This window comes from Caretta caretta, chromosome 4 (assembly GCF_965140235.1).
Source record: "Caretta caretta isolate rCarCar2 chromosome 4, rCarCar1.hap1, whole genome shotgun sequence".
NCBI lineage: Eukaryota > Metazoa > Chordata > Testudines > Cheloniidae > Caretta > Caretta caretta.
Genome location: NC_134209.1, coordinates 153,667,010 through 153,734,931, shown reverse-complemented (window position 1 = coordinate 153,734,931; position 67,922 = coordinate 153,667,010). Strand labels below are relative to the sequence as shown.

Below are 67,922 nucleotides of genomic sequence, written 5' to 3'. Positions count from 1 at the left end.
GCTCTGAGCCCCCAGGATGGCACTCCCTTCCCCACCCATGTCTCCTGGGGAAATCCCCCCAGCCCTGCAGGGGACAATGGGGTGGAGGAGCCGGGTAACCCCCAGCTCCCAGCCGCCGCCCCGGGAGTCCAGGGCTACCATCACCCTGGGCAGGAGAAGGAGCCAGAGGGATCTGGTGGAGTACAGCTGCCTCCCCACGCTGCTGCCCTGGCCCCTGCTGCACCCAGAGCCGCATGCAGGACCGCAGGTGCGATGTCCCGAGCCAGAGAGAGTGGGAGAGGCCCTCCCTGCTCCGGGCTGAAGCCCTCCGCGCCTTCCACACTGCATGGCCCCAGCCTCTCCTCGCCGCCCACGGCCACGCAGCTCAGCCGCTGAGCTCCCCCCTGCCAGCTCCTGTCTCCTGTCCCAGCTCAGCTGGCATTTAATTACTTCCCTTAGGAGCCCTGGGGAGCAGGGCGGGACCGAGCTGGAGGGATGAATGACAGCTCTGCGGGCTCCACTAATTAAAGGGGCCCCCAGGGGCCGCGGCGTTATTACCTGTCAGGTAGCAGGTCTCAGCGCCAGACCCGGGGGGTGGCGCTGACAGCAGCAGAGTCCCAGCCTGGGACCTCTGCAACGACAGGGCCTCCGGGCGATTGGCACCTGGCAGAGGCAACTGGCCACCCCCCATCCCGCGCCATGCAGCCCTCCCCCCATTAACCCATGGTGCATTAGTGACATGACCAAGTGCACACAGAATCCGCCCAGCACTGGGGGTGGGCAGCCCTGTATGATGGGAAAGGAGGAGACGCTGACCCACAGCCCCTACAGCCCAGCCCTGGGCTCCCCCAGCTCTGCCGGTGCCCCTCACTCCCGACCCGCAGCCCCCGCTAGCCCAGCCCTGGGCTCCCCCAGCTCTGCCGGTGCCCCTCACTCCCGACCCGCAGCCCCCGCTAGCCCAGCCCTGGGCCCCCCAGCTCTGCCGGTGCCCCTCACTCCCGACCCGCAGCCCCTACAGCCCAGCCCTGGGCTCCCCCAGCTCTGCCGGTGCCCCTCACTCCCGACCTGCAGCCCCCTGCTACCCAAGCCCTGGGGTGGAGCAGGCTCCCCGTGCAGGTGACAGCTGGGACTGAAAGTGGCACAGACAGCACCGGAGCCTGCTGCCCCCGGGTCCCCCCGTGCTCTCCAAGGGATGGAGCCTGGCCCCGGGGCCTGCTGTCTCCTCGCTGCAGCACGGCAGGGTTGTCAGAGCAGAGCTGGATCCCTGCAGGAGATGGGGCAATGCTGGAGCCCAGAGCACCCCCCAAATGGCCCGCGGAGTCTCCTGCTCCCACCAGATTGAGCCCCAGGCAGGGGCCGGGGGCTCCCACAGCTCCCAGGCCTGGTGCAGAGGGCAGAGGTGGGAGCAGAGGGGAGCTGCCAAGGCTGGGGGAGCCCCTGTACTGGGCCCAGAAGAGGGAGCACCAAACTCGACCAGACACTTGTCCGCCCCCGACCCCCCGGCTGCCATCTGTGCCCCTTTCTCCAGCACACTCACCCTGCTCTCCGCCCCCCGCCTGCCGGCTCCCGCTGGCTCCCCGCCCCCCGTCTCCCCAGGCAGCACTTGTTGCTTAGGATTGAGGCAATAATAATAACCCTAATGAGCCTTTATGGCCTGGAACAGCTTCTGCTTTGCATTAGCGGGGCCGCTCCTTCCCCTCCAGAGCCCTTATCCAATCAGCCGCCATTAGCCCGGCTCCAGGCCGGCTGCGCCAGGGAGCCCCGAACCCAGGCCTGCGCCTCCCCAGGGCCAGCTCCACCGCGGGGCTTCTCATGGCCCTGATCCAGGCACGACCTTGGCCCTCCGCCGGCATCCACCAGCCAGGGAGCGACTGGCCACCAGCCCCTGGCAGACAGTGCTGGGCTCAGCCCCAGAGCGACGCTAGGGGGCGCTGTGCAGGGAGCGGGGCAGGGTCTCACTGGGGGGTGCTGGGCTGCGGGGAGGGGGAGGAGGCTCTGTGGGGGGTGCTGGGCTGTAGGGAGGGGGAGGGGGTTCAGTGGGGGGCGCTGGGCTGCAGGGAGGGGGTTCAGTGGGGGGCGCTGGGCTGCAGGGAGGGGGGCAGGGGCACAGCGGGGAGCTCTGTCCTGGGGAGCAGAGACTCTGAACAGCGTTGGGGGCGTGGAGGGAATGAGCTGGGCGTGAGCCCCTGTGCAACACTGTGACCAGAAGAGCTAATCAGGGGAATCTGGAGCAGCAGAGAGCTGATTTCCCCGCTGCGTCCGGCACTGGGGCGACCGCAGCTGGGATCCAGTGCCCAGCTCTGGGGCCTGAAATTCACGAAGGGCGACCGGTCTGGTGGATAATTGAAGAGGCATGAGAATGAACAAAGGGTTAGAAAACCTGTGCAGTGCCCCATACCAGCACCACGCAGTGCCCTGTGCAGTGCCCCATACCAGCACCATGCAGCGCCCCGTGCAGTGCCCCACACCACCACCACGCAGCGCCCCGTGCAGTGCCCCACACCAGCACCATGCAGCGCCCCGTGCAGTGCCCCACACCACCACCACGCAGCGCCCCGTGCAGTGCCCCACACCAGCACCACGCAGTGCCCCGTGCAGTGCCCCATACCAACAACACACAGCGCCCTGTGCAGTGCCCCATACCAACAACACGCAGCGCCCTGTGCAGTGCCCCATACCAGCACCACGCAGCGCCCTGTGCCGTGCCCCATACCAGCACCGTGCAGCGCCCTGTGCCGTGCCCCATACCAGCACCGTGCAGCGCCCTGTGCCGTGCCCCATACCAACACCACGCAGCGCCCTGTGCCGTGCCCCATACCAGCACCACGCAGCGCCCTGTGCAGTGCCCCATACCAGCACCACGCAGCGCCCTGTGCAGTGCCCCATACCAGCACCGTGCAGGGCCCTGTGCCGTGCCCCATACCAGCACCACGCAGCGCCCTGTGCCGTGCCCCATACCAGCACCATGCAGTGCCCTGTGCCGTGCCCTGTGCCGTGCTCCATACCAGCACCATGCAGCGCCCTGTGCAGTGCCCCATACCAGCACTGTGCAGTGCCCTGTGCAGTGCCCCATACCAGCACCGTGCAGCGCCCTGTGCCGTGCCCCACACCAGCACCACGCAGCGCCCTGTGCAGTGCCCCACACCAGCACCACGCAGTGCCCTGTGCCGTGCCCCATACCAGCACCACGCAGCGCCCTGTGCAGTGCCCCACACCAGCACCACGCAGCGCCCTGTGCAGTGCCCTGTGCCGTGCTCCATACCAGCACCATGCAGTGCCCTGTGCAGTGCCCCATACCAGCACCATGCAGTGCCCTGTGCAGCGCCCCACACCAGCACCACGCAGCGCCCTGTGCCGTGCTCCACACCAGCACCCCGCAGCGCCCTGTGCCGTGCCCCACACCAGCACCACGCAGCGCCCTGTGCAGTGCCCCACACCACCACCACGCAGCGCCCTATGCAGTGCCCTGTGCCGTGCTCCATACCAGCACCATGCAGTGCCCTGTACAGTGCCCCATACCAGCACCATGCAATGCCCTGTACAGTGCCCCATACCAGCACCATGCAGCGCCCTGTGCCATGCCCCATACCAGCACCACGCAGCGCCCTGTGCAGTGCCCCATACCAGCACCGTGCAGCGCCCTGTGCCGTGCCCCATACCAGCACCACGCAGCGCCCTGTGCCGTGCCCTGTGCCATGCTCCATACCAGCACCATGCAGCGCCCTGTGCAGTGCCCCATACCAGCACCGTGCAGTGCCCTGTGCAGTGCCCCATACCAGCACCGTGCAGCGCCCTGTGCCGTGCCCCATACCAGCACCGCGCAGCGCCCTGTGCAGTGCCCCACACCAGCACCACGCAGTGCCCTGTGCCGTGCCCCATACCAGCACCACGCAGCGCCCTGTGCAGTGCCCCACACCACCACCACGCAGCGCCCTGTGCAGTGCCCTGTGCCGTGCTCCATACCAGCACCATGCAGTGCCCTGTGCAGTGCCCCATACCAGCACCATGCAGTGCCCTGTGCAGTGCCCCACACCAGCACCGTGCAGCGCCCTGTGCCGTGCTCCACACCAGCACCCCGTGTCACGGAGTCCCTGGGCGATGCTCTGGAACTGCTCCCCATGGAGCCAGTCAGGACTCTGGGGCAGTCGCCTTTCTGTGAGCAGCCTGTCTTCAGGACACGCAGCTCACACAGCTTCCACCTTCCTGGGTCTGACCTCGGAGCATTCAGCATCCTCTGCCCCTCCGTGCGCTTCCCACAGCGAGTCCGCTCAGGCGGGGCTCCTGGGGAAGCCAGAGGGTCCTGCACCCCAACTTCGCAGTCAGACGTGACTCTCAGCCAGCCAGTAAAACAGAAGGTTTATTAGACGACAGGAACATGGTCTAAAACAGAGCTTGCAGGTGCAGAGAACGGGACCCCTCAGCTGGGTCCATTTTGGGGGGCAGTGAGCCAGACAACCACGTCTGCACTTCACTCCATGTCCCAGCCAGCCCCAAACTGAAAACCCCCTCCAGCCCCTCCTCCTCTGGGCTTTGTTCCTTTCCCGGGCCAGGTGGTCACCTGATTCCTTTGTTCTCCAACCCTTCAGCTCTCACCTTGCAGGGGGGGAAGGGCCCAGGCCATTAATTGCCAGGAAACAGGGTGTCGGCCATTCTCTGTGTCCAGACTCCTGCACACACATGCCCTCTAGGGCTCTGCAATGATCATACACCCTTACTCCACCCCCTAGATACTTAAGAACTGCCTAGGGGAAACTGAGGCACCCCCACACTATTCAGAGGAAACATTAAGAACAGTCCCACTTCGTCACATCTCTCCCCCCTTCGAGATCGAACTGAGCGGGGTCACTTTAGCCGGTGACCTGGGGAAGTTCGAAGCCACCAACGTTCCCATGGATGCCCCAGCATCTCTCCCATTCCTTGGTAGGAGTTACACCAGGCCCTTCCAGTTTCACGCCCTCCCTTAGGTCAGGGGTGGTCGATAGCACTCGCAGGCCGCATGTGGGAAGGTTTATGCAGCCCATGCCCTTTGGCCACCCCAAGAATGTCTCCCCATTGACCATCACCTTCTGCTCCCACTGGAGGTCCGGGGGGCCTGGCCCCAGGAAACTCCACACAGACATATAGGTTGGGGTCAGGAGTGGGAGCCTGTCCACATCCCCAACCACCTGGCTGACGGAGTCTGTGGCCTTGGGACCCAGCAAGGGAGCTAGACACCGGGGCTTTTCCGCAGGGTCCCCTTGGTTCAAATCGCCAGCCTGCTCAAAGGCAGTGAGGTGGCATCCACACACCCCCCCCCTTAACCAGGGGCAGCAATTTAGTCTCGAGGTTCCCTGCGGAACTGGCCCCCCGGGGTCTATCCCCACTCACCCCTGGGAGGTCCCCTAGGCCTCTCCGCTCCCCCACCGCCAGTTCATGCTGCTGCTGCTTCTGCAGCTCTTTCTCGGGCTCTCGCTGTCTCTCACAGTCCTTTTGCTCTCTCAGACTCAGCTCCAATCCCGTCCGTCTTGATCCCCCAATGGGGAACCCGATCGTGAAGACCCCCGTCTGGTCGGGGACAGGAGTCTTGGCGATGCCTGGCTCCCGCTTCAGCTGCTCCCAGATCCTGCTATAGCCCCAGTTGGGGTCAGGAATCTGTTCCTTAGAGCGGTCATCCTCCTCCAGCTGCACGATTAACTCTGCTTTGGTGAACTTTCCAACGCTCAACCCTCTCTTTCTGCACAGGGTTACAATGTCCTTCTTAAGGAGACGGTGACAGGCCGTCACTCCGCTCCTCCCAAGTTGTTGTGGACTCACAGGCCCGTGTGTTCTCAGCTCCCCACGGTTTCCAGGGAGAACCCCTAGTGTGTCAGCCCTTCTCGAGGTCACCACCTCTTTGCCAGGGTCGAGCTGCAGACTCCTCCGCCCCTTGGACTGCTCGCTGCAATCCCCAGGGGAACCCTGTTACTGCACAGTCCTTCTCGCTGGTCACACACTCCCAGGGGTTAACCGCCCCCCGAAACCGCTCCTCTCTGAGCCTTCAGCAGGCCTGGTCCTCGGCAATCCCCCTTCGTGTTACTGCTCCCCAGTCACTTACTGCAGGAAGCACCATCCACGGGGTGCAGTACATCCCACCGCTGCCACCAGTTGTCACGGAGTCCCTGGGCGATGCTCTGGAACTGCTCCCCATGGAGCCAGTCAGGACTCTGGGGCAGTCGCCTTTCTGTGAGCAGCCTGTCTTCAGGACACGCAGCTCACACAGCTTCCACCTTCCTGGGTCTGACCTCGGAGCATTCAGCATCCTCTGCCCCTCCGTGCGCTTCCCACAGCGAGTCCGCTCAGGCGGGGCTCCTGGGGAAGCCAGAGGGTCCTGCACCCCAACTTCGCAGTCAGACGTGACTCTCAGCCAGCCAGTAAAACAGAAGGTTTATTAGACGACAGGAACATGGTCTAAAACAGAGCTTGCAGGTGCAGAGAACGGGACCCCTCAGCTGGGTCCATTTTGGGGGGCAGTGAGCCAGACAACCACGTCTGCACTTCACTCCATGTCCCAGCCAGCCCCAAACTGAAAACCCCCTCCAGCCCCTCCTCCTCTGGGCTTTGTTCCTTTCCCGGGCCAGGTGGTCACCTGATTCCTTTGTTCTCCAACCCTTCAGCTCTCACCTTGCAGGGGGGGAAGGGCCCAGGCCATTAATTGCCAGGAAACAGGGTGTCGGCCATTCTCTGTGTCCAGACTCCTGCACACACATGCCCTCTAGGGCTCTGCAATGATCATACACCCTTACTCCACCCCCTAGATACTTAAGAACTGCCTAGGGGAAACTGAGGCACCCCCACACTATTCAGAGGAAACATTAAGAACAGTCCCACTTCGTCACACCCCGCAGCGCCCTGTGCCGTACCCCACACCAGCACCACGCAGCGCCCTGTGCAGTGCCCCATACCAGCACCACGCAGCGCCCTGTGCAGTGCCCTGTGCCATGCTCCATACCAGCACCATGCAGTCCCCTGTACAGTGCCCCACACCAGCACCACGCAGTGCCCTGTGCCGTGCCCCATACCAGCACCACGCAGCGCCCTGTGCAGTGCCCCACACCAGCACCACGCAGCGCCCTGTGCCGTGCTCCATACCAGCACCATGCAGTGCCCTGTGCAGTGCCCCACACCAGCACCCCGCAGCGCCCTGTGCAGTGCCCCACACCAGCACCACGCAGCGCCCTGTGCAGTGCCCTGTGCCGTGCTCCATACCAGCACCATGCAGTGCCCTGTGCAGTGCCCCATACCAGCACCATGCAGTGCCCTGTGCAGTGCCCCACACCAGCACCACGCAGCGCCCTGTGCAGCGCCCTGTGCCGTGCCCCACACCAGCACCACGCAGCGCCCTGTGCAGTGCCCCATACCAGCACCACGCAGCGCCCTGTGCAGTGCCCTGTGCCATGCTCCATACCAGCACCATGCAATGCCCTGTACAGTGCCCCATACCAGCACCATGCAGCGCCCTGTGCCGTGCCCCATACCAGCACCACGCAGCGCCCTGTGCAGTGCTCCATACCAGCACCGTGCAGCGCCCTGTGCCGTGCCCCATACCAGCAACACGCAGCGCACTGTGCCGTGCCCCATACCAGCACCGTGCAGCGCCCTGTGCCGTGCCCCATACCAGCACCACGCAGTGCCCTGTGCCGTGCCCCACACCAGCACCCCACAGCGCCCTGTGCCGTGCCCCATACCAGCACCACGCAGCGCCCTGTGCCGTGCCCCATACCAGCACCGTGCAGTGCCCCACACCAGCACCACGCAGCGCCCTGTGCCGTGCCCCACACCAGCACCCCGCAGCGCCCTGTGCCGTGCCCCACACCAGCACCCCGCAGCGCCCTGTGCCGTGCCCCATACCAGCACCACGCAGCGCCCTGTGCCGTGCCCCACACCAGCACCCCGCAGCGCCCTGTGCAGTGCCCCACACCAGCACCACGCAGCGCCCTGTGCCGTGCCCCACACCAGCACCCCGCAGCGCCCTGTGCAGTGCCCCATACCAGCACCCCGCAACGCCCTGTGCCGTGCCCCACACCAGCACCCCGCAGTGCCCTGTGCAGTGCCCCACACCAGCACCACGCAGCGCCCTGTGCCGTGCCCCACACCAGCACCCCGCAGCGCCCTGTGCAGTGCCCCACACCAGCACCACGCAGCGCCCTGTGCAGTGCCCTGTGCCGTGCTCCATACCAGCACCATGCAGTGCCCTGTGCAGTGCCCCATACCAGCACCATGCAGTGCCCTGTGCAGTGCCCCACACCAGCACCGTGCAGCGCCCTGTGCCGTGCTCCACACCAGCACCCCGCAGCGCCCTGTGCCGTGCCCCACACCAGCACCACGCAGCGCCCTGTGCAGTGCCCCACACCAGCACCACGCAGCGCCCTGTGCAGTGCCCTGTGCCGTGCTCCATACCAGCACCATGCAGTGCCCTGTGCAGTGCCCCATACCAGCACCATGCAGTGCCCTGTGCAGTGCCCCACACCAGCACCGTGCAGCGCCCTGTGCCGTGCTCCACACCAGCACCCCGCAGCGCCCTGTGCCGTGCCCCACACCAGCACCACGCAGCGCCCTGTGCAGTGCCCCATACCAGCACCACGCAGCGCCCTGTGCAGTGCCCTGTGCCATGCTCCATACCAGCACCATGCAGTCCCCTGTACAGTGCCCCACACCAGCACCACGCAGTGCCCTGTGCCGTGCCCCATACCAGCACCACGCAGCGCCCTGTGCAGTGCCCCACACCAGCACCACGCAGCGCCCTGTGCAGTGCCCTGTGCCGTGCTCCATACCAGCACCCCGCAGCGCCCTGTGCAGTGCCCCACACCAGCACCACGCAGCGCCCTGTGCAGTGCCCTGTGCCGTGCCCCATACCAGCACCACGCAGCGCCCTGTGCAGTGCCCCACACCAGCACCACGCAGCGCCCTGTGCAGTGCCCTGTGCCGTGCTCCACACCAGCACCCCGCAGCGCCCTGTGCCGTGCCCCACACCAGCACCACGCAGCGCCCTGTGCAGTGCCCCATACCAGCACCACGCAGCGCCCTGTGCAGTGCCCTGTGCCATGCTCCATACCAGCACCATGCAATGCCCTGTACAGTGCCCCATACCAGCACCATGCAGCGCCCTGTGCCGTGCCCCATACCAGCACCACGCAGCGCCCTGTGCAGTGCCCCATACCAGCACCGTGCAGCGCCCTGTGCCGTGCCCCATACCAGCAACACGCAGTGCCCTGTGCAGTGCCCCACACCAGCACCATGCAATGCCCTGTACAGTGCCCCATACCAGCACCATGCAGCGCCCTGTGCCGTGCCCCATACCAGCACCGTGCAGCGCCCTGTGCCGTGCCCCATACCAGCACCACGCAGTGCCCTGTGCCGTGCCCCACACCAGCACCCCGCAGCGCCCTGTGCCGTGCCCCATACCAGCACCACGCAGCGCCCTGTGCAGTGCCCCATACCAGCACCGTGCCGTGCCCCACACCAGCACCACGCAGCGCCCTGTGCCGTGCCCCACACCAGCACCCCGCAGCGCCCTGTGCCGTGCCCCACACCAGCACCACGCAGCGCCCTGTGCCGTGCCCCACACCAGCACCCCGCAGCGCCCTGTGCAGTGCCCCACACCAGCACCACGCAGCGCCCTGTGCCGTGCCCCACACCAGCACCCCGGAGCGCACTGTGCAGTGCCCCATACCAGCACCCCGCAACGCCCTGTGCCGTGCCCCACACCAGCACCCCGCAGCGCCCTGTGCCGTGCCCCACACCAGCACCCCGCAGCGCCCTGTGCCGTGCCCCACACCAGCACCCCGCAGCGCCCTGTGCAGTGCCCCACACCAGCACCCCGCAGCGCCCTGTGCCGTGCCCCATACCAGCACCACGCAGCGCCCTGTGCCGTGCCCCACACCAGCACCCCGCAGCGCCCTGTGCCGTGCCCCACACCAGCACCACGCAGCGCCCTGTGCCGTGCCCCACACCAGCACCCCGCAACGCCCTGTGCAGTGCCCCACACCAGCACCCCGCAACGCCCTGTGCCGTGCCCCACACCAGCACCCCGCAGCGCCCTGTGCAGTGCCCCACACCAGCACCCCGCAGCGCCCTGTGCCGTGCCCCACACCAGCACCCCGCAGCGCCCTGTGCAGTGCCCCACACCAGCACCCCGCAGCGCCCTGTGCAGTGCCCCACACCAGCACCCCGCAGCGCCCTGTGCAGTGCCCCACACCAGCACCCCGCAACGCCCTGTGCCGTGCCCCACACCAGCACCCCGCAGCGCCCTGTGCAGTGCCCCACACCAGCACCCCGCAGCGCCCTGTGCCGTGCCCCACACCAGCACCCCGCAGCGCCCTGTGCAGTGCCCCCAGGGCAGCACCGTGCCCCACACCACAAGGAACCGCTCTGAGGTGTCCCCGCGGCGCAGCCTCTCAGGAGAGCTGCTCCCCGCCATTGGACAGCAAGCACCGGGGGGGGGGTGTCTGGGGGGGTCCGGGTCCCACGTGGCCACAAACCTGCTGCCCAGGACCCGGCTCCGGCGGAGTCTGAAAATCAGGCGCCCCCCCCGCGCAGCCCCGCCCGCTCCCCAGCCCCCCCCCCCCCCCCCCCGCAGGGCCCGGAGCAGCTGCTGCCCCAGCTGGCAGGGGGCCCGGGAGCCCTGGCGGGGAGCCGGACCGGGCTGGGGGGGCCGGCCTGGGGGCCCCTCCCGCCGCACGGGGGGGCTGGGACCCCGCCGCTGGCCCGGCTCGTTCTCGCTGCTCACGGGCCTGGCCACACGGTGGCGCTGCCTTGCCACAGCTCCGCGCCGGGGCTGCAGGGGGCGCCGGGGGGGCTCGGGGGGGGGGAGCCCCAGCGAGGGGCCAACTGAGCCCGGCCCCGGCTGGGGGGCACCTGGGCCCACACACCTGCCCCCGAGTCTCCCCCCGGGGCCCTCACCCGGCCCGGCCCCCAACGCGTTTCCCTCCCCCCGCCCCCCAGCAGTGACCTGTGCTCCCCCTGGCCCCCCCAGGCACCCTCCGGCCCCACTCAGACCCCAACCCACGGATCCAGCAGGAAACAGCTGCAGCCCAGCGCCCCCTAGTGCTGCACCGACTGCCGGGGAGAGCGACCCCCACTGCCCCCCGCCCCCCTGCCCTGCCCCCTGCTGCCCAGCGCCCCCTAGTGCTGCACCGACTGCCGGGGAGAGCGACCCCCACTGCCCCCCGCCCCCCTGCCCTGCCCCCTGCTGCCCAGCGCCCCCTAGTGCTGCACCGACTGCCGGGGAGAGCGACCCCCACTGCCCCCCGCCCCCCTGCCCTGCCCCCTGCTGCCCAGCGCCCCCTAGTGCTGCACCGACTGCCGGGGAGAGCGACCCCCACTGCCCCCCGCCCCCCTGCCCTGCCCCCTGCTGCCCAGCGCCCCCTAGTGCTGCACCGACTGCCGGGGAGAGCGACCCCCACTGCCCCCCGCCGCCCTGCCCTGCCCCCTGCTGCCCAGCGCCCCCTAGTGCTGCACCGACTGCCGGGGAGAGCGACCCCCACTGCCCCCCGCCCCCCTGCCCTGCCCCCTGCTGCCCAGCGCCCCCTAGTGCTGCACCGACTGCCGGGGAGAGCGACCCCCACTGCCCCCCGCCCCCCTGCCCTGCCCCCTGCTGCCCAGCGCCCCCTAGTGCTGCACCGACTGTGGGGAAAGCGACCCCCACTACCCCCCACCACGCCCACCCTGACCCCTGCCCAGCTCCCTGCAGCCCAATGCCCCCTAGCACCCCCTCCCCTGGGGCCAGCCCTGACTGCCAGGGGAGAGCACCCCTTGCTGAGCCACTCCCAGGCTGGACTGGGCCCCACAGCCCCTTGGGGCTGGTAATGCTATTGGGGGAGAGCTGCAGGCGGCCTGCTCCTGGGAGATGGGCTGGTTGGGGGGCAGTGGGCTTGGGGCAGAGCCGTGGAGGGTGGACCCCTCTCTCAGCGCCCTTCCCTGAGCCCCGTTAGAGGGGCTGCTCTGGCCACCGAAGGGCCTGGTCTCCCCCATGGGGTCCTTACAGGCCTGCTGGGACATTGTCCTGGCTGTGGGGAGGTCTCCCAGCAACCTCGACCCCTGAGTCCCGTGGGGCTACACAGCTGGGCTCATGCCCACAGCCCTGGCCAGGTCCCCTGCGCCTGGCTCTGGACCCACAGAGTGAGACAGGACCCCAAGGGTCGTCCAGTCTCACCCCCGGCCAGGATGCATATGAACTGCTCTCTGTCTGCCTGTGGCATGGGGTGCCCGCCCCGCGTCGCTGGCAGCCCCCCCACCCCCTCCCGGGACTGGGGACAGCCTGGCCACGGCCCTCCTGGCTCTCCCCGAGCCCAGAGCTTTGTGCTGCAGCCCCAGCTCTCGCCACGGAACTGGGCTCTGGGCGCCTCGGCCCTGCCTGGGCTCCATGCCCACCCTGGCACCCTGCCACCCGCAGAGCAAGGAGAAGCCGGTGGCGAGAGGTGCAGAGCCCTGACCAGGGGGCGCGTCCCCCTGCCTGGTGGCTGCTGCCCTGGACACAGCTCCGTGCGCTGCGGGAAGGACCAGGGTCCGATCCAGGGCCCCTGCTCCATCCCACCCACTTGTGCCCCCATGGCGGTTTCTGGATAAGCGCCCCTGGACCAGCTGCTGGGCGCAGGCTGTGGGGTCCCACCTGGCCGTGATGCCTCTGCCCCTGGGCCACCTCGCCTGCCTGTAAGCTCCCCGTGCCAGGGGCCGTCGGGGCGGGGCAGTGGCTGGTGGGGATGAGACTAATGCTGCCTCTCTCCTCTCCTGCCAGGTACCTGCTGCTCCTGCCCCTGCAGGTAAGTGCTGCGTCCGGCATGGCACAGCTCTGCCAGGCCAGGGGAGAGGGGCCGGGGATCCCTCTGGCCCAGGGCCCCAGTCCCGGCACTCTCCCTTCGCTTCTACCCCACGGTCCCAGGGGCTTTCAAAGCAAAGTGGAGCCGCAGCAGTTTCCTGGCAGAGTCGGTCCCCGCGGAGCCGCATGCCCAGCCTGGGCACTCGTCCCACAGGGTCAGGGCTGCCCGGCAAAGGGGACTGAACAGCTCGGGGGGGGCTAGTGGCTAGAGTGGGGGTGAGGAGCCAGGTCTCCTGGGTCCTGTCCCCAGCTCTGCGGGGGAGAAGCAAGCAAACAATGTCTGGTTTAAAATGGCTCCATGTAAATGTACATCTGGGATCAAGGGGCAGATTTACAGGCTGGGGGGAAGCAGGGAATGACCAGGAGGTGGGGTCGTGGTGGATAATCAGCTCAACATGGGCTCCCACCATGGTGCTGTGCCCCGACCGGCTGATGTGATCCTGGGATGCAAACAGGAGACTCGAGAGGTGATTTCCCCTCTGGGGCAGGCGCGGCTGGGATCCGGTGCTCAGGGCTGGTGCCCACAGTTCAGGGAGGATGGTGATAACTTGGGGAGGGTCAGAGAAGAGCCCCGGGGACAACTGAAGGGCTAGAAACCTGCCCTGGAGTGAGAGTCGCAGGGAGCTGGGTCTGTCTGGCTTGACACCGAGATGGTTCAGGGGCGCCGTGATTCCAGCCTGCAGGTACCGGGGGGCAGATCTCTGAGAGCGGCCTGTCAGCCTAGCCCAGGAAGGTCGACCGCGGGCCGGTGGCTGGACACGGAAGCTAGAAAAAATCAGCTTGGAACCCAGGGACCGAACAGGAAGGGTTGGGAGCCCTTGGACCATTTCCCAAGGACATGTCTACACTTAAACCGGCGCCATGGCAGTGCTCCAGGGCAGACCGGGGGGGGGGAGAGGGGGCTCCCAAGGCTGCAGTAATTCGCTTCTCCCCCCTCTGTGAGAGGCAGCAGCTGGGCCGAGGGAGGGTCCTGGCACTGTCCTGGCTAGGGTGGGCATAGCTGGGCTCTAAGGGGCTTCCCACCCCTGACCCTGTGTTTGTGTTGTGGGCAGACCAGCCCCAGGGCCGGAGGTGGCTCCATTTCCTGGCAGTTCTGGCTGGGGCTGGGCCGTCCCGGGGGCCAACTGGAGGGTCCCAAGGGGTCCCGTCTGGCCGTGGAACCTCTGGCTCTAGTGGGGTGGGGTGGCGGGGGGAGGCTGGGGTCCATTAGGGGCTCTGCCCCTGGCTCCTTCGGTCACTTTCCCCTCATGTGCGCTGATGCCCTCTGGGGCATGGGGCTGCCCCCTTCCTTCTCTGTCATCCTGGGGCTCCCTGGCTGGGCGGGGGGGGCCACACTGTGTTCCCCTGGCGCTCCTTCCGGGGAGCAAGGCTGGGGCTGCCCAAGGTGCTGGGGGTGGGGAGGTCTCCCGGAGCTCGCCCGTCCGGTGAGCGCGATCGGAGCCCGTCACGCCCACCCAGCCCTGCCACGCAAAGGGCTGTTGGGTGCGGCTGGCCTGGAGCCCTCGCCATGGCCAAGGGGCTGGAGCTGGGGCAGGAGACAAAGGGGGGCCTCCGAGTGAGAGAGGCAGGGCCAGCAGCTCCCCCCACCCCGGCAGTCCCATGGCCAGGAGCCTCCCCAGCCCCCCTCTGGGCCCCCTGCAGCCGGGACGTGAGGGGCCCTGACCCACTCTTGGCAGCACAGCCGGGTACCCCCCCGGTGCCCGGGGGAGCCTGGCCCCTCAGGGTGGGGGTGTCTCCCAGTGACTGCTGCTCCTGCCCTAACCCGACTGGGGCTCGTCCCAGGGGGCGGGGCCTATCCAGATGTAACAGTATGGGTGGTTTTACTGGGCCTGTCAGAGGCAGTCTGTGTGCTGGTGCGTGAGGGGCAGGGTGGGGCCAGGGTGAGCAGCCCATGGGGCCAGCAGTGGGGCACATGGGGCTGGGCATGGGGCTGGCACATGGGGACAGTCGATTAAACGGAGAGGCAGTCAATCTCCAAGTAACACACGGCAGCCCGCTCCACACAAGTGGCCAGTGGAACTCCCTGCCACCGCGTGCTCTGGAGCAAGTGGTCCTGGGCAGTTTGAGCCAGGAGCCCAGGATAACCCAGCCTGGTCGCTCCTGGGCTGCACCATGTCCCTCTGCTCTGCCCCGCTGAGGCTTAGCCCCGGGCAGCCTCACTGGGCCCCCCGGCGCACATCTGCGGAGACGTGAAGAGGCAGCAAACTCCCGCCATGGACGTGGCTGCCCCGCGGGCAAGTCCCAGGCAGGTTGGGACCCAGGTCTGAGCCCATGGGGGCTCCCCCCCAGCTGCAAGTCCCCGCTCCGCCAGTCCTCAGGCTGAGACGAGTGCCTCTGGCCCCGAGGAGGGGCTGTGGGACCCCCTGACCCAGCTCCTCTCTCCCTTGCTCAGCCCCTGCTGCTCATTAGATGGCAGCTGTGCTGGGGGCAGGGTCCTCACTGCTGGCGGCAGCCCCCCTAGGACTGGGGCCCCGCCTGCTCCCCATGGCCGTGCCCCGGGGCGGGGCACTCAGGCAGGGAGCAGCCCCCCTCAGTGCCCTGCCAGTGCTGGGCAGGTGCCCGCCCCTTGCCGTCGCCTGGTGGGAGCCTGGTTAGAGGAGCTGGGAGGCGCCTGTGTTGGGCCCTGCTGCCCACCCACTGGCCCCCTGCCCTGCAGGGACCGGCCCTGCTCCTGAGACACTGGGCGGGCGAGGATGGGCCCCTGGAGCTGCCATTGCTGGGGATGGGGTGGTGAGGGGGCTCCCGGGGGCGGGTAGGCAGTGACCACTAATGGAGTCTGTGCCAGGGCAGCCTGCAGGTGTGTGTGTGTGTGGGGGGGGGGTCCCTGGGCTGGGATCTCCTGGGAACATGCTACTGCACGACCCCCCCAGCCTGCTGCCCCCCAGCCCCCACATGTGGCTTGGTGCAGCCTGCTGGGCCATGCCCCCGGTTGACTCTGTTCCAGCCCGGTGGCCGGCCAGACACGCTCCCGTGTGCCGCAGGACTCGTGCTCCCAGCCCTGGGGCCCCGTGGTACCTGCCCCGTGTGCGCCCCTGGCCCGGCTAGGCAGGGTCCCGCCCTTGGAGCAGGTCAGAGGGGGCGTCTGGGAAGCGGGGAGGAAAATGAAGGCAGATCTGAGCAGAGACTAGCCCATGCTGGGGAGAGGGGCTGGTGTGGGGGAGAGAACGCTGGGCCCAGCCCCATGACAGGCTCCCCAAGCCATGGCCTAATCACCTGTGGGGAGGGGAGGGGAGGAGGCTCTGCCTGAACCCAGAACTCAAACCTGACCCGCGGGTAACAACCTGCTGAAGCTGCAAGCCAGCGGAGTGGCTCTCAGCTTGTGCGGCAGTGGGCTGTGCTCAAGCTGCCAGTGCACGCAGGGCGGGGCCTGTGTCAACGTCATTCTGCCCCACGGACAGGGGGCCAGTTCTCGTGCCTCCCCCCCGGGCGGAGCAGTTGCTGTGAACCATGCACCTCCCTCCCCTCCCCGAGGGGCCAAGCCTGGCCTTGGGAGGGTTTCACCGACTCTGCCCTGCTGCAGCCCACGGGGTGAGGCCCAGGTGCGGCTGGACCCTGCCTGGCCAGGGGCAGACGTAGGATCTCGCAGGGCCTTGTGTGTGAGCGAACACCCGGGATGTGAGTGCAGCCTCCCAAGGGACCGTGGCCACACTGTGGGTAGCACTAGCTGGTGCGTGTGTCTCCCCGCTGCAGTCCGCCTGTCCCCACCCCCTGTGCTGTCTTGGGCTGGGCGCGGTGCTGAGCCGGGCCTCGCAGGAGCATCAGAGCAGCCCTGTCGCGTGGAGGGCTCCTGGCTGGCAGCGCAGCCCCCGGGCACAAGCCTTAGTGTCAGCATCTAACAAGCTCCCTGAGCCAAAGACAATTAACCCCATTACAAAAGAGCCAGGAACAAGGTGCCAACCAGAAAGTGGCTGGTAGCCTGCCCGGGAACCAGCAGCACCAGCCCCAGCAGCGTCCCCAGCCTTTGGGCCAGCGTGGCTGATGGCAGAGACGCCTGACCGGACCCAGGAGGGCTGGGGACACCCCGAGAGCTGCGGGCAGTGCCGGATGCCCCCAGTCACTGACTGTGAGACACCCCCGGGCCAAATGGGGATCCACCTCGGCACCAAGACAGGGCCTGGAGCAAGGGTGGAGGGGAAGGCTGGAGGCTGCCGGGCAGTTTGGGACCTGGCCTAGGACACAGGACACCAGGGTCAAGCATCCTGCTCCACCACTGAGCCCTGTGTGCCCTAGGGCAGCCTGGGCCCTTCTGGTCTAACGTCTGCCCCACTGCCTGGCAGGGACGTGGGGAGGCTCCGGCACTGTGCTGCTGGGCACAACCTAAGATCGGAAAGCCCCAGGGTTTGGGGGACAGCAGATGCGGCTCTCGCCCCATGGGGGTGGCCTGCCCTCATGTGTCCTGGGACTGGGCAGGGCGTGGGTTGCAGCAGTGTGCAATTGGTGACTTTTTTCAGAGACTTATAACTTGGCAGATTTTCACAAGGAGAGCAAAAGGCTCATAGAAGATAAGGGTTGGAAAAGACCGTAGGAGGTCATCTAGTCCAACCCCCTGCTCAAAGCAGGACCAATCCCCAACTAAATCATCCCAGCCAGGGCTTTGTCAAGCCTGACCTTAAAAGTATCTATGGAAGGAGATTCCACCACCTCCCTAGGTAACGCATTCCAGTGCTTCACCACCCTCCTAGTGAGAAACTTTTTCCTAATATCCAATCTAAACCTCCCCCACTGCAGCTTGAGACCATTACTCCTCGTTCTGTCATCTGCTACCACTGAGAACAGTCTAGAGCCATCCTCTTTGGAACCCCCTTTCAGGTAGTTGAAAGCAGCTATCAAATCCCCCCTCATTCTTCTCTTCTGCAGACTAAATAATCCCAGTTCCTTCAGCCTCTCCTCATAACTCATGTGTTCCAGACCCCTAATCATTTTTGTTGCCCTTCGCTGGACTCTCTCCAATTTATCCACATCCATCTTGTAGTGTGGGGCCCAAAACTGGACACAGTACTCCAGATGAGGCCTCACCAATGTCGAATAGAGGGGAACGATCACGTCCCTCGATCTGCTCGCTGTGCCCCTACTTATACAACCCAAAATGCCATTGGCCTTCTTGGCGACAAGGGCACACTGCTGACTCATATCCAGCTTCTCGTCCACTGTAACCCCTAGGTCCTTTTCTGCAGAACTGCTGCCGAGCCATTCGGTCCCTAGTCTATAGCGGTACATGGGATTCTTCCATCCTAAATGCAGGACTCTGCGCTTGTCCTTGTGGAACCTCATCAGATTTCTTTTGGCCCAATCCTCCAATTTGTCTAGGGCCCTCTGTATCCTATCCCTACCCTCCAGCATGTCTACCTCTCCTCCCAGCTTAGTGTCATCTGCAAACTTGCTGAGGGTGCAATCCACACCATCCTCCAGATCATTAATGAAGATGTTGAACAAAACCGGCCCCAGGACCAACCCCTGGGGCACCCTGCTTGATACCGGCTGCCAGCTAGACATGGAGCCATTGATCACTACCCGTTGAGCCTGACAATCTAGCCAGCTTTCTATCCACCTTATCGTCCATCCATCCAATCCATACTTGCTGGCAAGAATACTGTTGGAGACCATGTCAAAAGCTTTGCTAAAGTCAAGATATATCACATCCTCTGCTTTCCCCAGATCCACAGAGCCAGTTACCTCATCATTGAGGGCAATCAGGTTGGTCAGGCATGACTTGTGCCCTTGGTGAATCCATGCTGACTGTTCCTGATCACTTTCCTCTCGTGTAAGTGCTTCAGAATTGATTCCTTGAGGACCTACTCCATGATTTTTCCAGGGATTGAGGTGAGGCTGACTGGCCTGTAGTTCCCCGGATCCTCCTTCTTCCCTTTTTTAAAGATGGGCACTACATTAGCCTTTTTCCAGTCGTCCGGGACCTCCCTTGATCGCCATGAGTTTTCAAAGATAATGGCCAATGGCTCTGCAATCACATCCGCCAACTCCTTTAGCACTCTCGAATGCAACGCATCTAGCCCCATGGGCGTGTGCTTGTCCAGCTTTTCTAAATAGTCCCGAACCACTTCTTTCTCCACAGAGGGCTGGTCACCTCCTCCCCATGCTGTGCTGCCCAGTGCAGCAGTCTGGGAGCTGACCTTGTTCGTGAAGACAGAGGCAAAACAAGCATTGAGTACATTAGCTTTTTCCACATCCTCTGTCACTAGGTTGCCTCCCTCCTTCAGTAAGGGGCCCGCACTTTCCTTGACCTCCTCCTTGCTAACATACCTGAAGAAACCCTTCTTGTTACCCTTCACATGCCTTACTAGCTACAACTCCGGTTGTGCTTTGGCCTTACACCCCTGCATGCTCGAGCAATATTTTTATACTCCTCCCTAGTCATCTGTCCAAGTTTCCACTTCTTGTAAGCTTCCTTTCTGTGTTTAAGCTCACCAAAGATTTCTCTGTGAAGCCAAGCTGGTCGCCTGTCATATTTGCTATTCTTTCTGCACATCGGGATGGTTTGTTCCTGCGCCCTCAATAAGGCTTCTTTAAAATACATCCCTGACCCCAGGACACCTCACTGCCAAATGTCAGGTCCCTGTCCTGAGCCTGGCGGCACTAATGCATCCGGAGTGGGTGTGAGCCAGCCTAGCCCCCGGCCCGTCAGGCTGAATCTCATGTGATTGGTGTGAAACCCAGCGATATTTCACAGTAACACGTGGGTTTTCTGGGGGCCGAGTCTGGTGGAGACGCTCCAGTCCCGTGCTCAGGCTTCTCTCTGCAAACATGGCACCTTTATGAAAATGGAAGCCAAGATTTTCCACAACCTCCTACCCGAGCAGCTGTGGCTGAAGCAAAGCACCAAATAACCCCAGGTTTGCGACACACCAGCGCGGGCTGCGGACAGAGCCACGTATCCCCCAGCTCAGCTGGTGTGGTCCAGGACCAGCCAGTCTGAGGTAGACACCTGGCTGGGGGAATTTCAGCCAGAATGTGTAAAATTTGGCCACTGAGAACAGGGTCTTGCCATGGGAAGTGTCTGGCAGCTGTTACTCTGGAGTCACTGCCAATCCCTCAGCTGTAACCCCTGGGGCCAGCAGAGACAGACCCCGGCACTTGGCGAGTGGACGCTGGGCCGCCTTGACCGTGCCAGGCGAACGGGAGACCTCCCGGATTGGGCTGCTGCATTCTCCAGAGCAGAATGGCTGGGTGGCAATGCCAGGGAAGCGGCTGGAGTCGGACAATTCCTGGGCCCGGCTGGGACAGCGTCCCGGTCCCCAACCCAGGGTCCCAGAGGAGCGCTCTCCAGGCCTAGCATCCCGAGTGGTGTCAGTCTGCAGCATGTCCCTGCAGGAGGGGCAAGAAATGGAGCATGTGCCAATGGGCCTGCTCAGGGACGGACGGGGCAACATCCCTACACCCCATTCGGGCAGGGGCCTGGGTAGAGAGACTGCCTGGGGCGAGGGGACAGAGACCTGTTTGGGGCCTGGGGGGAGGGTTGGGGGGCTGGGCAGGTCCCTGGCTGGGAGGGCCCTTCTGTGGCTCCCTGGGCAGACGGGCTATGGGCCTGGCCAGCATCTGCCCTTTGTCTCCTTGTGCTGCGCGGGGCTCGGCATGCCCCAGCCTCCTCCAGAGGGGCCTGACCCCCAGAGCCGCAGTGGGGAGCCAGGCCTGCCTTTCCCTGCAGGAGTCTCACCAGCCAACGGCCGACTTCCGCCTCTACGTGGAGAGCCACACACGGCACCTGGACGAGGTGAGCCGCCGGCACGTCCGCGTCTACCAGCTGTACAGCCGCTCCAGCACTGGGCACCTGCAGGTCCTCGGCAAGAGGGTCCGTGCCAACGGCGAGGACGGCAACAAATATGGTGTGGGCCTGGGAAGACCTCGGGGGGCTGGCCGGGCAGACGGTGGTAGGGGGCTGCAGCCACGTGTCCTGCCCCCAGAGCTCCCCGGGGGCAGGGGAGCCCGGCTCTGCCCCACATTGGAGGCTGCTCAGGAGGGGCCCCTTGGCTGGGGACTCCCAGTTCCACAGCCACCCTCGCCCCAGCCCAGGGGTGCCAGCAAACCCGCCCCAGGCCCATTCCCCTGAGTGATCCTCCCCACCCGCCCGGGCAGGCAGCGGGAAGGTGTCGCTCTGGAGGCAGGAGGCAGATTCCAGCTGTGCCCTCCCGCTCGGGGCTGTGCCCGTCTGCGCTGTGCGCCCACCGATTGCCTAGTAAACACCTGATAACGCGGCTCCTTATCCTGCAAGCCAGCCGGCCCCACCGGCGTCCCAGGCCGTCCTGGCAGGGGCCCAGGAATGCCGAGTATCCCAGCCACGCAGCCCGCACGCCAGCAGGGAGCTGCATGTCCTTCCGGCCTGGGACACGCTGCCCACGTCCCGCAGCAACCTGAGCCCCAGGGAACTGCATCAGGGCTCAGCAGGACCCTGGCACCCGGAGACCTGCCCTGCAGGAGCAAGCACAGAGTAACGGGGCCCCGTGAGCAGGCAGCCAGCTCCCCCCAGCTCTGCCGGTGCCCCTCACTCCCGACCCGCAGCCCCTGCTAGCCCAGTCCTAGGCGCCCCTAGCTCTGCCGGTGCCCCTTACTCCCGACCCACAGCCCCTCCACAATCCTAGCCCCGGTTTTGTGCCAGGCTGGGATGCTCCAGGCTCCTTCATCTCTGCTCCCCCCACCTGCCATATCCTCCTCCCTGTCACGGCCACTCCTAACTACTGCGCCTGGCTCCTTGCAGCGCTGCTGGCCATGGAGAGCGACACCTTTGGGAGCCACGTTCGCATCAAGGGCAAGGAGACGGGCTACTACGTCTGCATGGACAGGAGGGGGAAGGTGCTGGGCAAGGTATGGGACTGGCTTGTGCCAGGCGTGCCCTCTTCGGGGGGCACAATGCTGCCCTGTCCCTCCAGGGCTCCCCCAGTCCCTTCCTGCTCCTCCCAGACAGCCCAGCAGCGGGGGCCAGGCCCTGCACCCCTGAGCCACCTGGGGACACCCCCAACCCCTGCCCAGGTGAAGGGGCAGCCAGCAAGGGCCCTGGCCCCTCCCCAGAGCCGGCTGGGCGAGGGGTTGGGCTGGCTCGGTCCAGCAGCCTCCCCCGGGGGTCACAGTGACCAAGCCGCCTGCCAGGCCTAGGCTGGGCCCTGCTTGCGCCATGTGCTGTGACCAGGGCTCCATGCGGCCTGACAGTGACGTGGGTGCTAGTGTTCCCCTGCCCACGCCCCCCCAACCCCCCACCCTCCTGAGCTCCCCAGCCTCCCACAGCACCCCTGCCTGCGCCCCCTGCCCACCTGTACCCCCCAGCCTCCCACGCACCCCTCACCCGCCTGCACCCCCGTAGCCTCCCCCATCGCCCACAGCACCCCCGCCTGTGCCCCCTGCGCCCCCCAGCCTCCCACGCACCCCTCACCCACCTGCACCCCCGTAGCGTCCCCCATTGCCCACAGCACCCCCGCCTGTGCCCCCTACCCACCTGCGCCCCTGTCACGGAGTCCCTGGGCGATGCTCTGGAACTGCTCCCCATGAAGCCAGTCAGGACTCTGGGGCAGTCGCCTTTCTGTGAGCAGCCTGTCTTCAGGACACACAGCTCACACAGCTTCCACCTTCCTGGGTCTGACCTTGGAGCATTCAGCATCCTCTGCCCCTCCGTGCGCTTCCCCCCAGCGAGTCCGCTCAGGCGGGGCTCCTAGGGAAGCCAGAGGGTCCTGCCCCCCAACTTCGCAGTCAGACGTGACTCTCAGCCAGCCAGTAAAACAGAAGGTTTATTAGACGACAGGAACATGGTCTAACACAGAGCTTGCAGGTGCAGAGAACGGGACCCCTCAGCTGGGTCCATTCTGGGGGGCAGTGAGCCAGACAACCACGTCTGCACTTCACTCCATGTCCCAGCCAGCCCCAAACTGAAACCCCCTCCAGCCCCTCCTCCTCTGGGCTTTGTTCCTTTCCAGGGCCAGGAGGGCACCTGATTCCTTTGTTCTCCAACCCTTTAGCTCTCACCTTGCAGGGGGGAAGGGCCCAGGCCATCAGTTGCCAGGAAACAGGGTGTCGGCCATTCTCTGTGTCCAGACTCCTGCACACACCTGCCCTCTAGGGCTCTGCAATGATCATACACCCTTACCCCACCCCCTAGATACTTAAGAACTGCCTAGGGGAAACTGAGGCACCCCCACACTATTCAGAGGAAACATTAAGAACAGTCCCGCTTCGTCACAGCCAGTAACACAGAAGGTTTATTAGATGACAGGAATATGGTCTAACACAGAGCTTGCAGGTGCAGAGAACGGGACCCCTCAGCTGGGTCCATTTTGGGGGGCAGTGAGCCAGACAACCACGTCTGCCCTTCACTCCATGTCCCAGCCAGCCCCAAACTGAAAACCCCCTCCAGCCCCTCCTCCTCTGGGCTTTGTTCCTTTCCCGGGCCAGGAGGTCACCTGATTCCTTTGTTCTCCAACCCTTCAGCTTTCAGAGGAACAGCCCTGTTAGTCTGTATTCGCAAAAAGAAAAGGAGTACTTGTGGCACCTTAGAGACTAACCAATTTATTTGAGCATGAGCTTTCGTGAGCTACAGCTCACTTCTGAGCTGTAGCTCACGAAAGCTCATGCTCAAATAAATTGGTTAGTCTCTAAGTTGCCACAAGTACTCCTTTTCTTTTTGCGAACCCTTCAGCTCTCACCTTGCAGGGGGGAAGGGCCCAGGCCATCAGTTGCCAGGAAACAGGGTGTTGGCCATTCTCTGTGTCCAGACCCCCCCACACACATGCCCTCTAGGGCTCTGCAAGGATCATACACCCTTACTCCACCCCCTAGATACTTAAGAACTGCCTAGGGGAAACTGAGGAACCCCCACACTATTCAGAGGAAACATTAAGAACAGTCCCACTTCGTCACAGCCCCCCAGCCTCCGACACACCCCTCACCCGCCTGCACCCCCATAGCCTCCCCCATCGCCCACAGCACCCCCGCCTGTGCCCCCTGCACCCCCCAGCCTCCCACGCACCCCTCACCCACCTGCACCCCCGTAGCCTCCCCCATCGCCCACAGCACCCCCACCTGCGCCCCCTGCCCACCTGCGCCACCCAGCCTCCCACGCACCCCTCACCCACCTGCACCCCATAGCCTCCCCCATCGCCCACAGCACCCCTGCCTGCGCCCCCTGAACCCCCCAGCCTCCCACGCACCCCTCACCCACCTGCACCCCCGTAGCCTCCCCCATCGCCCACAGCACCCCCGCCTGTGCCCCCTGCCCACCTGCGCCACCCAGCATCCCACGCACCCCTCACCCGCCTGCACCCCCGTAGCCGCCCCCAAAGCCCACATCACCCCTGCCTCCGCCCCCTGCCCACCCATAGCCTCCCCCATCGCCCACAGCACCGCCGTGTCACGGAGTCCCCAGGCGATGCTCTGAAACTGCTCCCCATGAAGCCAGTCAGGACTCTGGGGGAGTCTCCTCTCGGGGAGCAGCCTGTCTGCAGGACACACAGCTCACCTGGCTTCCACCTTCCTGCGTCTGACCTCGGAGCCTTCAGCATCCTCTGCCCCTCCATGTGCTTCCCACAGCGAGTCCACCCAGGCAGGGTCCTGGGGAAGCCAGAGGGTCCTGCCCCCCAACTCCGCAGTCAGACGTGACTCTCAGCCAGCCAGGAAAACAGAGGTTTATTAGACGACAGGAACATGGTCTAAAACAGAGCTTGTAGGTGCAGAGAACCGGACCCCTCAACCGGGTCCATTTTGGGTGACAGGGAGTCAGACAACCCAGTCTGCCCTTCACTCCATGTCCCAGCCAGCCCCAAACTGAAACTCCCTCCAGCCCCACCCTCCTCTGGGCTTTGTCCCTGTCCCCGGCCAGGAGGTCACCTGATTCCTTTGTTCTCCAGCCCTTTAGCTCTCACCTTGCAGGGGGGAAGGGCCCAGGCCATCAGTGGCCAGGAAACAGGGTGTCGGCCATTATCTGTGTCCAGACCCCTGGACACACCGGCCCTCCAGGGCTCTGCAATGATCATACACCCTTACCCTACCACCTAGATACTTAAGAACTGCACAGGGGAAACTGAGGCACCCCCACACTATTCAGAGGAAACATTAAGAACAGTCCCACTTCGTCACATCTCTCCCCCCTTCAAGATCGAACTGGGCGGGGTCACTTTAGCCGGTGATCTGGGGAAGTTCAAAGCACCAACGTTCCCATGGATGCCCCAGCATCTCTCCCATTCCTTGGTAGGAGTTACACCAGGCCCTTCCAGTTTCACGCCCTCCCTTAGGTCGGGGGTGCTCAATAGCACTCGCAGGCCGCGTGTGGGAAGGTTTATGCGGCCCGTGCCCTTTGGCCACCCCAAAACCCCAGCGGGTCAAACTGGGATTGGATCTTCTCCCCAACAAGCTGGCCAAACACAGCCACTTGGTTACAGGACTGTTTAACTTTCTTAACAGCTTTCACTCCACCTGAGACCTTCTCAAAGCTATCCACACTGGGTCTTTCAACAGGAAAGTCAGTGGATCCATTCACAACAGAAAATTTCTGGCTGTTAGGAACTGAAACTTTCTTGATTAAATCACTTTCACACCCTTCAGTTGCAGTAAACTGCTTGCAAAGACTCCATGAGGATTCCTTTCCCTAGGGCTTTTCTATGCAACAATTCACCCCTCACAGAAATTCTGCTCTTACCCTCTTTACCTAGGGCTTGCTCTAGAGGAACACTTTCCTGAGCAACAACAGACTCTTTAAAAAAAAAAAAAGGAGTACTTGTGGCACCTTAGAGACTAACCAATTTATTTGAGCATGAGCTTTCGTGAGCCACAGCTCAATCTGATGAAGTGAGCTGTGGCTCACGAAAGCTCATGCTCAAATAAATTGGTTAGTCTCTAAGGTGCCACAAGTACTCCTTTTCTTTTTGCGAATACAGACTAACACGGCTGTTCCTCTAAAACAGACTCTTTCTGGGTCTCCCTTACATCCAGAATCACCTCTGGCCCATCCGGCGGATTCCTACACAATCCCCTTTCAGGCAAACTGACAGACTTCCTAGATAAAAGGTCAGAAGCATTCTCCTTCCCTTTGCCACACACAAGTTCAGGAATCTTTTCCTTCCTGCTACAGGTTTCCACACCCTCAGTAGGTAACACAATCACATCACCTTCCTGCTCTCCTTGTGCCCTGGCTAGGATCTCACCCTGATTAGACAGAGTTGCGACACCCTTTCCAACAACACACTAGCAACAGGCAAAATACAAACACCAGAATTGTCTGGGCTCTGGGATTTTACATAGACACTAACTGGATGCGACCTAGTTACAGGGCCATTCTCCTGAGCAGACACAAACTTAGGACCCTTCCCTTCCTGGGCTTTAGCTGAATCCAGAACCAGCTCTGAGTCAACTGCAGGACCCTCAATCATCACAGGCTGAAAGGCCCCTTCTGTCTGCTCCACAGACAAAGAAGAGCCAGACACACTTTCTCCTTTCCCAGACACACAGCTTGGGACCTTTCTCCCCTTGTCCCAGCACACAAGGCTGGTCACAGACAACTGCTTGGAGATCAGGGTAGCTCCCTCCACGGGCAAGTCAATACCCCTGACAAACACAGACACATTTCCTTCCCTGTCACACTTCTGCACCCAGCTAACAGGTAAGATCCAGGGACACTCAGCTTCCACTCTCCTCGCCTTCCCACCCTGCTGACTAGACAAAGCCATCACCTCACAAGGCTGCCTAGGCTCATCCAGACTTTCCTTACCAAGCACCTTGCCACTCCCCACAGATCCCCTGCCCTGCCTGTGTCTCCCCCCACTCAGCTGGGGTCTCAGCTCCCACTGTGCTCAGCGCTGCCCTTGCTGTCCCAGTGGGGGTAGGCAGCGAGCTCCCTGCTTTCCTCACTGCATCAGAGCCAGCCTGAGCCCCCTCTCTGGTGTGCAAGGGGGTGGGGAGCATCTCTCTGTCTCACCCAGCCCCAGGGGTCTGGTTGCAGGCAGGTAGCCTAAGCCTAGTAGCTCCTCCCCGCTGCCAGCCAGGTCATCTGCATTTTCACTGACCATTTCCCTCTCCACCGATTGCTTCTCTGGATTCAGATTCAAACCCTTGGCAGTTACCGGAGCAGGGCCTGGATCCTGCCCCAAAGACACACAGTCACCCCACAACAGGGTCTCGCAGCTGGTGTCCTGGAGCACCCCAATGACCAGCCGGCCCCACCCCTCCTGGGTCTGCACAGGGATCTGGGCCATAGGCAGGGCGAGGGGCTTTGTCCCTGGGACCCTCACCCAGCTCACACAGCCCCTCAGCATCTGAGGCTGCACCACCCAGGGCCTGACAACAGTTCTCTCTGTCCCAGGATCTCGCCACCCCAGGCATGTCTCCCCATTGACCATCACCTTCCGCTCCCATTGGGGATCCGAGGGACCTGGCCCCAGGAAACTCCACACAGACATAGAGGTTGGGGTCAGGAGTGGGAGCCTGTCCACCTCCCCACCCATCTGGCTGACGGAGTCTATGGCCTTGGGACCCAGCAAGGGAGCTAGACACCAGGGCTTTTCCGCAGGGTCCCCCGGTTCAAATCTCCAGCCTGCTCAAAGGCAGTGAGGTGGGCATCCACATCCCCACCTCCTTAACCAGAGGCAGCAATTTAGTCTCGAGATTCCCTGCGGAACTGGCCCCCCGGGGTCTATCCCCACTCAGCCCGGGGAGGTCCCCTAGGCCTCTCCGCTCCCCCACTGCCAGTTCATGCTGCTGCTGCTTCTGCAGCTCTTTCTCGGGCTCTCGCTGTCTCTCACAGTCCTCTTGCTCTCTCGGACTCAACTCCAATCCCGTCCGTCTCCGATCCCCGGATGGGGAACCCGATCGTGAAGACCCCCGTCTGGCTGGGGACAGGAGTCTTGGGGATGCCTGGCTCCCGCTCCAGCTGCTCCCAGATCCTGCTATAGCCCCATTTGGGGTCAGGAATCTGTTCCTTAGAGCTGTCATCCTCCTCCAGCTGCACGATTAACTGTGCTTTGGTGAACTTTCCAGCGCTCATCCCTCTCTTTCTGCACAGGGTTACAATGTCCTTCTTAAGGAGACGGTGACAGGCCATCACTCCACTGTTCCCAAGTTGTTGTGGACTCACAGGCCTGAGTGCTCTCAGCTCCCCACGGTTTCCAGGGAGAACCCCTAGTGTGCCAGCCCTTCTCGAGGTCACCCCCTCTTTGCCAGGGTCGAGCTGCAGACTCCTCCGCTCCTGGGGCTGCTCGCTGCAATCCTCAGGGGAACCCTGTTACTGACAAAGTCCGTCTCTCTCCCAGGGCCAAGCCGCAGGCTCCTCCGTCCCTGAGACTGCTCACTGCAGTCCCCAGGGGGACCCCATTACTGCACAGTCCTTCTTGCTGGTCACACACTCCCAGGGGTGAACCGCCCCCCGAAACCGCTCCCCTCTGAGCCTTCAGCACACCTGGTCCTCATCAATCCCCCTTCGTTATACTGCTCCCCAGTCACTTACTGCAGGAAGCGCCGTCCACGGGGTGCAGTACATCCCACCGCTGCCACCAAGTGTCACGGAGTCCCCGGGCGATGCTCTGGAACTGCTCCCCATGAAGCCAGTCAGGACTCTGGGGAGTCTCCTCTCTGGGAGCAGCCTGTCTGCAGGACACACAGCTCACCCGGCTTCCACCTTCCTGGGTCTGACCTCGGAGCCTTCAGCATCCTCTGCCCCTCCGTGCGCTTCCCACAGCGAGTCCGCCCAGGTGGGGTCCTGGGCAAGCCAGAGGGTCCTGCCCCCCAACTCCGCAGTCAGACGTGACTCTCAGCCAGTCAGTAAAACAGAGGTTTATTAGACGACAGGAACATGGTCTAACACAGAGCTTGTAGGTGCAGAGAACGGGACCCCTCAGCTGGGTCCATTTTGGGGGGCAGGGAACCAGACAACCACATCTGCCCTTCACTCCATGTCCCAGCCAGCCCCAAACTGACTCCCCCTCCAGCCCCTCCTCCTCTGGGCTTTGTCCCTTTCCCCGGCCAGGTGGTCACCTGATTCCTTTGTTCTCCAACCCTTTAGCTCTCACCTTGCAGGGGGGAAGGGCACAGGCCATCAGTTGCCAGGAAACAGGGTGTTGGCCATTCTCTGTGTCCAGACCCCTGCACACACCTGCCCTCTAGGGCTCTGCAATGATCCTACACCCTTACCCCACCACCTAGATACTTAAGAACTGCATAGGGGAAACTGAGGCACCCCTACACTATTCAGAGGAAACATTAAGAACAGTCCCACTTCGTCACACCCCGCCTGCACCCCCTGCACCACCCAGCCTCCCATGCACCCCTCACCTGCCTGCACCCCCATAGCCTCCCCCATTGCCCACAGCACTCCAGCCTGCGCCCCCTGCCCTCCACCTGTGTCCTGTATTCCCCGTCCCACCTGCATCTCACACCCCTGCTCGCCTGTATCCTGCCGGCCCCCACCTGCCTGCAACCCCCCGGTAGCGAAGGGACGACTCACTGGCCTGGCACGGCGCCTCCTGCTGGTCATTGAGGAATTAGCTCTTGTCCAGCCTGGAGCGCCCTCTGCAGGCCGGTGTCTCGCCTGCCGCTGGCCCCGCGTCCCTCCCGGACCCCGGTGCCCTTTCCCCTAGCAGTACCCCCGCACTCTGGGTCTCCCCTCCCAGGGGAGCCCCCAACCCTCTAAACCCACCTTGCCTCCGTGGCTACTGCCAGTCGCCATCTAGCCCCCGCTCACTGGGGCAGACTGCAGTCTGTAATGGCCACTCATCGCGGGCAAGGGGCTTGGACCAGCTGCCTCTGCCTGTCCCCGGTCTGCCCCTCTCCAGCCCCAAGGCCTCAGCCTGGGGAGTTGCCAGGCTGGAGCTCCCCAGCTCCTCTTGGCCTTCCCCAGCCCTGCTCAGCCTCGGGTGCCCTGTGCTCCCAGCAGCCAGGCCCTCTCCCTCCAGGGCTGGAGATGTCTTCTGGCCCTGCAGCTCTTCTGTAGGGTCCAGCCTGGCATGGCCCCAGCAGGGGCTGCTTCCCCAGTTAGCCTGGCTTGGCTGCTTTTAACCCCTGTTCTCCAGGAGTGGGGCAGTTGCCCCACTACACCCTCCCCCCTCACCTGCATCTCACACCCCCTGCTCTTCTGCATCCTCATGGCCCCCCATGCCTGCCAGTGTCCCCCCGGCCCCCCACCTGCCTGTGTCCAGCACAGCCCCCCACCTGCCTGCCTCAGTCTCTCTCTTCCCCCCAGCTGGACGGGCAGAGCCGGGGCTGCGTCTTCGTGGAAGAAGTCCTGGAGAACAACTACACGGCCTTCATGTCGGCCTGGCACCGGGGCTGGTACCTGGGCTTCACCCGCAAGGGGCGGGCGCAGACGGGGCCACGCACCCACCGGACCCAGCGCGAAGGGCACTTCATGAAGAGGCCCCCCAAGGGCGCAGGGGGCGAGGGGCAGAGCCCGTTCCGCTTCACTGCCCTCACCCAGCGGACTAAGCGGGCCCTGGGGCCCTCGAGCCAGAGGCCCGTGCCCAGCCGGTGCCCATCAGGGGCTGGGGCCCCACGCTGTGCCCAGCTCAGCAGGGCGAGGAGACGGGGTCCCAGCACGCAGTTCAGCTGCTCCGGCCACGCCAAGGCGGGTGGGCGAGGAGCCAGGGGGGCGGGCAGCCAAGGGGGCGGGCACAGGCGCTGCCCCACATTCCCGCGGGCTTGCAGTGGTGCACTGCCCCACGGCCCTGACAGGTGGGTCACCCCACACGCCGCGCGGGGGCTGCCCCAGAGAAGGGCTGGTTTCATGCTGCCGGAGGGGGACTAGTCGGTGGGTTAATGTCATTCAATATTGCGGCGTGGGGCCTGAGCGTCTGCCTCTCTCCCCTTGTGTCTGCTGCACCTGGGGGGGGGGGCGGCCTGGGGGGCCAGCGCCTGGAAGCCAGCTGGGCATGGCCCATGACTTCACAGCTCGCCAGGCCACCCCGGGGGAGGAGGGGAGGTATTGCTGGGGGGCAGGGGAGGGGGAGGTTTGCCGGGAGGGGAGGGGAGGGGGGAGGTTTTGCTGTGTGGGGAGGGGAGAGGCCAGAGAAGGGGGTGGGGCAGGAGAGCTATTGCCAGCACAGGAGGGTGGGGGAGGGGAGGGGAGGAGGTATTGCTGGGTAGGGAGGTGTGAGAAAGCGGGACTCTTAATGTTTCCTCTGAATAGTGTGGGGTGCCTCAGTTTCCCCTAGGCAGTTCTTAAGTATCTAGGGGGTGGGGTAAGGGTGTATGATCGTTGCAGAGCCCTAGAGGGCAGGTGAGTGCAGGGGTCTGGACACAGACAATCGCGGACACCCTGTTTCCTGGCAACTGATGGCCTGGGCCCTTCCCCCCCCTGCAAGGTGAGAGCTAAAGGGTTGGAGAACAAGGGAATCAGGTGCCCTCCTGGCCCGGGGAAAGGGACAGAGCCCAGAGGAGGAGGGGCTGGAGGGAGTTTCAGTTTGGGGCTGGCTGGGGACATGGAGTGAAGGGCAGACGTGGTTGTCTGGTTCCCTGCCCCCCAAAATGGACCCGGCTGAGGGGTCCTGTTCTCTGCACCTACAAGCTCTGTGTTAGACCATGTTCCTGTCGTCTAATAAACCTTCTGTTTTACTGACTGGCTGAGAGTCACGTCTGACTGCGGAGTTGGGGGCAGGACCCTCTGGTCCCCCCAGGACCCTGCCTGGGCGGACTCGCTGTGGGAAGCACACGGAGGGGCAGAGGATGCTGAATGCTCTGAGGTCAGACCCAGGAAGGTGGAAGCCGGGTGAGCTGTGTGTCCTGAAGACAGGCTGCTCACAGAAAGGCGACTGCCCCAGAGTCCTGCCCGGCTTCATGGGGAGCAGTTCCAGAGCATCGCCCGGGGACGCCGGGACACAGTGCCAGAGACGTCTCAGGAGGCATGCTCTGCACTCATGATGCCATGCTTGGAGCCCACTCTGAGCAGGTATTGGGGGCCCAGGTGCGGTGGGGAGGGGCATCCCCCGCTCGGTGGGCACACCCGGCGGTGGCCCCTGCCTCTTCGCCCTTCTCCCCACAGCTGCGGGGAGTGCGTTTGGGCGAAGGGCTGCATTGAGGGGGCAGAGGTCCCACTGGGCAAGCTGTGGGGGGAGGGGTGGAGCACCCCTGGCCCGGGCCTATGGGGCCAGCAGCAGGGACCAGCACGAGCCCCCAGAGCAGCCCAGCGGGGCCTTGGGCAGCACGGTCAGTGGAGCGGCCCTCACCACGGGGCCTGTGCCAGGACCGCAGCCACCGTCCACCCTGCCCGCTTGGGGCCAAGGAGGGGGGCAGGCACCCGGGCCTGCCAAGTGCCCGGGGGGCTCCTTGGCATGAGCCGTGGCGCCCTGCTTGGGACTGGGCCTGGCACCAGGCTGGGGCCTCCGGGGCTCGCTCAGCACTAACTGATCCTAACAAGCTGGAACGTCTCCCGGCGGCCTGCGGCTCCGACACACGGCGTCTGTCCGGAGAGCTGCCCGGCTGGCCTGGGGGTCGCAGGGCAACTGCCCCGCCCCGCACACCCACTACTCCCAGTGCAGCCCAGCCTGCTGCCAGGGGCTGGGGTGGTCCGTACCATTCTGCCTGCCCCCCACCCCCTGCAAGCTGCACTGGCCCAGCCAGCTCGCAGCCTCGGGGTCCCCGGGCGATGCTCTGGAACGGCTCCCCACGAAGCCAGGCAGGACTCTGGGGAAGTCTCCTCTCGGGGAGCAGCCTGTCTGCAGGACACACAGCTCACCCGGCTCCACCTTCCTGGGTCTGACCCTGGAGCCTCCAGCCTCCTCTGCCCCTCCGGGCGCTTCCCACAGCCAGTCCGCCCAGGCGGGGTCCTGGGGAAGCCAGTGGGTCCTGCCCCCCAACTCTGCAGGCAGACGGGACTCTCAGCCAGCCAGTATAACAGAGGTTTATTAGATGACAGGAACATGGTCTGCACACACCTGCCCTCCAGGGCTCTGCAATGATCATACACCCTTATCCCACCACCTAGATACTTAAGAACTGCCTAGGGGAAACTGAGGCACCCCCACACTGTTCAGAGGAAACATTAAGAACAGTCCCACTTCGTCACAGTGTTCTCCAGGATATCAGCTGGGAGACCCTGTTGTGGGGTGACCGTGTCTCTTTGCGATAGCATCCAGGCCCTCCTCCTGTAACATCCAAGGGTTTGCAAAAAGAAAAGGAGTACTTGTGGCACCTTAGAGACTAACCAATTTATTTGAGCATGAGCTTTCGTGAGCTACAGCTCACTTCATCAGATGCATACGGTGGAAGCTGCAGCAGACTTTATATATACACAGGTTAGTCTCTAAGGTGCCACAAGTACTCCTTTTCTTTTAGAGAATATGAAACAATACCTCCTCCCACCCCACTGTCCTGCTGGTAATAGCTTATCTAAAGTGATCATCAGGTGGGCCATTTCCAGCACAAATCCAGGTTTTCTCACCCTCCACCCCCACACACAAATTCACTCTCCTGCTGGTGCTAGCCCATCCAAAGTGACAACTCTTTACATAATCAAGTCGGGCTATTTCCTGCATAGATCCAGGTTTTCTCACATCCCCCCCACCACCCCCATACACCCCCATGTATGGGGGTGGGGGGATGTGAGAAAACCTGGATTTATGCAGGAAATAGCCCGACTTGATTATGTAAAGAGTTGTCACTTTGGATGGGCTAGCACCAGCAGGAGAGTGAATTTGTGTGGGGGGGTGGAGGGTGAGAAAACCTGGATTTGTGCTGGAAATGGCCCACCTGATGATCACTTTAGATAAGCTATTACCAGCAGGACAGTGGGGTGGGAGGAGGTATTGTTTCATATTCTCTAAAAGAAAAGGAGTACTTGTGGCACCTTAGAGACTAACCTGTGTATATATAAAGTCTGCTGCAGCTTCCACCGTATGCATCTGATGAAGTGAGCTGTAGCTCACGAAAGCTCATGCTCAAATAAATTGGTTAGTCTCTAAGGTGCCACAAGTACTCCTTTTCTTTTTGCGAATACAGACTAACACGGCTGTTACTCTGAATCCAAGGGTTTGAATTTGAATCCAGGGGACCAATCGGAGAAGAGGGAAATGGTCAGTCAAAATGCAGATGACCTGGCTGGCAGGGGGGATGAGCTGCTAGGCTCAGGCTACCTGCCTGCCTGTAACCAGACTCCTGGGGCTCCCCACCCCCCTTGCACACTGGAAAGGTGGCTCAGGCTGGCTCTGATGCAGTGAGGAAGGCAGGGAGCTCGCTGCCTACCCCCACTGGGACAGCAAGGGCAGCGCTGAGCACAGTGGGAGCTGAGACCCCAGCTGAGTGGGGGGAGACACAGGCAGGGCAGGGGATCTGTGGGGAGTGGCAAGGTGCTGGGTAAGGAAAGTCTGGATGAGCCTAGGCCGCCTTGTGAGCTGATGGCTGTGTCTAGTCAGCAGGGTGGGAAGGCGAGGAGAGTGGAAGATGAGTGTGGACCTTACCTGTTAGTTGGGTGGAGAAGTGTGACAGGGAAGGAAACGTGCCTGTGTCTGCCAGGGGTATTGACTTGCCTGTGTAGGGAGCTACCCTGATCTCCAAGCATTTGTCTGTGACCAGCCTTGTGTGCTGGGACCAGGGGAATGAGCTCCCAAGCTGTGTGTCTGGGAAAGGAGAAAGTGTGTCCGGCTCTTCTTTGTCTGTGGAGCAGACAGAAGGGGCCTTTCAGCCTGTGATGGTTGAGGGTCGTGCAGTTGTCTCAGAGTTGGTTCTGGATTCAGCTAAAGCCCAGGAAGGGAAGGGTCCTAAGTTTGTGTCTGCTCGGGAGAATGGCCCTGTAACTAGGTCGCATCCAGTTAGTGTCTATGTAAAATCCCAGAGACCAGACAATTCTGGTGCTTGTATTTTGCCTGTTGCTAGTGTGTTGTTTTAAAGGGTGGAGCAACTCTGTCTAATCAGGGTGAGATCCTAGCCAGGGCACAAGGAGAGCATGAAGGTGATGTGATTGTGTTACCTACTGAGGGTGTGGAAACCTGTCCCAAGAAGGAAAAGATTCCTGAACTTGTGTGTGGCAAAGGGAAGGAGAATGCTTCTGACCTTTTATCTAGGAAGTCTGTGAGTTTGCCTGAAACGGGATTGTGTAGGAATCCGCCGGATGGGCCAGAGGTAATTCTGGATGTAAGGGAGACCCAGAAAGAGTCTGTTGTTGCTCAGGAAAGTGTTCCTCTAGAGCACGCCCTAGGAGAAGAGGGTAAGAGCAGAATTTCTCAAAAAGAAAAGGAGTACTTGTGGCACCTTAGAGACTAACCAATTTATTTGAGCATGAGCTTTTGTGAGCTTTATGCATCCGATGAAGTGAGCTGTAGCTCACGAAAGCTCATGCTCAAATAAATAGGTTAGTCTCTAAGGTGCCACAGTACTCCTTTTCTTTTTGCGAATACAGACTACAGAATACAGGCTGTTACTCTGAAACCTAGCAGAATTTCTGTGAGGGGTGAATTGTTGCATAGAAAAGCCCTAGGGAAAGGAATCCTCAGGGAGTCTTTGCAAGCAGTTTACTGCAACTGAAGGGTGTGAAAGTGATTTAATCAAGAAAGTCTCCGTTCCTAACAGCCAGAAATTTTCTGTTGTGAATGGATCCACTGACTTTCTTGTTGAAAGATCCAGTGTGGAGAGCTTTGAGATGGTCTCAGATGGAGTGAAAGCTGTTAAGAAAGTTAAACAGTCCTCTAACCAAGTGGCTAGTGTTTGGCCAGCTTGTTGGGGAGAAGACCCAATCCCAGTTTGACCCCCTGGGGTTTTGGGGTGGCCAAAGGGCATGGGCTGCATAAACCTTCCCACATGCGGCCTGCAAGTGCTATCGACCACCCCCGACCTAAGGGAGTGCATGTGACGAAGCGGGACTGTTCTTAATGTTTCCTCTGAATAGTGTGGGGGTGCCTCAGTTTCCCCTATGCAGTTCTTAAGTATCTAGGGGGTGGGGTAAGGGTGTATGATCGTTGCGGAGCCCTAGAGGGCAGGTGTGTGCAGGGGTCTGGACACAGAGAATGGCGACACCCTGTTTCCTGGCAACTGATGGCCTGGCCCTTCCCCCCTGCATGGTGAGAGCTAAAGGGTTGGAGAACAAAGGAATCCGGTGCCCTCCTTGCCCAGGAAAGGGACAAAGCCCAGAGGAGGGGGGGCTGGAGGGAGTTTCAGTTTGGGGCTGGCTGGGGACATGGAGTGAAGGGCAGACATGGTTGTCTGGCTTAGTGCCCCCCAAAATGGACCCGGCTGAGAGGTCCTGTTCTCTGCACCTACAAGCTCTGTTTTAGACCATGTTCCTGTCGTCTAATAAACCTCTGTGTTACTGGCTGGCTGAGAGTCCCGTCTGACTGCGGAGTTGGGGGGCAGGACCCTCTGGCTTCCCCAGGACCCTGCCTGAGCGGACTCGCTGTGGGAAGCAGACGGAGGGGCAGAGGATGCTGAATGCTCTGAGGTCAGACCCAGGGAGGTGGAAGCAGTGTGAGCTGTGTGTCCTGCAGACAGGCTGCTCAGAGAGAGGAGACTGCCCCAGAGTCCTGACTGGCTTCGTAGGGAGCAGTTCCAGAGCATCACCCAGGGACTCTGTGACAACTGGCGCCAGCGGTGGGATGTACTGCACCCCATGGATGGCGCTTCCTGCAGTAAATGACCGGGGAGCAGTAAAACGAAGGGGGATTGACAAGGACCAGGCGTGCTGAAGACTCAGAGAGGAGCGGTTTCGGGGGGTGGTTAACCCCTGGGAGTGTGTGACCAGCAAGAAGCACTGTGCAGTAATGGGGTCCCCTTGGGGACTGCGGTGAGCAGTCTCAGGGGCGGAGGAGCCTGCGGCTCGGTCCTGGGAGAGAGGCGGTGACCTCGAGAAGGGCTGGCACACTAGGGGTTCTCCCTGGAAACCGTGGGGAGCTGAGAGCACTCAGGCCTGTGAGTCCACAACAACTTGGGAAGAGCGGAGTGATGGCCTGTCACCATCTCCTTAAGAAGGACATTGTAACCCTGTGCAGAAAGAGAGGGTTGAGCGTTGGAATTGTGGATTTGTGTTGGAAATGGCCCAACTTGATGATCACTTTAGATAAGCTATTACCAGCAGGAGAGTGGGGTGGGAGGAGGTCTTGTTTTATGATCTCTGTGTGTATATAAAGTCTGCTGCAGTTTCCACGGTATGCATCCGATGAAGTGAGCTGTAGCTCACGAAAGCTCATGCTCAAATAAATTGGTTAGTCTCTAAGGTGCCACAAGTACTCCTTTTCTTTTTGAGCATTGGAAAGTTCACCAAAGCACAGTTCATCGTGCAGCTGGAGGAGGATGACCGCTCTAAGGAACAGATTCCTGACCCCAAATGGGGCTATAGTAGGATCTGGGAGCAGCTGGAGCAGTAGCCAGGCATCCCCAAGACTCCTGTCCCCGACCAGACGAGGGTCTTCACGATCAGGTTCCCCATCGGGGGATCGGAGACAGACGGGATTGGAGCTGAGTCCGAGAGAGCAAGAGGACTGTGAGAGACAGCGAGAGTCTGAGAAAGAGCTGCAGAAGCAGCAGCAGCATGAACTGGCGATGGGTGAGCGGAGAGGCATAGGGATCTACACCCTTATCCCACCATCTAGATACTTAAGAACTGCATGGGGGAAACTGAGGCACCCCCAGAATATTCAGAGGAAACATTAAGAACAGTCCTCCTTCGTGACACACACTCCCAGGGGTTAAGCGTAGCTCCTCCGCCCCCCGAAACCGCTCCTCTCTGAGCCTTGAGCATGCCTGGTTCCCGTCCACCCCCCTTTGTTTTACTGCTCCCCAGTCACCTACTGCAAAAAGCGCCATCCATGGGTGCAGTACATCCCACCTCTGCCACCAGTTGTCACGGAGCGTGGGGAGTCTGGGCCCTGCATCCTTCTTCCTGGGATTCACCATGACTCTCAGCCAGCTAGTAAAACAGAGGTTTATTAGACGACAGGAAGATGGTCTAACACAGAGCTTGTCTGTACAGAGAACAGGACCCCTCAGCTGGGTCCATTTTGGGGGCAGTGAGCCAGACAACCACATCTGCACTTCACTCCATGTCCCAGCCAGCCCCAAACTGAAACTCTCTCCAGCCCCTCCTCCTCTGGGCTTTGTCCCTTTCCTGGGCAAGGAGGGCACCGGATTCCTTTGTTCTCCAACCCTTTAGCTCTCACCTTGCAGGGGGGAAGGGCCCAGGCCATCAGTTGCCAGGAGACAGACTGTCGGCCATTTATGTACACTGGCCTTTTGCTCTGCAACAATCACACACCCCTATCCCACCACCTAGAGACTTAAGAAATGCATAGGGGAAACTGAGGCACTCCTACGGTATTCAGAGGAAACATTAAAAACAGTCCCACTTTGTCACACCTTTGTAACCTGTGCAGGGCTCTGCCTTGGTCTGCATTGCAGCCCGGGCTCGGGGAGCTGCCCAGCCATGAACCGCACGTCACCAGTGGTAACTTCCACTGCTGGCCAAGCGCGTGGGGAGGGAGCGGGGCAGCCATAGTGTGGGAATTGTGTGTGCTGTTTTTATGATGCCTGTGTGTGCCTCAGTTTCCACTGTAAGCTGCAGCCTCACCGACTGAAGTGGGGGAAGTGATGGTCCCAGGCAAAAAGATTGCTAGCCTGTGTATGAAAACCTTCGAAAGCCAAGGCAGCTTGTGCCTTAAGACTCTGCCAGCCTATCACTCAGGGTGAGAATTTGCTAATTCATAGCCTAGCTTTCCAGTGTGTTAAACTCAGTTTGCGGTTTTGTTTATTTACTAATCTGCTTTGTTTGCTATCACTTCTAATCACTTAAAATCTATCTTTCGTAGTTAATAAACTTGTTTTTGTTTTGTCTAAAACCAGTGTGTGGAAATCATACTTGGGGCAGAAAGCTGTTTCATATCTCTCTCCACACTGGGGAACGGGGCGAGTTTCATGAGCTTGTGCTGTACAGGTCTCTGTACAAAGCAAGATGATATAATTCTGGATTTACCCTTCAAAGGGGGCTGTTGTGCACTTGAGTAACTGGGCAGTTCCTTACCTGAGCCTTGCCAAGCAGAGCTGATCTCAGCATCTGTGTGAAGCTGCAGCTTGGTGTGTCCCTACCGGTGCGAATGCTGGTGGAAGTGCCAGCTTGGAGAGCTTGGCAGCTTGTCACAGCAGCACAGCGTGAGAGGAAGCCCAGGCTGGTGGATCAGGTGGGCTCAGTGGTACCCCAGTTCCAGGCAGCACCCCGAAGGGAGAACCTGTCATGGAGAGATCTAGGAAGATTGCACTCTCCCGAGAGATGGAAGATGTGCAACACCATCTTCAGGAGCTGACGGCAGGAAATGGCATTACAGAATCCTGCAGCCCATCTGCCTCACCCTCTGTGGTGGTCTGTAAAAGGAATGGGAAAATCCTGGCCCTGGTTCGGGGGGCTCAGTCCAGGCATAGGGCCTGCGTGCGCGTCTTGGGCCCGTGATGTGTGTCACTGAGCCACAGGATCAGTGCCACTGCCAGCTTCTAAACAGCCCCTTGGGGGCCCCTTCAGTGGGGCAGCTCCCAAGGGCCCCACCCTCCCTCTGGGGCCGGCCCTGCAGCCTCCAGTCCCCGCCTCCGAGACTGAGTCTCGATCTCCAGCCTCCTGGGTCACCCGTGCTCTGCCCGGTGAGTCCCACGGAGCCAGGCCTGCGGGGGCCCAGCCGGGGTTGGCAGAGGCCCCCGGTCGCGTTCTCCACACAGCGGTTTGCTGGTCACCGGGGCGCGGCGCTGGCAGCCGTCAGTGGAGCCAAGATAAGCAAAGTGGAGCCTGGGGGAGATGGGGGGCCCTCGGGGAACGGGGGTGGGGCTAGCATCCCATTGCTTCCCCATCTCCCCTGCTCCCTGGGGCCCTGATGTTGCCAGGCCAGAGCCCTCATAGGCCCTGTTCCCACATGGCTCCACCCACTGCTCCCCTTGGCCCTGGGACAGGGTCACAGCCTGGCCCCGCAGCCTGGCCTGGCCCTGTCCTCCTGGGGCGCTGGTGAGCCCCCCCTCCTGAGCCCCCGCCCAGGCCATGGCGCTTGTAGTGACCCCAAGTGAGGCAGATCATCTGGGGCATTGAGATTGGGGGTGGACCCTTCCCTGGTGAGACGCCCCTGCACAGGGGGGAACAGTGCCATGGTGCTGCCCTGCCCCTCCCCCAGCCCAGCCCCCAAGGCCCCTGCAGGCAGCAGCAGAATTTATGGGGGTGCCTGGGGGGGGTCCCAGCATCCTCCCCCCAGGTACCCGCATGTCAGGGGCTTGCTCATCAGCTGTGGGGGGCAGGATGAGCGTCGGGGGTGGGGGGGGAATCTGTCCCTGCACAAAGCATTATGAAGGCAGGAGCTGGTGCCAGGCACCTGCAGGCCTGTGAGAGCCCCAGGACCCATGGGGCTGTGGCTGCTGCCCGGCCCGGTGCATGGCTCTGCCAGCTGGCGTGGGGCAGTGGGAGCGCTGCCCCCGCCCAGCCCCATGTCACGGCCCTACAGCCAAGGCCGGGCAGCCGGGGCCGCTCCCAGTGAGGCGGAAGGAGCTGGCAGCGGGCAGGACAATGAGCCATTCACTGGGGCGAGCTCCTTGGGTAGCCCCGATGAGGGCAGCAGCCTGGGGCTCTGCTCGGCGGCTGAGCTGCGACGTGACAGCCCTGAGCACGGACAAGCCGCCCTTGTGTGTGGGGCGCCGCCTGCACCCCCGATCGACGGCGGGGCAGCACCAGCTCCCCCAGCCCTGCCCAGACATAGCCTGCCCCCCGCTGGCCCGTGTGTGGCGCGCCGGGCCAGGGGTCTGCCACCCACAGGGGTGAAGGAGAGACAGGAAGCCCAGCACCTTTCCCACTCCCAGCTCCACTCTGCCCCAGGTCCCCTGAGTGCCACTCTGCCCATTATACAACTGGGGAAACTGAGGCACCAAGTGAGCAAGGGACTTGCCCAAGGTCACAGTCAGGGCCAGAGGCCTAGCTCCCAGCCCCACCTCCAGCTCTAACCCACTGGATCCCTCCCACCCCTGAGCTGGGAAGAACCTAGGAGCCCTGGCTCCCAGCTCCCCACCCCGGCTCTGACCATTAGAGCCACTCTCTGCCTGGCACAGATTGTATCTCACACACAATCGCTGTTTCAGTCTCTCCCAGGTCCCCCCATGTTCCCCTCCCCCACTGCCGCTCCAGATGGGCCAAGAGGTGTCATCTAGCCGGGGGGGGCACAGACCCAGACGTGTCCTCACTGCCCCTCCCCCCCACTTAGGGGGAGGCACCCTGGCTTCCAGCTGTGACGCCAGGTGCCCTGGAAGGGGGGACATTGGGCTCGCCCTTCGGGTTTGGCTGGTGGTGGGCCGTGGGCTGGAACGTGCCCAGCAGATGTGACCTCCCCTCCCCGCATGGCTGGTCAGATGCTCCAGAGTGTGGGGGGGCCCCAGCGCAGGGAGAGGCCCTTCCCCCCTCCACCCCCACCCCCTCCGCCAGGGCTCCACACCAGTGCCACGGCAAGGCCCTGCTACCAGCCTGGCCTCCAGGGCCCCCAAAGAAGAGCTCCCTCCCCCACACCTGCCAGACTAGGCAGGGCAGCTCAACCCCCCCACAACTGACACCCCCAGACAGTGAGACCAACACCCCCACCCTGCGTCCTCAGGACCAAACCAGGGCCAGCTTGATACAGGAGTCCATGCACGGGTCACCCCCCATGGAGGGGCACCGGCAGAGCTAGGGGGGAGCCCAGGGCTGGGCTAGCAGGGGCTGCGGGTCGGGAGTGAGGGGCACCGGCAGGGCTGGGGGGGCCAGGGGGCTGTGAGGCAGGATGGGGGGGATGCAGCTGCTCCCCAAACTGTCCTTTACTAGCCAGTTCTCCTGTCCCTTGTGGCTTATTTATCTTGTGGTGGGGGGCAGCGGAGGGGCCGTGCGGGCATGGGATGGGGGGCGCTGGTGGGGGGGATGGGGTGGCGCCAGGTCCGCCCCCGGACGCTGGGGCAGGAGCGTCGGGTTCCCCCCCTGGCGCTGGGGGGGCCTGGGGCGGGAGGCGCCGGGTTACCCCCCCAGGGTCGCTGGGGGGGGCTGAGTCCCCCCCCGGGCGCTGCGGGGGCTGGGGGCGCCGGGTTCCCCCCCGGGTGCTGGGGGGTGCTGGGGCGGGGGGCGCCGGAGGGGGCTGGAGGGGGGGCGCCGGGTTCCCCCCCCCGGGCGCTGGGGGGGGCTGGAGCGGGGGGCGCCGGAGGGGGCTAGAGCGGGGGGCGCCGGGTTCCCCCCCGGGCGCTGGGGGGGCCTGGGGCGGGAGGCGCCGGGTTCCCCCCCTGGGTTGCTGGGCGGGGCTGGGGCGGGAGGCGCCGGGTTCCCCCCCCCGGGTCGCTGGGCGGGGGGCGCCGGGTTCCCCCCCGGACGCTGGGGGGGCTGGGGCGGGGGGCGCCGGGTTCCCCCCCGGGCGCTGGGGAGGGGGCTGGGGCGGGGGGCGCCGGGTTCCCCCCCCGGGTCGCTGGGCGGGGGGCGCCGGGTTCCCCCCCGGACGCTGGGCGGGGGCTGGGGCGGGGGGCGCCGGGTTCCCCCCCCGGGTCTCTGGGCGGGGCTGGGGCGGGAGGCGCCGGGTCCCCCCCCGGGTCGCTGGGCGGGGGGCGCCGGGTCCCCCCCCGGGTCGCTGGGCGGGGCTGGGGCGGGGGGCGCCGGGTTCCCCCCCGGACGCTGGGGGGGCTGGGGCGGGGGGCGCCGGGGGGGGCTGGGGGCGCCTTCGCAGACACCCGGCAGGGGGGCGGGGCGCGCGGCAGGGGAGGGTCCCACGGCCCCCGCGCTGTTACCCCCCCGGCCCGCCAGGGGGCGCCCGGCCTGCCGCGGGCGGAGAGCGGGGACTACAGCTCCCGGCCTGCACCGCGCCAGCCGCTCCGTGCCCCGCCCCCGGCTCGCGGGCGGCCTGGCCGCGCAGGGCACGGCGGGAGCTGTAGTTCTCGCCGTTGCCGTGGGGACAGGCCCCGCCCCAACCCGGAAGTGGGTGGGAGACGGTTCTAAGATGGCGTCTCCTCCTCAGGGGGGCCCGATGGCGATCGCCATGCGGCTGCGGAACCAGCTCCAGGCCGTCTACAAGATGGACCCGCTCCGCAACGAGGTGAGGCGCCGCGGCTCCCGCAGCAGCGGCCGCGCCTCGGGGCGGACAGAGCAAGGCGCATGCGCGGGCGGAAGAGGGGCTCCCGCGCCTGAGTGGGCGACGGACAGGGCCGCGCATGCGCACCAGTGACGGTGCGCACGTGCCCTGAAGGCGGTGTCTGGCGGGGCGAGGGCTGCCCGTGCGCATGCGCAGCCGTGAGCAGGCGTGTCCACGCCATGGGGACTCTGAGTCCGCTCCAGGGGGCGGGGCCTAGGGGCCAGGCCCCGCCCGCAGCCGGGCTGGGGCAGAGTTAAGGTGATGTCGCCTGGGGGAGGCACAGGCGGGTGTACGGGGCGGGGAGTAGCCCAGTCATGGAACCTTCTCCAGTCCCTGCCCCCCACAGTCCACAGGGGTCTCCCTCCTGCCCAGCTGGGGCACCCACGTATTGCTGGGGCAGCCTGGTGGGTACCCTGCGCAGGGTCCCCCGGGGCTTTGTGCCTAACGGGCTCCCGGGCACCACCCCAGCACATGGGTCAGGAGGAGCCAGGGGTCGAGAGCTGCTCTGCTGATCTGGGGGTGGGGGTAGGCCTCGCTTGTCCCTCTCTCAGCCCCAGAAGTGGAGATTCAAGGGCCGCTGGATTGGCCCCCCAAGACGGTGGCCGCACTAGCAGAGATGTGGGGGGAGGGGACTCCAGGGCCGGGCTAGCAGGGGCTGCGGGTCGGGAGTGAGGGGCACTGGCAGGGCTGCGGGGGGCAGGAGCCCAGGGCCGGGGTAGCAGGGGCTGCGGGTCGGGAGCGAGGGGCACCGGCAGGGCTGGGAGGGAGCCCAGGGCTGGGCTAGCAGGGGGCTGCCGGTCGGGAGCGAGGGGCACCGGCAGGGCTGGGGGGGAGCCCAGGGCCGGGGTAGCAGGGGCTGCGGGTCGGGAGCGAGGGGCACCGGCAGGGCTGGGGGGGAGCCCAGGGCCGGGCTAGCAGGGGGCTGCGGGTCGGGAGCGAGGGGCACCGGCAGGGCTGTGGGGGGAGCCCAGGGCTGGGCTAGCGGGGGCTGCGGGTCGGGAGCGAGGGGCACCGGCAGGGCTGTGGGGGGAGCCCAGGGCTGGGCTAGCAGGGGGCTGCGGGTCGGGAGCGAGGGGCACCGGCAGAGCTGGGGGGGGCAGGGCTGGGCTAGCGGGGGCTGCGGGTCGGGAGCGAGGGGCACCGGCAGGGCTGTGGGGGGAGCCCAGGGCTGGGCTAGCGGGGGCTGCGGGTCGGGAGCGAGGGGCACCGGCAGGGCTGTGGGGGGAGCCCAGGGCTGGGAGTGAGGGACCCTGGTGACATGTGCCCCGTCTGGCAGGAGGAGGTGAAGGTGAAGATGAAGGAGCTGAACGAGCACATCGTTTGCTGCCTCTGCGCTGGGTACTTCATCGACGCCACCACCATCACCGAGTGTCTGCACACGTGTGAGTGCGGGGGCCAGGCTGGCTGGGGGCACCAGGGGATAGCCCCTCCCCCCCGGGGCTGGTTCACGGCACCCGTCTGTGGGGCAGGGCTCCCAGTGGCCGCGCTGCTCGATCTGGCCCGGCCTGGCCCTGCCGTCGCTGGCCCAGGGGCTGCATTCTGGAGCCCTCTGGCCCCAAGTCTGCCGCAGACCTGGGCAAGAGGGGCCGGGCTGCTCCCTCTGCTGGGCCGGCATCTCTCCCGGAGAGTTAGGAGCCCCCTCTGTATGTGAAGGAGCCAGCCGGGCCAGGGGTGGGGGGCGGGGCAGCGGGAGCTGGCTGAGGGGTGCTGTGTGGGGGGAGCGGGTTGGGGGTACGGGGTGGGGTGGTCAGAGCCAGCCTCCACCTCTCCCCCACCCCTGCGCTTTCAGGGGTTGCCGGCTCCAGCGAGCCTGGCCAGCAGGTGGCAGCATCGCACCGCCCTGGGTGGGCTGGAGATGCCCCTGGGGGAGGGGGATCAGCTGGGTGCCCAGCTCGCAGGGCAGCGGGAGCTGGCCCAGCGCCCAGGGCCTGCAGGAGGGCCAGCCCGCACCACACGGGCCCCAGCCGGGGCAGGGGCAGGGGATGCTGGCTGAAGCCGGCTGCGGGGCTAGATGGGCCCGGGGTGGGGAGCCGGGCAGGGGTAGGGGCTGCTGCCCACGGCGTCCCGGGCTGTGCCAGGCTGGGTCCCCGGCCCTGACGCCCGGCCCTCGCCACAGTCTGCAAGAGCTGCATCGTCAAGTACCTGCAGACCAGCAAGTACTGCCCCATGTGCAACACCAAGATCCACGAGACCCAGCCGCTGCTCAACCTCAAGCTGGACCGCGTCATGCAGGACGTGCTCTACAAGCTGGTGCCCGGCCTGCAGGAAAGTGAGTGGGGGGGTGACTGTGAGGGCGGGGGGGCCTCTGCTGTGGGGGGCAGGGGTGAGGCCGGGGGGCTCTGCTGTGATGGGGGGGCTGTGAGCCCCAGGGGCTGGGGTGGGGGGGCTCTGCTGTCCGTGCCCCACCTGCAGCCCCTGCGTAGGGAGCCATCAGCACAAGGGGCCGGGCCTGCCGCTGGCAGATGCCCAGTCGATGGCTCCACACCGCAGCCCTGGTGCTTGGGCAGGGCAAGGCTGCCTTCACCCCAGAGCACACAGCCTGGGCCAGGCCCTACTCGGGGGAGGCCAGGGGCCCTGTGTGTGTGGGGCGGGGTGGGGGAGGCCGGGGGCCCTCCCTAGTGCGGGAAGCTGGCCGAGCGCTGCCCCCTCTCACTGCAGGCGAGGAGAAGCGGATCCGGGAGTTCTACCAGTCGCGTGGCCTCGACCGAGTGACCCAGCCCAGCAGCGAGGGTGCGATACTCACAGTGCGCTGTGCCTAGCCTGGGGGGGCTCTGAGCCCCGTGCTGGGGGTGGGGGGACAGTGGGGTGGCAGGGGGAGGAGGGCTTCATGGAGCTGGGGGAGAACAGGGCGATGGGGGGGGAGGGAGGGAGGAGCTGCGGGGGGTGGGACGGGGTGGCAGGGGAGGGGGCTCTGTGGAGCTGGGGGGGCAGGACGGAGGGATGGGGTAGCAGGGGGAGGGGGCTCCGCAGAGCTCGGGGAGGACAGGGGGATGTGGAGGAAGGGTCTCTACGGAGCTGGGGGGGTGGGATGGGGCGGCAGGGGGAGGGGGCTCTGGGGCTGGGGCAGTGGGGGCAGGCTGTAGCTGCCTCTCCCTGGGGCATCCATCCTGCCCCACTCACTGCTGTCTGCTGGGCTGCTCTCGTGCCCTGTGGGCCCCGTTCGCTGGCTGCGGGGGGCTGGGCCCATCGCTGTCCCCGTCTCACTGCCGTGCGTCCCCCCCAGATCCCGTGGTCGACACGATGGGTTTGCCCTACAGCAGCTTCGACCACTCCCGTGCTCACTACTACCGCTTCGACGAGCACGTCTCCCTGTGCCTGGAGCGGCAGAGGTCAGTGGGGCGGTGCCCGTGGCGGGGGCTCAGCAGATGGGGTCACTGAACCCTGCCCTGGACTGGGGGTGACGACGTGCCTCTCGATGCTGATCCACAGTTCGCTGCTCTCCAGCCCTGGGCTTCCCTCCCAGTGCCCCCAGCCCTGCCCGGATCCCTCCGTGCCTGCTCTGAAACCCACGCACAGCCAGCGCTGGGGTGGGACTCGCCTGTTTAATAGCCCCCAGCTGCCCGCGGGAGTCCTGGCTCCATGGAGGCTGTGCTGGGGCCTTAGGGAGACCGAGGGGGATTCCGGAGTGAGACTTTGCCCAGAGCGCCAGGGTTAATGCGACCTCTCTGGGGAGGGGCCGGAGGACGGAGTTACTGGGCCTGGGGTCGGGTTTACGTGGGGTTCGGGAGGCAGAACGGCCAGCAGTCCAGCACCCCATAGCACGCACTGGAGCAGTGGGGGAGAGGGGAGAGCGCCCCCTGCTGGGTATGAGCTCTGTCCATCCCAAAGCCCCAGCCTCGGGACTGGCTGCAAAGGCAGCTCTGGTCTGCCCGGCCCATGGACCCCTCCCTGGTGAAGTTGGCAGGTGGCCCTAAGGTCGGGGCAGGGGGAAGCGGTGAGGGCAGGTCCGTCACAGAGCAAGCTGGTCGCGTGGCAGGCTGGGCACAAGCACCAGGGTGAAAGGGACAAAGGCCGCAGGCCGTCCGTACCGGCGGGGCTCGTGGTGGGTGAGTGGCTGACTGCCACGCTGTGGCCAGAAGGCGAATGCCGTCCTGAGCTGTGTAAACGGGGGATGTCGAGCAGGAGCCGAGGGGTGATTTTCTGGGGTGGCTGCTGCTGGGATCCTGTGTCTGGCTCTGGTGCCCACGGCTCAAGAGGGACGTTGAGAACTTGGAGGGGGTGGAGAAGAGCCGTGGGAGCGATGGAAGGGTTAGAAACCTGCCCTGGAGTGAGAGACGCAGGGAGCCTGGTCGAGTTAAAGAGAAGTGTCAGGGTGGCTGGGTCCCCGTCTGTTGGCACCTACGCGTGGAGCAGAAATGTGGCGGTCCAGGGCCCTTCGGCCTGGCAGAGGACAGGCTAACACGTGCTGGGGGCTGGAAGCTGAGGCTAGCCACGTTCAGACGGGACGTGAAGCCCACATGCTGGCCGGGAGGGGAGTGACCCACGAGCCGTTTCCGCAGGGAGGGTCAGGGCTGGTGTGTCTCTAAGATGCGGCTCCTGTTCGAGCAGGAGCAGTGCAGGGTGGTCTGGCCTGTGTTCCCCGGGGCCGACGAGGGGAGCGCAGGGTCCCATCCGGCTGGGGGGTGTCTGCGGCTAGGGGCTCTGGGGTGTGGGGTGGAAGCGATGAGGCTGGGTTTAGGAGCTCCCAGGGGGAGGTGCTGTGAAGAGGGCCAGGCAGTGCCCATGTTGCACCCGCCCTGTGGGCACTAGGTGTTTGCCCCTGGCAGGGTTTGTCCCTGGGCAGGGTTTGCCCCTGGCCAGGCCAGCACGCCCAGCTCTCATGGGCCGTCCCCTCTGGTCTCTCCCCAGCTCCAGCAAAGAGAAGAACAAGACTGGTCTGCAGGTAAGGCCAGGCAGGGGGTGGCTCCCCGCGTGCGCAGACATGGTGCCGTCTGCTGGCAGCCGGGGGCACCATGAGCCTGCCTGGCTCCCACGGGGGCGCTGGGGCCAGCACGCTGGGGGCCAGGGGCCTGTGTTTCCTGCCTTCTCTCAGCCGTCTGGGAGCAGGCCGGTGAGGACACTGGCTCCTCTCAGCCAGGTCCTCGTCCCCCAGCTGGCCAGGGCCTGGCTCTCCCCCCCAGCTGTCCGGCTCCCTTGCGGGGGTTGGGCTGGGAGCTTGACCTGCCAGCGCTGTGCGAGGCCCCCACAGCCCCGGGATCCTGTCTTGCTATCTCGGGGGGCTGGAGGCAGTGGCCAGGCCCCTTGCCAGGGGTGGGGGGAGGGCAGGCTGGGTGGCTCCTTCCACTGATGCTTCCTGTGTCCCCCATTGGACCCACACCCCTGGGCTGGGCATCGGCGTGTCCCAATTCCTGCTGGGTCCATGCCAGGGATGCCCCCTGCCCCTGGCCCAAAGGGGGCCCTGCCCAGGAAACACTGCACCAGGGTAGGGACGGGGGGGTGGCCTGGGGGGGAGCGGGGTGCAGCGCTGGGGGTGGGAGGTGGTCAGGGGGAGCCCTGGGGGGTCTGTGTGGAGTAGCCAGGGCATGGAGGGGCTGGCTGGGGGTGTGTGCTGGGGGGTCTGGCCCGGGGATGTGTGCTGGGGGAGCGGGGGGGGCAGGGGCTGGCCGGGCGGTGCGTGCTGGGGGAGCGGGGGGGGGCAGGGGCTGGCTGGGGGAGGTGCAGGGGGGGCTGGCCTGGGGGAACCGGGGGGGGCAGGGGCTGGCCGGGGGGTGCGTGCTGGGAGTCGCCGGGGGGTGCGTGCTGGGGGCTGGCCGGGAGGTCTGTTTGTCCCAGTCCGGGGCCCCCCATGGTGCACTCTGGGGAGGGGGGCTGGCCTGGGGATGCGTGCTGGGGGAGCGGGGGGGGCAGGGGCTGGCTGGGGGAGGTGCAGGGGGGGCTGGCCTGGGGGAGCAGGGGCTGGCTGGGGGTGTGTGCAGGGGGGGCTGGCCTGGGGATGCGTGCTAGGGGAGCGGGGGGGGCAGGGGCTGGCTGGGGGAGGTGCAGGGGGGGCTGGCCTGGGGGAGCGGGGGGGGCAGGGGCTGGCTGGGGGAGGTGCAGGCGGGGCTGGCCTGGGGGAGCGGGGGGCAGGGGCTGGCCAGGGGGTGCGTGCTGGGGGAGCGGGGGGGGCAGGGGCTGGCCGGGGGGTGTGCAGGGGGGCTGGCCGGGGGGTGCGTGCTGGGAGTCGCCGGGGTGTGTGTGCAGGGGGGGCTGGCCTGGGGGAGCGGGGGGCAGGGGCTGGCCAGGGGGTGCGAGCTGGGGGAGCGGGGAGGGCAGGGGCTGGCCGTGGGGTGTGCAGGGGGGGCTGGCCGGGGGGTGCGTGCTGGGAGTCGCCGGGGTGTGTGTGCAGGGGGTGCGTGCTGGGGGAGCGGGGGGGGGGCAGGGGCTGGCTGGGGGTGTGTGCAGGGGGGGCTGGCCGGGGGGTGCGTGCTGGGGGCTGGCCGGGAGGTCTGTTTGTCCCAGTCCGGGGCCCCCCATGGTGCACTCTGGGGGGGGTGCCCCTCCGGCGCCCTGCCCTCACCCCGCTCTCCCTTGCAGCAGAAGTACGTGCGCTGCTCGGTGCGGGCCCAGGTGCGTCACCTGCGCAGGGTCCTGTGCCACCGCCTGGGGCTGGGGCTGCAGCACGTGAGTGAGCCGGGGGGGCCGGGGCCGGCGCTGCCAGCCCGGGCTGGGCCACTCGCAGGAGGCTGGCAGGCCGGGCACCGGGGGCGGGTCTCAGGCCGGGCACCGGGGGGGGGGTTGCAGGTGCGGTTGGAGGGGCCGGGGGCGGGTCTCAGGCCGGGCACCGGGGGGCTGGGGGGGGGGTTGCAGGTGCGGTTGGAGGGGCCGGGGGCGGGTCTCAGGCCGGGCACCGGGGGGCTGGGGGGGGGTTGCAGGTGCGGTTGGAGGGGCCGGGGGCGGGTCTCAGGCCGGGCACCGGAGGGCTGGGGGGGGGGTTGCAGGTGCGGTTGGAGGGGCCGGGGGCGGGTCTCAGGCCGGGCACCGGGGGGCTGGGGGGGGGGTTGCAGGTGCGGTTGGAGGGGCCGGGGGCGGGTCTCAGGCCGGGCACCGGGGGGCTGGGGGGGGGGTTTGCAGGTGCGGTTGGAGGGGCCGGGGGCGGGTCTCAGGCCGGGCACCGGGGGGCTGGGGGGGGGGTTGCAGGTGCGGTTGGAGGGGCCGGGGGCGGGTCTCAGGCCGGGCACCGGGGGGCTGGGGGGGGGTTGCAGGTGCGGTTGGAGGGGCCGGGGGCGGGTCTCAGGCCGGGCACCGGAGGGCTGGGGGGGGGGTTGCAGGTGCGGTTGGAGGGGCCGGGGGCGGGTCTCAGGCCGGGCACCGGGGGGCTGGGTGGGGGGTTGCAGGTGCGGTTGGAGGGGCCGGGGGCGGGTCTCAGGCCGGGCACCGGGGGGCTGGGGGGGGGTTTGCAGGTGCGGTTGGAGGGGCCGGGGGCGGGTCTCAGGCCGGGCACCGGGGGGCTGGGGGGGGGTTGCAGGTGCGGTTGGAGGGGCCGGGGGCGGCTCTCAGGCCGGGCACTGGGGGGGGGTTGCAGGTGCGGTTGGAGGGGCCGGGGGCGGGTCTCAGGCCGGGCACCGGAGGGCTGGGTGGGGGGTTGCAGGTGCGGTTGGAGGGGCCGGGGGCGGGTCTCAGGCCGGGCACTGGGGGGCTGGGTGGGGGGTTGCAGGTGCGGTTGGAGGGGCCGGGGGCGGGTCTCAGGCCGGGCACCGGGGGGCTGGGTGGGGGGTTGCAGGTGCGGTTGGAGGGGCCGGGGGCGGGTCTCAGGCCGGGCACCGGGGGGCTGGGGGCGGGGGGGTTGCAGGTGCGGTTGGAGGGGCCGGGGGCGGGTCTCAGGCCGGGCACTGGGGGGCTGGGTGGGGGGTTGCAGGTGCGGTTGGAGGGGCCGGGGGCGGGTCTCAGGCCGGGCACCGGGGGGCCGGGGGCGGGTCTCAGGCCGGGCACCGGGGGCAGTGCCCATCCACCTGGTGATGCAGCGTCTCCGTGGCAGGTGCAGATCCTTTACGGCAGCGAGGTGCTCCCGGATCACATGACCATGAAGCAGCTGTGGCTATCCCGCTGGTTCGGCAAGGTGGGTGCGGGGCCGCGGGCGCTGGCCTGGGCGGGGGGCGTCGGGCCGGGGTACCTGTCGCGCGAGCGCAGCCCGGCAGCCGCACTGGGCACATTGGGAGGCAGGGCCCTCGCTCTCCCCGGCACGCAGCCGGCCCCAGCCCTGGCCTGGCGCTGCCCGCCGGAGTCCGGCCCGTTGTTTCTCCCGCCTCCTGCTGAGTGCCGGGGAGGCTGGGCGCTTCTCCCTCGCTTGAGCTCGCAGGGGGTGCACTGGTGGGGTCTGGCTGCGCTGGGGGGGTGGCAGGGGGGGTGGTCCCGCTGGCCGTCCCGCTCTTCTCACGGCCACTCTCTTGCCTTGCAGCCTGCGCCCCTGCTCCTGCATTACAGCGTGAAGGAGAAGAGGAGGTAGGGGGCTGGGCCGAGGGCGCTGCCCTGCCCAGAGACCCCCGAACCCTGCCGCCCCCCCTAACTTAAACCCTCCTGCCCCAGCCCGAGTCTATTTTTTGAATAAAACAGTTGAAAATCCCTGGCCGGCCGGCGCGCGTGGCACCGGGGGAGAGGGGGGCAGGGGAGCCGTGCTGGGCAAGCGCCAGGCAGCGCCCATGGGAGGGAACAAACACACACACCCCTGCCCGCGGCAGTACCCAGCCCTCCCACGCGCCGGCCCCGGCCCCCCTTCCCACACAGCCGTTCCTGCGCCATGCAGGGGGCCCACGGTGCCCCCCGTTCCCTTGTAGTGAGGGAGGGAGCCGCGTGGAGACGTTTACCCAGCGCCAGTTGCTCTTTTGCGCTCAATAGATTAATCACCATCACAGCCGCCTCGGGCGTCTCGTCCCCCTGCCAACCCCGCCCCCCGGAGTGATGGGGAAATAATGGGCCTGGGGCCGTGGGGCTGCCCCTCTGCAGCGCAGATAATGAGCCATGATAAAGTCATGGGCCCTGGGATTCCTGGGGGGGGGCCTTCCCCCGGCTGGCTTCACCACACTCGGCCAATTCGCCACTCTTGTGGGCACGGTACTGCAGGCAGCTGGGCAGAACGCGGCAGGTCCGGGGCTGCTGGGGGTCGGGGCACTGCCTGCAGGGGGGCGCCCCCTGAATTCCTCTGGCCCCAGGAGGCCTCAGCACACCTGGCAGTGAGCACAGGGCAGAATGGGCTGTGCCCAGGCTGCTGGGTTAGGGAAAGGCGGAGGGGCACCCTTGCCCATGGGGGCACTGGGGGAGGTGCTGGGCCCTGCTCCCCACGGCAGGTCACGGGCCGGCCCCTGCACTGAGTGGCTTGTTGAGCTGCGGCTGGACCGGCTGCCCAGCAGCAAACACGAGCCAGGCAGCTGGTGTCTCCTATTCCTGGAGACCCAACAGGTGCCCCTGAGCCTGGCCCAGGCCCAGCGCCCAGCCCACGCCGCCCAGTCCTGAAAAGCAGACCTGGCAGGGAACGCAGCTGGCTTGGCAGCCCTGGGTGCACGGCGGGATGGGGGGCAGAGAGCGTGGCCAGGAGTGGGGGGCTGAGCAGAGAGCGCAGCCCTGAGGGGGGGCAGGAGGCGCAGCCCCAGGCAGGCAGGGAGCATGGCCCCATCTCCCCCTGACGGTGACTGTCCCGGCCCCGTCCCGGCCGTGTTGGTGCTGCCCGGGGCAGTGGAGCCCTGGGCTGGGCGATTCCTGGGCAGGCCCCAGGAACCCAAGGTTTCTTGAGATGTCCTGGGGCCTCAGCTTCCCCGTCTGGAGCGGCCGCATGGCAGGGGCGCTCCGTCATGGCGCTCACTGCCTCTTCTCGGGGGGCTGCCGATGCCCCCTTGTCCTCCAGGCTGGGGCTTGCCCTGGGGCTGCTGCTCCTTGGGGCTGGCTGTCTTGGGCCCTGCCTCTGGCCCAGGGCCGGCTCCCGGGCTGTTTATCCCTCGCGTGGCCCGTGGCCCACAGCACCTGGTCCCAGAACTGAGACGGGGCGCTGGGTCCTGTCCCCCCCCCCCCCCCCCCCCCCCCCCCAGCTCAGTCACAGGCCAGCCTCCCGCGGGCGTGGGGCAGGCCCACAGCTGCAGCAGGCCCTGGCCAGGGCCCCTTACGGCCGCACGGGATCCCGGCCGCTCAGCCATGGACTTGTCCTAAAGGAGCTTCCTCCACCCAGTAGTAGGAACCCCCCTTTCGTGCTGTGGCCCTGCACTCCCCCCCCCACCCCCAAGACACAGGAACCAGTCGGGCGCCCACGTCCCAGGGTTTCCCTGGGAGAACAGGTGGAAACTTTCCCTGCCCCCGCAGTACGAGACCCTCAGCTGTGTCAGGGAAATCTGATAAGGGGGTGGGAGAGAAATCAGGGATTTCCCCAGCCTGGCCCCCCCCAGCTCTGCCAGCGCCCCTCAATCCTGACCTGCGGCCCCCGCGATCCCTGCCCTGCCCCCCAGCTCTGCTGGTGCCCCTCACTCCCGACCCGCAGCCCCCGGTTTGCTGCCGGGCGGCTCTGTGCCCTGTCTGGCTGTGGGGGCAGCCGGTCGTTCATCGCCCCACCGGGGCTGCGTTGGGGAGGGGCTGAGCGGGAGGGGGCTGCCTGTGGCTCTGTGATTTATGCCGCACGGCCTGGCAATTAGCAGCGCATCCCCGTGGCCGATCCTTAACCCCGAGCTCTGCGCGGCTGGGCTGACCCCGGGCCCGGGAGCCCCTGGGGGGGATCTGGTTACCCCGGCCCTGCCCTTCCCACGCGGGCCTGCGCAGTGCCCAGCCCAGCTGTTGGCCATCCCTCAGGCGGCCGGCAGGCCGGGGGGCAGCCTAGGGCCGAGCGCTCGCCCGCTGCCAAGTAGCTGGTGAAACGCAGAGCAGAGGGCACAGGGCAAAGCCAGCTGGGACCGCGCGGCCAGCACGTGGGGCGACGGGGCTGGGGTCTCCCAGCCCCCCTAAACATGGGTCCTCCCCACCCAGCCTCCCCACAGCCCCCCTGAACACGGGGACTCCCCATTCCCCCGAACACGGGGACTCCCAGCCCTCCATGCCCTGCTGCCCCCGGAGACTCCGAGCCCCCCGCCTGCTTCCCCCACGGCAGCACCTCCCCCCAGAGCCTGCACCAGGGTCGGTGCCGTTCGGACGCCCCCGGGACGGGACAGCCCCTCGCCCCGTCAGCCGGCCGGGCAGAGCCAGGGAGACGGGCCCAGCAGGCAGCAGGGCAGGGCCCAGTCCCTGGGGGGGCGCTGGCAGGCCTGGAGCCCGGGCGAGGGGCCCTTTGCTGTGTCTGTCACCACGGGCTCTGGCTCCTGCAGCCCCAGCCTGTCAGACGCAGGCCGGGGGCTCCGGCGTTACACAGAGCAGAGCAGGAAGCCGGAGCCGGGCCAGAGCTGGCTGATCCCTCGGCGCATCCCGCACCCCCCGCGCCCCCCACTTATCAGCCCGGCTGGGACAGCACAAGGAGGCTAATTCAAACCAACTGGGCGGCTGACATTGGTAAATGAGCGGCCTGCCTGCGCTGGGACTGAGGGGCAGGAATGCTGCCGGGAATGGGGGGCGCGGCTGGCTGGGGGGGCTCCATGCTCCCAGCCAGCTGTGCCTGACCCCTCCCCCCCCCGGTCCCAGCACTGTCCCCCGCTGGGGCTCCTGCCTTTGGGGGCAGGGCCGCGGAAAGGGAAAGTTTGGCCCGGGGTTTTGGGTGCTCGTCCCTGCTGTGCCAGGCTCCGAGTGCCCCCCCGGGCGGATCTCTGGACACGGGCCCATCTGTCATGGGCTGACAGCTGCCCTGGCACCTGGGGGGGCACTCGGACCCAGCGGGGGGGGTGCAGGCAGACAGTGGCTGGGCTGCCCGCTGCTGGGATGGAGGTGGCACCAGGAGTTGTGGGGCAGTGGCTGGCACCCAGGGGTCTGCTCCCAACCCCGCAGCTGAGAGTGTCCCAGGGAGCTGGGGAGGACGGGGGGGGCTGATTTGCCATGCTCACTTGGCTTTAATTACCTGTTCCTGCGGCCCAGCCACTGCTGCCGGGGGACCGGGCCGGTGACTGGGGGCTGCTTGGCTGGGAGCTAACATCTTTCCAGCTTCACATTAACAGCTGGGTCCTGCCCTGTCAGCAGCCAGTGCCTGGCCTGGCCCGTGTGGGCTCCGCAGGGCAGGGGCTGGACACAGGGCAGTGCCCAGCTGGGGGATTCACTCGCTCCCTGGGCTGCTGCCCCCCTGTGACAAAGCAGGACTGTTCTTAATGTTTCCTCTGAATAGTGTGGGGGTGCCTCAGTTTCCCCTAGGCAGTTCTTAAGTATCTAGGGGGTGGGGTAAGGGTGTATGATCATTGCAGAGCCCTAGAGGGCAGGTGTGTGCAGGAGTCTGGACACAGAGAATGGCCAACACCCTGTTTCCTGGCCACTGATGGCCTGGGCCCTTCCCCCCCTGCAAGGTGAGAGCTAAAGGGTTGGAGAACAAAGGAATCCGGTGACCTCCTGGCCCGGGAAAGGGACAAAGCCCAGGGGAGGAGGGGCTGGAGGGAGTTTCAGTTTGGGGCTGGCTGGGGGTGAGGAGTGAAGGGCAGACGTGGTTGTCTGGCTCACTGCCCCCCAAAATGGACCCAGCTGAGGGGTCCTGTTCTCTGCACCTACAAGCTCTGTGTTAGACCATGTTCCTGTCGTCTAATAAACCTTCTGTGTTACTGGCTGGCTGAGAGTCACGTTTGACTGCGGAGTTGGGGGGCAGGACCCTCTGGCCCCCCCAGGACCCCGCCTGGGTGGACTCGCTGTGGGAAGCACACGGAGGGGCAGAGGAGGCTGAATGCTCCAGGGTCAGACCCAGGAAGGTGGAGCCGGGTGAGCTGTGTGTCCTGCAGACAGGCTGCTCCCCGAGAGGAGACTTCCCCAGAGTCCTGCCTGGCTTCATGGGGAGCAGTTCCAGAGCATCGCCCAGGGACCCCGTGACACCCCCACTCAGGGCTGGGGGCCTTGGGGCAGAGCAGACCTCAGTCCCCTGAGCGTCAGAGGGGGATGCTTGGCAGTTGCTGAGTCCCAGGCCCATGGCGACGTGGGCCTCGCGCTGGGCTGCGGTGGTAGGGGGCTGTGGCCTAGCAGACATCTTGGGGGGTAGGGAGCCCAGAACCCAGTTCTGGGCCTCCCTCCATTTCCCCAGCCAGCTGCAAACTGAAACTCTCCCACCCCTCCTCTCCTTTGTCTCTTTCCCGGGCCAGGAGGCCACCTGATCCCTTTGGTCTCCAACCCCTTCAGTTGGCACCTTGCAGGGGAGGGGCCCAGACCATCAGGAGACAGGGTGTCGCCCATTCTCTGTGCCTCATCCTCACACTGGTGCTCTGCTCTGCAACAATCCCACCCTCTTGTCCCCCCCTGGATACTTAAGAAATGCCTAGGGGAAACTGAGGCACCCACACAGTATTCAGAGAAAACATTAAGAACATTCCCACTTCATCACAAGTGACCCTTGGTTGAAGCTCTGCCTGTCCATCCGGCTGATCTCGTCCATGACTCCAGTGAAGCCTGGACTGCATCCCACAGCTCACGCGTACCCCTGCCCCCCAGTCCTTGTTCCCAAGCTAGGGAGCTGCTGCTGGCTCCCTGTGGACGTGACCATCCATGGACGTCAGTCGCTAGGCGTCAAAGTCGCGGTGGTTGGATTTGCCATTGTCGTCATATTGGGTTCTCCGCTGATGTGGGGTCGGCCTCAGCCAGTCCCTTTGCAGTGACCCACTTAGCCCCAGCCAGCCAGGTGCTGTTCACACCTGGGTCTGAGCCTGCCTGTGAGCAAATGGCCCTTTCCACCCCAGGGGACAGTGCAGCATACAGGGGAAACTGAGGCATATCCAGGCCTGATAAAATTACCAAAAAATCCCACTTCATCGCGCAAGGAAACAATGAGACAGCGCTCAGCTAGAGGGGCGCCTGGCAGCCGGGCTATAGTGCGGGGGGGGGGGGGGGGAGTGCCACATTGCAGGAGTACGGGTGTTGTGAGAGGATGGGGAGTGCGGCTCTGTGGGGGGTGTTGTGTGGGGTTCTTATGCAGCATTGGGGGTATTGTGCGGGGTGTGCGGGCATTGTGCAGAGGTGTGGTGCACTGTTGCAGCTGTGTTGGTGTGGGGGTGCAGTGTTGAGGAAGTGGGTGTTGTACAGATGTGGGGGTGTTGTGCTGGGGTGAGGGTGTGGTGGGGGGTGCAGTGTAGAGGGGTGCAGGTATTGTGCAGGGTGGTTATGCAGCGTTGGGGGGTGTTGTGCAGTGTTGTGGTGTGCAGGTGTGGAGGGGTGTGGGTGTTGTGCACGTGCGGGGCTGTTGTGTGGGGTGGGAGGTTGTGCGGCATTGGGGGTGTGGGTGTTGTGCAGCGTTGAGGGACGGGGGTGTTGTACAGGGTTGTTATGCAGCATTGCGGGTGTTGTGCAGTGTTGTGCGGGTAGGGATTTTGTATGGGGGTGGGAGGTTGTGTACTGTTGAGGGGTGTGGGTGTTGTGTGGGGTTGTTATGCAGCGTCGAGGGGTGTTGTGCAGTATTGTGGGGATGTGTGTGCGGGGGGTGATGTGCAGTGTTGAGGGGTGTGGGTGTTGTGGGGTGGTGCAGCGTCGAGGGGTGTTGTGCAGTGTTGAGGTGGTTGTGGGGGTGCGGCGTTGGTGGGTGCGGGTGTTGTGGGGTTGTGGGGGTGCGGCGTTGGTGGGTGCGGGTGTTGGGGGGTTGTGGGGGTGCGGGTGTTGGGGGGTTGTGGGGGTACGGCGTTGATGGGTGCGGGTGTTGCGGCGTTGGTGGGTGCGGGTGTTGGGGGGTTGTGGGGGTGCGGCGTTGGTGGGTGCGGGTGTTGGGGGGTTGTGGGGGTGCGGCGTTGATGGGTGCGGGTGTTGGGGCGTTGTGGGGGTGCGGGTGTTGTGGGGTTGTGGGGGTACGGCGTTGATGGGTGCGGGTGTTGGGGGGTTGTGGGGGTGCGGGTGTTGTAGGGTTGTGGGGGTGCGGCATTGGTGGGTGCGGGTGTTGGGGGGTTGTGGGGGTGCGGCGTTGGTGGGTGCGGGTGTTGGGGGGTTGTGGGGGTGCGGCGTTGATGGGTGCGGGTGTTGGGGGGTTGTGCGGGTGCGGCGTTGGTGGGTGCGGGTGTTGGGGGGTTGTGGGGGTGTGGGTGTTGGGGGTTGTGGGGGTGCGGCGTTGGTGGGTGCGGGTGTTGGGGGGTTGTGGGGGTGCGGGTGTTGGGGGGTTGTGGGGGTGCGGCGTTGGTGGGTGTGGGTGTTGGGGGGTTGTGGGGGTGCGGCGTTGGTGGGTGCGGGTGTTGGGGGGTTGATGGGTGCGGGTGTTGGGGGGTTGGGGGGTGCGGCGTTGGTGGGTGCGGGTGTTGGGGGGTTGTGGGGGTGCGGGTGTTGGGGGGTTGTGGGGGTGCAGCGTTGATGGGTGCGGGTGTTGCGGCGTTGGTGGGTGCGGGTGTTGGGGGGTTGTGGGGGTGCGGCGTTGGTGGGTGCAGGTGTTGGGGTTGTGGGGGTGCGGCATTGGTGGGTGCGGGTGTTGGGGTTGTGGGGGTGCGGGTGTTGGGGGGTTGATGGGTGCGGGTGTTGGGGGGTTGTGGGGGTGCAGCGTTGATGGGTGCGGGTGTTGCGGCGTTGGTGGGTGCGGGTGTTGTGGGGTTGTGGGGGTGCGGCGTTGGTGGGTGCGGGTGTTGTGGGGTTGTGGGGGTGCGGCGTTGGTGGGTGCGGGTGTTGGGGGGTTGTGGGGGTGTGGGTGTTGGGGGGTTGTGGGGGTGCGGCGTTGGTGGGTGCGGGTGTTGGGGGGTTGTGGGGGTGCGGGTGTTGGGGGGTTGTGGGGGTGCGGCGTTGGTGGGTGCGGGTGTTGGGGGGTTGTGGGGGTGCGGGTGTTGGGGGGTTGGTGGGTGCGGGTGTTGGGGGTTGTGGGGGTGCGGCGTTGGTGGGTGCGGGTGTTGGGGGGTTGTGGGGGTGCGGCGTTGGTGGGTGCGGGTGTTGGGGTTGTGGGGGTGCGGGTGTTGGGGGGTTGTGGGGGTGCGGCGTTGGTGGGTGCGGGTGTTGGGGGTTGTGGGGGTGCGGCGTTGGTGGGTGCGGGTGTTGGGGGGTTGATGGGTGCGGGTGTTGCGGCGTTGGTGGGTGCGGGTGTTGGGTGTTGGGGGGTTGTGGGGTGGTGCAGCGTCGAGGGGTGTTGTGTAGTGTTACGGGGTAGCAGGTGTTGCGGGTCCCTCCTGGCCTGTGGAGCTGAGACGCGGAGAGGGGTCCAGTGTTCCACAAGGCCGGAGCCTGGGGCAAAACTGGGGCCAGGGGCCAATGGTCCCGTGGGGGGCACCCGCACTGGGGCCAGCTCCCCCCAAGGGAGTCTGGGGGGGCCTAGAAACTCTCACTGGGATGGATGGAAATGCAGACAGCCCCCAACAGGCCCCGGGGTGCATGCAGCCCCTCCCCGTGCTCCGGGGGGGCTCCAGGACCCGAGCCCCATGGGCTGCTCCGAGCCACGCACCTGGCCCCATGACGCCAGCAGGAGAGCTGGGGGCCCCCCCAGGCAAACCTGTGGCCGGGGGGCCCCGGGGGGGTACAGAGGAATGGGTCTGGCTGGGCCTGCCAGTATTTCAGTGGCAGCTCAGGGGGGGCTGGACGATTGCCCCTCCGCCCCACAGTCCCTTGTGCAGGGGCAGGGGGATCGGGGGGGCACTGGGGGGGCGTGGGGGGGCTGTGGTGTGAGGCTGGAAATGCCCCCTCCCCCCAGGCGGGGAGGTAACGGACAGGCTCAGCTGTAGGATGAACTCGTCAAGGGCGCGCCGTGTCTGTCATCGGGGGCTCAGCTGGAGCCCCTCAAAGGGCCAGCGCCTGGCGCGGCCTTCCTCTGCCCGGGGGGGCCGGGACGGTGCTGGGATGGCCTAGCCCCGGGGGTCTCTGCAGGGGGGGCACAGCCAGGCTGCTAGCTCAGTGGCTGTGGCTGGGGCTAGCTGGGGGGGCATCAGCGCCGGGCGCCCCGTCGTTACTGCCAGACAAATGAGCCCATGTGCTGTAATGGATATGCCCCCCCCGGCCACCTGGCCGGGGCCCCCCTCCACCAGCCGCTCACAAGCAGGGGCCTCCCCCAACCCCGACCTCCAGCTGCCAGGCTCTGCCCCCCAGGTCGGGGTGTGGAGGGAAAGTCCTGCCCCAGCCCCAGGGCTGGAGGTTGGGGAGTGGGGCACGGGGCCCTTCCCTGGCAGGGGCAGGCAGGGGGGGTTAGGTTAGGCAGGAGGGGGGTTGCGGAGTGGGGTGTGGGGCCTTTCCCCGGTGGGGGGGGTCAGTTAGGCTGGGGGTGGGGCCTTTCCCTGGTGGGGGCAGGTGGGGGGGTCGGTTAGGCTGGGGGTGCGGGGGGTGGGGCACGGGGCCTTTCCCTGGTGGGGGCTGGCTGGGGGGGTTCGGTTAGGCTGGGGGGACAGGGAGTGGGGTGTGCGGCCTTTCCCCCCTAGGGCTGGGCTGGCTGGGGGGGTTCGGTTAAGCTGGAGGGGGGATGTGGAGTGGGGTGTGGGACCTTTCCCTGGTGGGGGCAGGTGGGGGGGTCGGTTAGGCTGGGAGGGTTCGGTTAGGTTGGGGGGGGCAGAGAGTGGGGTGTGGGGCTTTTCCCTGGCAGGGGCTGGCTCAGGGGGTTCGGTTAGGCTGGGGGGGCAGGGAGTGGGGTGTGGGGCTTTTCCCTGGCGGGGGCTGGCTGGGGGGATTCAGTTAGGCTGGGGGGGTTCGGTTAGGCTGGGGGGGGCAGGGAGTGGGGTGTTGGGCTTTTCCCTGGCGGGGGCTGGCTAGGGGGGTTCAGTTAGGCTGGGGGGGTTCGGTTAGGCTGGGGGGGCAGGGAGTGGGGTGTGGGGCTTTTCCCTGGCGGAGGCTGGCTGGGGGGGTTCAGTTAGGCTGGGGGGGTTCGGTTAGGCTGGGGGGGGCAGGGAGTGGGGTGTTGGGCTTTTCCCTGGCGGGGGCTGGCTAGGGGGGTTCAGTTAGACTGGGGGGGTTCGGTTAGGCTGGGGGGGGCAGGGAGTGGGGTGTGGGGCTTTTCCCTGGTGGGGGCAGGTGGGGGGGTCGGTTAGGCTGGGGGTGCGGGGGGTGGGGCACGGGGCCTTTCCCTGGTGGGGGCTGGCTGGGGGGGTTCGGTTAGGCTGGGGGGACAGGGAGTGGGGTGTGCGGCCTTTCCCCCCTAGGGCTGGGCTGGCTGGGGGGGTTCGGTTAAGCTGGAGGGGGGATGTGGAGTGGGGTGTGGGGCCTTTCCCTGGTGGGGGCAGGTGGGGGGGTCGGTTAGGCTGGGGGGGTTCGGTTAGGTTGGGGGGGCAGAGAGTGGGGTGTGGGGCTTTTCCCTGGCAGGGGCTGGCTCAGGGGGTTCGGTTAGGCTGGGGGGGCAGGGAGTGGGGTGTGGGGCTTTTCCCTGGCGGGGGCTGGCTGGGGGGGTTCAGTTAGGCTGGGGGGGTTCGGTTAGGCTGGGGGGGCAGGGAGTGGGGTGTGGGGCTTTTCCCTGGCGGAGGCTGGCTGGGGGGGTTCAGTTAGGCTGGGGGGGTTCGGTTAGGCTGGGGGGGGCAGGGAGTGGGGTGTTGGGCTTTTCCCTGGCGGGGGCTGGCTAGGGGGGTTCAGTTAGGCTGGGGGGGTTCGGTTAGGCTGGGGGGGGCAGGGAGTGGGGTGTGGGGCTTTTCCCTGGCGGGGGCTGGCTCAGGGGGTACGGTTAGGCTGGGGGGGCAGGGAGTGGGGTGTGGGGCTTTTCCCTGGCGGGGGCTGGCTCAGGGGGTTCGGTTAGGCTGGGGGGGTCTTTTCTGACACCTGCTGCTGCCGGCGGGTCTGTAGAGAAGGAGAACGGGTGTGACCAGCTACAGCCCCCGCCCCCGCACTGGGGGCTGCCCCCTGCCAGTCAGCAATGGGGGGCCGCTGGCACTAGGCGGCAGAGCACAGCCGGGAGCCTGCACCCCTGTGCCCTCAGTGCCATCCCAGAAGCTTTCCGGGGGGGCTGCAGGGAGCCCCCAGCTGTGCAGCGCCCCCCTGACTCCCCGGGGTCTCCCCGCACTCACCCCCCTTGCTGCTGACAGACAAATGAGCCCACGTGCGGCTGCGTTTCCGGCCTATTGGTGGGGTCCGGGCATGGGGGAGCTGCCCCCCGACACACCCGTTCTGCCCCTGTGGCCGACTGATGTGCCGGGGCCGGGGGGCTGTTACCCACCTTCGCCAGCGGCTTCAAACAGAGCGACTGGGCCTCCCTGGTTCTGGGACCCAGCACCGAGCACCCCACAGCCCCCCCACCCGAGCACCGTCCAGGCCCTCCCCCCAGCCGATCACCAAACAGCCCCCCCACCCGAGCACCGCCCAGCCCCTCCCCCCAGCCGATCACCAAACAGCCCCCCCCACCCGAGCACCGCCCAGCCCCTCCCCCGAGCTGATCACCAAACAGCCCCCCCACCCGAGCACCGTCCAGCCCCTCCCCCCCGCTGATCACCAAACAGCCCCCCCACCTGAGCACCGTCCAGCCCCTCCCCCGAGCTGATCACCAAACAGCCCCCCCACCCGAGCACCGCCCAGCCCCTCCCCCAGCCGATCACCCCGCAGCCCCCCAGCCAACCACCGCCCAGCCCCTCCCCCAGCCGATCACCAAACAGCCCCTCCATTAAGCAGCCCCCCCCAGCTGATCGCCAAATGCCCAAGGGCTCACCCCCTGCTCCAGCCTGGGGGTCAGGGCAGCCCAGGTGGCCGACACGGGGAGGGGGAGTTCGCTGCCCTCGCTCCCTGGCAGACGACGGGGAGGAGCCATGGCAGGACCCCAGCCCAGTTCCAAACCCCAGGGCTTTGGGGTGGCAAACGGGCACAGGTCTCATGCCAGCTCCTCGTGCCCCCCGTGAGTGCGAGCGACCAGCCCGGCCCTAAGGGCGGACGGGACCCGGCTCCGAGCTGCGGGCTGGGTACGGGACGTGGGACGTGTTAGCAAGGCTGCTAAAGGAATCTCGAAGGTGCCTGGTGGAGGCACTGCTGTGGGAACGGGGAGATGCCAACGCTGGGGGGTTGGAACCCCCCACGCCCCCAGGCACTGGCTGAAGTGACCCCATTCGGGCCGGGCTCAAAGGGGGAGGGATGTGACCGAGTGGGAATTTCTCATAATATTTTGGATTTGTGTGCCTCGGTTTCCCCCCGGCGCTGCCTGGTTATCCGGTGGGGGGAAGGGTTGTTTCGCTTTGCAGAGATCCAGGGGTGACTGCGCCTGGCTGGGGCCTGGGGACGAAGACAATGGCCTGGACGTTGGGTACCTGGCGACCGTCCCTGGATGGTCCCCCCGCCATGGGAGCCGGCCGGGTGTGAGCAGCTGGAGGACAAAGGGCTGAGGAGGGGCCCGGTGGGGTGGTTCCACGGGGGCGGCTGCAGGCAGGAGAGAGTTTCTGCACGGGGACTAAAGGGGTCGGGGGCTCGGGGCTGACCCCCGCGGGCCCAGGCTGTAACTTGCTGCTCTCTGTGGTGGCCAAGGCCTGGCTACGCCGTGTTCCAGACACCTGCTAGCCCCCGGCTGAGAGTCCCGGCCGATCAGGGAAAGTGGGGGTGCAGTGCTCCCTTTGGGGTACACGTCTCCCCCAGGGGTCCAGGTCAGGGGGCCTCGCTGCAGGGAGCTCACGGCGTGACCCAGGGGGCTGAAGGCTCCGAGGGTCGCTCCCAGGAGGTGGGGAAGCCAAGGGGCCCTCCCAGAGAGAGAGTGACCCTGAGGGGGCTGGCACAGTAAGGGGTTCCCCCAGGGGTTGTTCCTGAGCCGTGCGAGTACCGGGCCTGTGGACCCGTGGCAGAGGGGACTTCAAATGCTTCATGCAGACTCCGGAGAGAGCTGCACTGTAGGGGGCGCAGGCATCACAGAGGGGGAAACTGAGGCAATGAGTGGTATCTACTTCCTGAACAAACTTCGGGCACAGTGACATTTTGGCTCCCAGGCCCCACTTCCCACCCCTCTAGCCATCAGGTGCCCCTCCCCTCCCAAAGCCAGGGATAGAACCCAGGAGTCCTGGCTCCCAGCACCCCAAGGGTCCCCGAGCAGGGCAGTGGGGCAGGAGGCCAGGCCGGGTGCTGTGCCCTGGCTGAGCCAGTGGGCAGGCAGGGGCCGCCGGCTGGAGGAAGATGAACTATCTCAGAGGAAGCCCTGTCCCGCATCTATTCTTAGCTCTAGTCTGTCCTGCATCCTCCCGGCTGCCCAGAGGGTGCCCACGCCCAGACCCTGATCCCTGCACAACTGGAGATGCTGCCTAGTGGGAAGCAGCCCCCTTCCCTGTGCCCACCCTCCTTGGCCAACCTGGTGGCGCAGGGTGATGCAAGGGGGGGGACGCAGCCCAGCTGGCCCTGGCCGCAGGGATCCCGAGCAGGAACCTGCCCTGCACCTCTGCCTGGCTGGGCTCTCCGGGCGTCTCCTGGGGGCGGTTAGCGGCTGGGCCAGCCGCCTGCTGCAGGGAGGGTTCCAGGCTGGGAAAGCTGCCCACTCCCTGCCCCTCGCCAAGGCCAGCCCGGGCAGCTCCACACTAGCCCCTTCAGAAAGGGCCCTGCCCTACCTGGCCTAGCCCATTGGCCTTCCCCCATACACCCCAGCGATGGCTGCCCACACCTCCCCCTGCCGTGCTCCCCCCAGGCCTCAGTCCCCAGGCCCTGTTGGCCCATCCTGGGGCTGCCCCTGCACTGACCTGTGCCCCCCACTGCATGCCAGTGGGTATAAGGTAGTGGGCATCTCCCCAGGATCCCATGGCCGCTCGGGGCCCCAGCCCAAGGGGAGGGGTCAGAGACATCCCTGTGTCCAGCCACAGTTCGCAGCTCCAGCAGCTCCAGCTTCCTCAGCCCGGACCCTGCGGCAGGGGGGCCCGTGGGATGAGCTCCCAGCGAAGGGGGTCAGCGAGCCAGGGATGGTGGAGCAGAGTGGCTGCCCCGGGGCACCACACGCCCCAGCTGTCACCCCCCATGGCATGCTACAGGCCCAGCCACACACGCCTCAGACAAATACCGTGCCCCCCGCGCAGGGCGCTGTACACATCCCCGGCAGAGGCAAGCTATTGTGCACTCGCTCGGCTCTGTACGGTCCGGGGAGACCGTCGTCAGTGCGCCAGCCCGATCGGGGGTCCACTCTCTCGGGGGCTAAGCCCTGGAACTGCACCTTGTGAAGCCTCCAGAGCCTGGCTCAGCCCCCTCAGGGAGTCCCCTCACTCTGGCCCCCCTGGGGCCTCCACCCCCCGAGGGAGCAACGCCGCCCGACCTCCAGCCTACAGTGACTCTCAGCCAGCATGACACAGGGCCGTTTATTGGACGTCTGAACCCAGTTTTGGAAGTTCTCGGGGCCCTCAGGCCCGGCCAGGCTCAGCCCCGGCCAGGTGGGCTCAGGCTGTTCTTTGTCCCCAGTCCAGAAGACCCCTCCTGCCAGCCGACCACCTAGATCACCTTCCCCACAGCCCCTCCTCCATCCTTTGTCTTCAGTCCCAGGCAAACAGATCACCTGGGTCCTCTCTCTTCTGTCCTTTGTTCCTGCTCTGGCTGGGACCGGCTGGCTTCCAAGATGGGGCAGGCCTCTGGGTCACTGGTTGCTAAATTCAGGGTCCAGGCTGCTAGGTGAGGTCAGACCTGGCCCTCTGCAACAACATACACCCTCTCCCACCACATCGTTACACGTGCAGCACATAGGGGAAACTGAGGCACACAGCACTCATACAAGGCATCAAGAAAATTCCCCCCCCCCACCCCCACCCCGTCATCACGCTGTGCTGTACTGCTCAGTCACTAGGTGGCACTGTGTGTAACATGCCTGTTGCAGGCTGTTCTGTCAGGACCCGTCTCCCCGAGAACGTCCCGGCAAACCTGGCGGCTGCACTTTGTGACTGTGTCCTCACCCAGAATGATCCCACGTTTGGGAACAATGTACCCCTGCAAACCAGGGGCACTGCCATGGGTACCCGCATGGCCCACAGTATGCCAACACTTTTATGGCTGACTTAGAACAACGCTTCCTCAGCTCTCGTCCCCTAAAGCCCCTACTCTACTTGCGCTACATTGATGACATCTGCATCATCTGGACCCATGGAAAAGAAGCCCTTGAGGAATTCCACCATGATTTCAACAATTTCCATCCCACCATCAACCTCAGCCTGGTCCAGTCCACACAAGAGATCCACTTCCTGGACACTACACTGCTAATAAGCGATGGTCACATAAACACCACCCTATACCGGAAACCTACTGACCGCTATTCCTACCTACATGCCTCCAGCTTTCACCCTGACCACACCACACGATCCATCGTCTACAGCCAAGCTCTGCGATACAACCGCATTTGCTCCAACCCCTCAGACAGAGACAAACACCTACAAGATCTCTATCAAGCTTTCTTACAACTACAATACCCACCTGCGGAAGTGAAGAAACAGATTGACAGAGCCAGAAGAGTTCCCAGAAGTCACCTACTACAGGACAGGCCTAACAAAGAAAATAACAGAACGCCACTAGCCGTCACCTTCAGCCCCCAACTAAAACCCCTCCAGTGCATTATTAAGGATCTACAACCTAACCTGAAGGATGACCCAACACTCTCACAGATCTTGGGAGACAGGCTTACAGACAGCCCCTCAACCTGAAGCAAATACTCACCAGCAACTACACACCACACCACAAAAACACAAACCCAGGAACCAAAGCCTGCAACAAGCCCCGTTGCCAACTGTGCCCACATATCTATTCAAGAGACACCATCAGAGGGCCTAATCACATCAGCCACACTATCAGAGGCTCGTTCACCTGCACATCCACCAATGTGATCTATGCCATCATGTGCCAGCAATGCCCCTCTGCCATGTACATTGGCCAAACCAGACAGTCTCTATGCAAAAGAATAAATGGACACAAATCTGTCATCAGGAATCATAACATTCAAAAAGCAGTCGGAGAACACTTCAACCTCCCTGGTCACTCAATAACAGACGTAAAAGTGGCAATTCTTCAACAAAAAAACTTCAAAAGCAGACTCCAATGAAAAACTGCAGAACTGGAATTAATTTGCAAACTTCACACCATCAAATTAGGCCTGAATAAACACTGGGAGTGGATGGGTCACTACAAAAACTATTTTTCTCCCTGTTTATACTCACACCTTCTTGTCAACTGTTTGAAATGGGCCACCTTGATTACATTGGCCTCAATAGCACTACAAAAGTGATTTTTCCTCCCTTCTTGTCAACTGTTGAGAATAGCCCACTTCCACCTTAATTGAATTGGTTCATTAGCACTGGCCCCCCCACTTGGTAAGGCAACTCCCATCTTTTCATGTGCTGTGTATTTATACCTCTCTACTGTATTTTCTACTCCATGCATCTGATAAGCCCATGAAACCTTATGCCCCCCAAAATTTGTTAGTCTCTAAGATGCCACAAGGACTCCTGGTTGTTTATACCTTATTTAAGTTAATCTCAGCCATACCTGGCAGAGCATTAATGGATTTTATGATGAACGCAGCTGGTGTGTTTAAGCAAGCTCTGTGACCAGTACATATCTGCTACAGAAGAACAGGACATGGTGTCAGGAGTAAACTAAGAACAGGAGCAGAAAGAAAACAGCAACAAAGGTGGCAGAATCTTATCAACATGCCACCCTTCAATGCCCCTGAGAACTTCAGCTTTGACAAACCTTCAGAATGGAAAGACTGGAGACAAGATTTTGCATTGCACAAAGAAACTGGAGATATACAGGTATCGTCTTTAATTTATGCTTTATGGGGAAGCAAGCAGAGCAGATCTTCAAACCCTTTGACTTTACTGAAGACCGTTACAAAGATGACTGTGAAAGGGCTCTGGCTTTGTCTGAGGCATACTTTATACCCCAGAGTGGTTTATGAAAGAGCATGTTGTCCCCAGAGCACTCAAGAACAAGGGTAAAATGTTGAATTTTTTATAAGAGCTCTGCATACATTGGCTGAAAACTGTGACTTTGGGAATGCAAAACATGAAAATCTCAGAGACAGGCTGGCTCTCGCATTAACAGGTAAAACCTTTCACAGCAGCTGCAGCTGAAGAAAGATTTAACTCTGCACACAAACATTCCAAGAGAAAAGCAAGCTGAGCTGGTGATACAGCAAAACCTAGAGCAACTGGACAATTCTGAAAACCTGGAGCTATCTGAGAAGCTGTAACAGACACTTGAGTGTTAAAAGTCACCATAAAATCCCCGAGGCAAGAAGAGACAACTACCTGGCTAAGAGGGGCAAACTCCAGCCTAAATGCACAAAATGT

The 67,922-nt window shown here is 64.8% G+C and overlaps 2 protein-coding genes across 5 annotated transcripts; both read left to right on the top strand.

The window, feature by feature from the left end:
- Positions 1-12,416: 12,416 nt before the first annotated feature.
- Positions 12,417-30,530, top strand: LOC125636060 (fibroblast growth factor 18-like). Its single transcript, XM_048848583.2, has 5 exons — positions 12,417-12,645; positions 12,731-12,755; positions 20,472-20,649; positions 21,519-21,625; positions 29,970-30,530. Exons 1-5 carry the CDS (start codon positions 12,614-12,616, stop codon positions 30,528-30,530), a joined length of 903 nt encoding a protein of 300 aa, XP_048704540.2. The 5' UTR covers positions 12,417-12,613.
- Positions 30,531-42,605: 12,075 nt separating this feature from the next.
- On the top strand, positions 42,606-51,331 carry PCGF1 (polycomb group ring finger 1). 4 transcript variants are annotated; one of them, XM_048846582.2, is made up of 9 exons: positions 42,606-42,756; positions 44,069-44,174; positions 44,909-45,061; positions 45,451-45,522; positions 46,016-46,121; positions 47,641-47,674; positions 49,309-49,392; positions 50,747-50,827; positions 51,167-51,331. In XM_048846582.2, the coding sequence occupies exons 1-9, from the start codon at positions 42,661-42,663 to the stop codon at positions 51,212-51,214; spliced, it is 780 nt and encodes a 259-aa protein (XP_048702539.1). In that variant the 5' UTR covers positions 42,606-42,660; the 3' UTR covers positions 51,215-51,331. The 4 variants fall into 4 exon arrangements, with proteins under 4 accessions (XP_048702539.1, XP_048702541.1, XP_048702538.1 ...); XM_048846584.2 differs by having other exon boundaries at positions 49,306-49,392; positions 50,753-50,827; XM_048846581.2 differs by having other exon boundaries at positions 49,306-49,392.
- The last annotated feature ends 16,591 nt before the right edge of the window (positions 51,332-67,922 follow it).

What these genes read in the sequence shown, in the direction of transcription:
- LOC125636060 (XM_048848583.2), top strand. Translation starts at nt 12,614, where the DNA reads ATGCCTCTGCCCCTGGGCCACCTCGCCTGCCT. An exon ending in TGCTGCTCCTGCCCCTGCAG is followed by an intron (nt 12,756 to 20,471) that starts GTAAGTGCTGCG and finishes CTTTCCCTGCAG; the next exon opens with GAGTCTCACCAGCCAACGGC. An exon ending in CGAGGACGGCAACAAATATG is followed by an intron (nt 20,650 to 21,518) that starts GTGTGGGCCTGG and finishes GGCTCCTTGCAG; the next exon opens with CGCTGCTGGCCATGGAGAGC.
- PCGF1 (XM_048846581.2), top strand. Translation starts at nt 42,661, where the DNA reads ATGGCGTCTCCTCCTCAGGGGGGCCCGATGGCGATCGCCATGCGGCTG. An exon ending in CACCGAGTGTCTGCACACGT is followed by an intron (nt 44,175 to 44,908) that starts GTGAGTGCGGGG and finishes CCCTCGCCACAG; the next exon opens with TCTGCAAGAGCTGCATCGTC. An exon ending in TGGGGCTGGGGCTGCAGCAC is followed by an intron (nt 49,393 to 50,746) that starts GTGAGTGAGCCG and finishes TCTCCGTGGCAG; the next exon opens with GTGCAGATCCTTTACGGCAG.